This window comes from Microcebus murinus, chromosome 5, assembly GCF_040939455.1.
Source record: "Microcebus murinus isolate Inina chromosome 5, M.murinus_Inina_mat1.0, whole genome shotgun sequence".
NCBI lineage: Eukaryota > Metazoa > Chordata > Mammalia > Primates > Cheirogaleidae > Microcebus > Microcebus murinus.
In genome coordinates this window covers 95,993,929-96,066,017 of record NC_134108.1, presented here as the reverse complement: position 1 = coordinate 96,066,017, position 72,089 = coordinate 95,993,929, and the positions used below count along the sequence as shown (strand labels likewise).

General features: G+C 39.3%; 1 protein-coding gene and 1 pseudogene across 1 annotated transcript; one reads left to right on the top strand and one right to left on the bottom strand.

Moving 5' to 3' along the window:
- Positions 1-27,927: 27,927 nt before the first annotated feature.
- RHAG (Rh associated glycoprotein) lies at positions 27,928-64,761 on the bottom strand. Its single transcript, XM_012760907.2, has 10 exons — positions 64,531-64,761; positions 51,379-51,562; positions 49,898-50,048; positions 47,170-47,317; positions 39,565-39,731; positions 37,587-37,724; positions 36,568-36,689; positions 30,042-30,115; positions 29,765-29,838; positions 27,928-28,671 (listed from the first exon to the last, which is right to left on the bottom strand). Exons 1-10 carry the CDS (start codon positions 64,682-64,684, stop codon positions 28,606-28,608), a joined length of 1,278 nt encoding a protein of 425 aa, XP_012616361.1. The 5' UTR covers positions 64,685-64,761; the 3' UTR covers positions 27,928-28,605.
- Positions 33,867-35,867, top strand: LOC105869215 (proteasome subunit alpha type-1 pseudogene; annotated as a pseudogene).
- Positions 64,762-72,089: the final 7,328 nt, after the last annotated feature.

Below are 72,089 nucleotides of genomic sequence, written 5' to 3'. Positions count from 1 at the left end.
TTCTCATGCAAAATAAGATATGGTTTTATTTATTCTAAGCACCCACCTTTGTGAAACTCAAAGTTCTGTATGAGATGCTGGCATTCCTCTATAATTCTGTCTTCAATGACCCCCTTGCCCATTCCAAAATTCCGTAAGGTGGTCAAGCTGAATCTTCTCATAGTTTTCCAGGTTTCACCATGAGAGAAGGTAATTCCTTATAATGAGGAAAATGTCTTTAAATGATTGCCTTCAAGCTTTGGAAGTTTAATTTTCAAGGACAAATAAAACTTATAAATAAGAGGCTTAATTCTCCATGTTGACAATAAAAAGAGAAACTTCTTCCTCCCTCCTGCCCTTTTTTTTTCCTTTTTTTTATTTTTTATTTTAGCATATTATGAGGGTACAAGTGTTAAGGTTATATATTTTGCCCATGTCCCCCTCCCCCCTCAAGTAAGAGCTTCAAGAGTGTCCATCCCCCAAATGTTGCACATCTTACTCGTTGTGGTTGTATATACCCATCTCCTCCTCCCCCCTCCCACCCTCCCGACACCCCATAAATGTTACTCCTATGTGTCCACTTAGGTGTTGATCCGTGAATACCAATTTGCTGGTGAGTACATGTGGTGCTGGTTTTTCCATTTTTGAGATACTTCACTTAGTAGAATGCCTCCTGCCCTTTTCTTAGAGCATTTCTTTTAGAAAATTTGATAAGAACTTTCTCCTCTCTTTGAAATATACCTAAGTCCTTTTGAAAACTAAGTATTCCTTTGGTCAGCTTTAAGATCCAGGAATGTCTTTCTCAGGGACCTGGGAGCAATGGTTTAGAAAGAGATGGCATCCTTATCTCTCAGCGTGTGTGTGAACATAGGAGCCAAACTTCAGTGGGCACTTCTCCAAGTTGCAAAACTACCCCCTGTCATAAACAAATTTATTTTTCCTTTGTAGAAAGCCAATTAACACAGATGATCACTCCAATTACCAGATGAATCTAGGATAAACTATGTATGACAAATAGCATTGTCAAGTCCTCTTACTTGAGGACCAGTTATTGTTTATCTGGAGAACATGTCTGTAATGGGGTGCAACTGCTTAGCTATATATAAAAGGGTGAGATTTCTTTCCATTTTTGCAATCCTTTAGTTCAGGGATCCCCAACCTATGGTGAGTTGTATCATTATTTCATCATATATTATAATGTAACAATAATAGAAATAAAGTGTATGATAAATGTAATGTGTTTGAATCATCCTGAAACCATCCCCCCTGACTGCCCCCCCATCCCATCCATGGAAAAACTGTCTTCCATGAAAATGGTCCCTGGTACCAAAAAGGTTGGGGACTGCTGTTTTAGTGGATTGCGATGCATGTTATTCTGGTTTAATGCTTATTCAATAATAAAAGTGGTTTTGTTGTTGTTGTTGTTGTTGTTTTTCTGTTACCCTTGTGGAGAGAATTTCTGGATTCGGAGAAGATTTTGTTTTTAATTACATTTCCTCAACAAACTCAATAAGCAATTCTTGACTACCCACTCTACATACTTACATTATGCTGGGTGTGGTTAAGGGGCTCAATAGTAAACAATAGTAAACAAAGTCTTTTGCTAGGGAATTCCAAGAAAAAGAAATGTTCCATAAACTAATGGAAAACTGGTTTGAACAAAGTTAAACAGGCTTTTGGTATTCTTGTGAGGCTTTAATATGTTCATGGACACATCAGACAAAAGAGAGAGGCCTGTGATATTCAGTCTTTCCCAAATTCACTTCACTGATACTACTCTTCCTCATAAAACGTTTACTAACATCTTGTGGAATTAGTTTTTGGAGGCCAATAAATGGGAAATGGTTTTTGACAACATTGTTGAAACAGTAAAATGGCCTAGTGGTATTTATTAGGAGCCAATATGGGCTTATTAATAATAATGTCAATGTAAAATATTTCCACTTTTGAAGAGCTATTCACCAAGGTATTTAGCAAACACACACTTGAGCAACATGCAACACCTTTGGCAGGTGAAGATGGGGTTTAGTATATTTATAATACTGAATGTATTGTTTAAAGATCTATGTCAGCCATTAGACCCCTCTAAAATGATAGCCTCTCTCTCTTTTTTGTCTTTGTATTTCTCTGGCATCTAACGTTGTATTTTTTCACCTAGTAAGTAGTTAATAATTATTAGCTTAATAGAAGCAATGGTTAAGTAAAATAAGAATAAAATCACAAATTGTAAATTTTCTCTTTAGTAATTTCTATTGATATAATACGTATTGATAAAGAAAAAATTAAAGAATAGAAGGAATTAATCAAGAGAATAGAGTCTAATTGATTTAATAATTTTAACCACAGGGATATGCTTTAAGTTTTAGAGTTCATTACCTTTTCCTTCAAAAAGTCTTTCAAATATAGGCACTTGAGATCGTTCCCCAAATTGATCACCATAATTAATGAGGGCATCTTTCACTGTCTCATAGCCAGAGAGTACCACCACCTTCTTTGGCCCCATTTGAATGCTGTAAATGGAGCCATATTTCTGGGCGAGCTTAGGTGTAAAACAAAAAGAGAAGTAACTAGACTATCATGCTTTAGTAAAAGATAAACTGGGCATTGATCTTTGATAATTTAGTTAATTTCAAGAAACTAACCAGTTTTGTGATCTTATGAACTGAAAATTTTGGACTGTTTCACTAAAGATGACTACTGTGGTTGTTACACCTGTTGGAGCCATTATTATGATTATCATTTGATTGTATTTATGTTCCACTTTGTTTCTGATCTTATAGTAACAGTGCTCAGACATGATGAAATTAACCCATAGTTTCTCCTTGTTATATTTTTGTCTGGTCACAGAAAATGTCTATCCAGTACTTCAGAGAGACAAAACATTTCTGACTACCACATTGACTACCTAAACACCATAATAATTGGCCGGGTGCAGTGGCTCGTGCCTATAATCCTAGCACTCTGGGAGGCCGAGGTGGGTTAATAGCTCAAGGTCAGGAGTTTGAAACCAGCCTGAGCAGGAGCGAGACCCCGTCTCTACTAAAAATAGGAAGAAATTAATTGGCCGACTAAAAATCTATAGAAAAAATTAGCCAAGCATGGTGGCGCATGCCTGTAGTCCCAGCTACCCAGGAGGCTGAGGCAGGAGGATCACCTGAGCCCAGGAGTTTGAGGTTGCTGTGAACTAGGCTGATGCCACAGCACTCTAGCCCTGGTGACAGAGTGAGACTCTGTCTCAAAAAATAAAACAAAATTTAAAAAAAACACTATATTCATGCCTGATCCGTTGTGAGGTGCTGCAACCAAAGTAGGCCTGAGTTAGTTCTATGTTCCTGTATTATTACTCACTGCAAAAATATTCCAGTTTTTTTAAATTAAAAAATATCAAGAGCCAACATGTATTGTCTCCTACGTATATTCCCTGCACCATTACCTCCTTCTATGCACATTGTAAACCACTGAGATAGATATTATCATCTCCATTGCACAGGCAAAGTACTATGGCTTCAAGAAGTCACACAGCTTGGTAGTGTTAATAAGTGGCAACACTCAGCAAGGGATACACATTCTGTAGCTCACTGGTTGTGGAGCCTGTGGTCTGAACTCATCTGAATTTAGGTAGAGAGTGAGATGGCATGTTCAGCACTTTATTTAAAAAAACTTGACCTTAGAAAATAACGTTAAAATTGCAGCAGAAATTGGAGAAGGGCTCAAAGGTTTAGGAAGATGATGTAGTTAATACTATAGGTCAGTGTTCTGCCTGAGAATGCATTTTAAAAACAAAGCAAACGGGCTGGGCACAGGTGGCTCATGCCTGTAATCATAGCTCTCTGGGAGGCCGAGGAGAGCGGATTGCTCAAGGTCAGGAGTTCGAGACCAGCCTGAGCAAGAGCGAGACCCCCATCTCTATTATAAATAGAAAGAAATCAATTGGCCAACTAATACATATACACAAAAAATTAGCCAGGCATGGTGGTGCATGCCGGTAGTCCCAGCTACTCGGGAGGCTGAGGCAGGAGGATTGCTTGAGCCCAGGAGTTTGAGGTTGCCGTGAGCTAGGCTGACGCCATGGCACTCACTCTAGTGTGGGCAACAAAGTGAGACTCTATCTCAAAAAAAAAAAAAAAAAGCAAACCAAAATATTATAGGGCAGTGAAAATTAAAATGGGAATTGGAGGCTGTGAGAACATTCTGTAAGGTGAGAATAATGTTCTTTTACATATAAAGTGGATATGGCATGTGTCAGGGAAAAAAAAAATTCATAGAGGTAAATTTTTAAAAAATGGTAGACAGAAGCTGGGGGAAAGAGGACAGAGGCCATTTCATAGGTGGAATTAGTTCAGAACAATGGCAGAGATGGAAATGAAAAAAAAATAAAAGACTAAATTGTAAAGAGGTTAGGCTGGTTAATATGTAAGCAAAAGATGGGCGTGTTGTGGAAATAAGTAAATGAAGTTGGGGCACATGGAATTAGATGCAGAACTTTATTGAAGGAAGATCTTGTTTTTCTAAGGAATTAACCTGTCATGTGACCTTTTATGTAGGAGAAAGAGACATAAAGTCGTATCAGAAGATTAGAAAACTAGGCCGGGCTCACGCCTGTAATCCTAGCACTCTGGGAGGCCCAGGCGGGTGGATTGTTGGAGCTCAGGAATTCGAGACCAGCCTGACCAAGAGTAAGATCCTGTCTCTACTAAAGATAGAAAAAATTAGATGGCCAATTAAAAATATAAACAAAAAATTATCTAGGCATGGTGGCGCACGCCTGTAGTCCCAGCTACTCGGGAGGCTGAGGCTGCTTGAGCCCAGGAGTTTGAGGTTGCTATGAGCTAGGCTGACACTATGGCACTCTAGCCTGGGCAACAGAGTGAGACTCCGTTTCAAAAAAAAAGACAGAAAACACAAGTCCTGTTTTTTTAGTTACTAAAAAAAATCAAGCTCTTTGAACTACACTTATCTGTAAAATGGAGATAAAATGTCATCCCTATGTTCCCCCTAGGATGGCTGTGAGGAATAAGTAAAACCCTTATACCACTTTGTAAAATAAAAAGTGTAATACAAATGTAAGGCATTATTACTATTAGTATTATGTTGCCCACTGAGGTAAAATAATGGTCTTCTCTTTGTTATATCTCCCTTAGGATTTTGAAATTACAAAATTAGAGACTATACCAGAACTCAACTTTAATTATCAGCCCTTTAAAAGTTAAAAATTAAAATTTATGGCCAAATGGCAACTCTATATATATTAATATCATCTATGTACCAATATACCTATCTATCTTATCACACAATCAGTAAGTACAGGATCTTTTTTTTTTTTTTTGAGACAGAGTCTCACTCTGTTGCCCATGCTAGAGTGCCATGGCGTCAGCCTAGCTCACACCAACCTCAAACTCCTGGGCTCAAGCAATCCTCCTGCCTCAGCCTCCCAAGTAGCTGGGACTACAGGCATGCACCACCATGCCTGGCTAATTTTTTCTATATATTTTTAGCTGGCCAATTAATTCCTTTCTATTGTTAGTAGAGACGGTGTCTCAGTCTTGCTCACGTTGGTCTGGAACTCCTGAGATCAAACGATCTACCTGCCTTGGCCTCCCAGAGTGCTCGGATTACAGCCATGAGCCACCACGCCTGGCCGTAACCGTGCCTTTTGAACAGTGTTTTGAATAGTTACTTGGAAATCTCTAGAGTAAGATTATTGTCACAATTCACTTCCGTCATAGTAGGGTATGTATGAAAAATGTAGATCAAAATGTTTGAGATAAAGGTTACAGGTCACAAACACTTTAGGACAAAAACACCACATGAAATAATACAATCATATTTACTGAAATTTTATATATGCAAATTTAAAAGCAACTAAATACTCAATTTAAAGCAGCTCTATTAATTTTGCATAATATAATAATTACCTCATTATACATATGTGAAGCACTTGTTAATACATGAGTGCTAATAAAACTATCAGGGGAAGAATGATCTAGAAAATTATAAGTGTATATGAAATGAACAATTATTTATTTCTTACCTCCTGCATGGTTTGATATGGCCTCTTCAGGTTGAGGATGTGCAGATTTCCAACAACTGGCAAAGGTCTGGGTCCTGGAGGAGAATGTTGCTTGGAAGTTTTAGTCATGAAGATTTTAATATTTAGAATAAAAATAAGAATCAAGGCCAGAATTGGAAGTATGGCAGAAGAATCAAACCCGCCCATTGTCTTTAAGTTGAAGTAATTATAAAAACAATAGCAATCTTTGTGATTACAACCAGATAAAATCAGCAGCTTCCAATTCAAACCAAAAACATGAAGATGTTGCTAACAATCTTTGCCCTACCCTATATTCTATCATCTATTTTATAATTAAAATGAATTAAGCCCTAATTTGTATCCTTGCCTTTTTTGAGCTCCTTTCTGCTTTCTTCCTTTTCACTCATTTCCATCTGTTTTATTTAATAAATCCTGGAAGGATTTTCTTTTTATGTAAAACAGGGATTAGTTTTAAAATTTCAGAGAAATAATACATGTTTAAGCCTGAGGATGAAATCTATACTTTCATAATATAATTAATTATATTGCTTGCTAAAGTACATTACGATTGTGTGTGGTTGGTTAAATAACAGAATCACACCGAAAATTTTAAGCTTCTTATACAACGATGTGCTTCTACCCTTTCACCTCTTAAAAGAGTCTCTCTCATATGGAGTCTTGGGGCCACAGAACCAGCCCTGATTCTAAACTTAATGAGTGTTGGGCATAGATCCTGAAATTGACCTTCGGCAAAGTACTCAACCTCTTTGAGCCTTCGTTTCTTCAGATCATACTGACTGAGGAAAATAAAACTAATGCATAAATGTTTGAATTTTTGACATGAATAAAGAATTAACAGATATACAGCTCCCAGCAGATATATAAAATTCAGTACCTAGCATTCCTCATTTATTTTTTCTTTTTGTTCACTGACAAGCTTTCCCACCTATTTATGTTTGTATTCCTTTCTGTATGGGTAAATTTTCCTTCTTTTCTGTCATCAAACTTTTCCCCTTCCTATGCTTCTGACTTTAGACCATGGGTCTGGGAGATAGCTCATTCTAGTTGACCTGCTCAAGAAAGAAATGTATACCTTTCTTTTTTGTGTTCTAATGACAGTAAAAAAACAGGTTTAACAGACTGAATTGAACAATCTTTTGTATATTGCCTTCTTGATAACAATTTTTCCTTAAGTCTTTACTAGTTGCCATGTGCAAAAATATGGTCACAAGCCTTTTCTTTTCTTTTCTTTTCTTTTCTCTTCTCTTCTCTTCTCTTCTCTTCTCTTCTCTTCTCTTCTCTTCTCTTCTCTTCTCTTCTCTTCTCTTCTCTTTTCTTTTCTTTTCTTTTCTTTTCTTTTCTTTTCTTTTTTGAGACAGAGTCTTGCTTTGTTGCCCAGGCTAGAGTGAGTGCCATGGTGGCAGCCTAGCTCACAGCAACCTCAAACTCCTGGGCTCAAGCAATCCTACTGCCTCAGCCTCCCGAGTAGCTGGGACTACAGGAATGTGCCACCATGCTTGGCTAATTTTTTGTATATATATTAGTTGGCCAATTAATTTCTTTCTATTTATAGTAGAGACGGGGTCTCGCTCTTGTTCAGGCTGGTTTCAAACTCCTGACCTAGAGCAATCCGTCTGCCTCGGCCTCCCAGAGTGCTAGGATTACAGGCATGAACCACCGCCTACAAATATTTCTTGATTACTGTGCTTCTGAGTGTGTAAGGATAATTGATATAGTCACCCTTATTTTTTGGGATATGAGTTAAGAAAGCTGGGAATTTTCTGCCTGCTATTAATTATTGAGAGAAGAGTAATGGAATCTGTAACCGTAATTTTGGATTTACCTATTTCTCCTTGCAGTTCTATCTATTTTTGATTCATGTATTTTGAAGCTCTGGTATCAGGGAAATAAGTGTCTAGGATTGTTACATCCTCTTGATTAATTAGCTATTTTATTATAAATTACCTTTTTGCTCTTGATTATATTTTTATCTTAAATTTATGTTGTCTAATATTAATATAACTCAGTTTCCTTATGACTAATATAAACATAGAATAACTTTTTCTCATCTCTTCATTTTTAACATATTTTTGTTTTTATATTTAAAGTGCACTTCTTGAAGGCAGCACACAGTTGGGTCTTCAAATTTTTCATTCAATGTGGTAATTTTTTTCTTTTAATTCAAGTGCTGCAACTATTTATATTTAATGTGAAATGGTTAAGTTATATATTTTCTATTTATCTCTTCCATTCTTTGCTCACTTTTTCCTGTTTTTCTGCCTTCTTGTGGATTAGTATCTTTTTTCTTTTTAAATCAAGCCACTTTATCTCTTTTGCTGGTTTATTAGCTGTAATTCTGTTTTGTTATTTTAGCAGTCGCTTTAGGATTTTAGTATACATCTTTAATTTATCACAGTCTAACTTCTGATGATATTATATGACTTCCATGTAGTAGAAAAAGCTTACAAGAGTACACTTCTATTTTTCCCTTCCTTGCCTTCCTTCCCTTCCTTGCCTTCCTTGTACATATGTTATAGGTCCAATGTTACATTATTTTTATTTTTGTTTAAATAATCAATTATCTTTTAAAGATATTTAAATAGTAAACATTCTAAAAATTATACATTAATCCAAGTAGTTGCCATTTGCAATGCTCTCCATTCCTTTGTTTATTAAATTTCCACCTGATATAATTTTCTTTCTGCCTGAAGAACTTCAACATTTCTTGGAGTGCAGGTCTTCTGGTGACAAATTATTTCATCTTTTTATTTTATTTTTTTTTTTGAGACCGAGTCTTGTTTTCTTGCCCAGGCTAGAGTGAGTGCCGTGGCGTCAGCCTCGCTCACAGCAACCTCAGACTCCTGGGCTCAAGCAATCCTCCTGCCTCAGCCTCCCGAGTAGCTGGGACTACAGGCACGAGCCACCATGCCCGGCTGATTTTATATTATATATATTAGTTGGCCAATTAATTTCTTTCTATTTTTTTATGGTAGAGACGGGGTCTCGCTCAGGCTGGTTTTGAACTCCTGACCTTGAGCAATCCGCCCACTTCGGCCTCCCAGAGTGCTAGGATTACAGGCGTGAGCCACCGCGCCCGGCCTATTTCATCTTTTTAATGTTTAAAATGTCTTTATTTTTCTTTCAGGCCTGAAAGATATTTTCACTGAGTATACAACAGTAAGATACTGGGCTATAAGGACAATAGACACCTTCCAGCTTCTGTTTACTGCTTGTTTGCTAACTGCAAGGCATTATGAGTACATTATGGGATGCAGAGGAGAAAGACAAAGAACACAGAAACCAGAGTCTCTCAGCTAGGACCCAGAACAGGTTGGAGCCTATCAGGGGCAGGATGAAGTAAGAATCACTGTGGGGGCGGATGCATGATCAGTGTGTAAACAGCTTAGATATAAAAGGCTCACTAGCACACAAAGGGGGTTCCCTGCCTGAAGAAGAGGCCACTGCGCTGGCACTTTGGGGGCTCGGACCTTAGCTCAAGCTAGACAATAAAACTCCTTTTGATAATTACAGCCTCGGTGACTCTGTCTCTCTGTCCTGTAACCCTGTGAATCTCAGCTATATAACACAACTTGACTGATTTTTTTAAAATTTTAATACTTTAAAGATGTTTTTCACTTTTTTCTTGACTGCATTGTTTCAAGTGAGAAATCTGTTGTTTTATGTATGTTTGTTGCTTTGTATATAAGGCATGTTTTTGTCTGCTTTTAAGATTTTTGCTTTGTCATTTATTTTGAGCAATTTGAATATCCTATATCTTGGTATGGTTTTCTCTATCCTTCTCATGCATGGGGTTCACTGAGTTTCTTGGATCTGTTTGTTTATAATTTTCAGCAAATTTGAAAAAATTTGGCCATTTTTCCTTTTCTTTTTTTTTTTTTTTTGAGACAGAGTCTCACTCTGTTGCCCAGGCTAGAGTGAGTGCCATGGTGTCAACCTAGTTCACAGCAACCTCAAACTCCTGGGCTCAAGCAATCCTGCTGCCTCAGCCTCCTGAGTAGTTGGGACTACAGGCATGCACCACTATGCCCGGCTAATTTTTTCTATCTATATTAGTTGGCCAATTAATTTCTTTCTATTTATAGTAGAGATGGTATTTATAGTAGAGATAGGGTCTCGCTCTTGCTCAGGCTGGTTTTGAACTCCTGACCTCGAGCAATCCACCTGCCTCGGCCTCCCAGAGTGCTAGGATTACAGGCGTGAGCCACCGCGCCCGGCCCATTTTTTCTTAAATACTTTTTCTGATCCTTCCTCACTTAGGTATGCAAATTACATATGTATGTTAGGCTTCTTGAAGTTGTCCCACAACTCTTTATATTTTTTAAATTATTTTTCGCTGTGTGTTTCATTTGCTATATTTATAAAGACTTTTGGTATATCTTCAAACAAAAAGCTTTTTCTTCTGCTGTCTTTAACCTGTTTTCAACCCCATCCAGTGTGTGTGTGTGTATATATATATATATATACATATATATATATATATTTTTTTATCTCTTGGACTTGGAAATTTTCATCTCTAAAATTACAAGGTAGGGTTTTTTTTTTTTATATCTTCCATGTCGCTTAACTTCTTTGAACTTATACATTTATAATAATTATTTTAACATCCTTGTCCTTTTAACGCCTGTGTCAGTTCTGGGTCAGTTTTGATTGCTTATTCTCCTCATTGTTGATTTATTTTCCTGCTTCTTTGCATGCCTGCTAATCTTTGATCGTCTGCCAGACATTATCTGTGTGGCTGGATGACGTGGCAGGTCAAGGGCGAGCTGTTAATTCCGGAGAAATATTGTGTAATTTGTCATGTTGCAAATTGATGGGGCATGGAGAGTCATCCTTGAGGCACATAATTTTGATAACATGAAATATTATTGTTTAAATTATCGGAAAATAATGATATTTTCTGAGAGTTATTATATGTTTTCCCCAAACTTATTCGTATATACAATTAAACACCCTAAGCCTATGATTAGGCATTGTTATCACCATTCTGGATGAGAAAACCGAGAAATAAATTAAGTAAACTCTCCAAGGTTATACAAAAAGTAAGAGACAGAGTTGGGATCCAAAACATAGGCAGTCTGGCTCCAGAATCTACACTATAATTACAACATATTACTCTTCTCCTAATTATTTGAATGCCCTTCCCAGCATCCATTTCATTTTAGATTTAAGTGATAATCACTCAGGAAGCTAAGAATAGGCTTGGGTGCAATGTCAGGACATAAAATGAGGGGTAATTGTTATCTGACCATGAACTTCAATGTCTGAGGGTCCAACCCAAGTGGCTGATTCTGTAGACAGAAATGAATTGTATATGATTAGATGATTCTAGGGCCTCATAACTAAGCCATCACATAAGGTTGTAAGCAGACAGTGGCAATTAATTAAAGTGAGAAATAGCAGGCTGAAAGTATAGTAAACCTGATAACATGCAAAATTGAAATCAAGAGGCACTAAGGAGAGCCTGGAGCAATTCCCTAAACCAGACAGGGTGGATTTTAGTTTGCTATGGCAGCCAGAACAAAGTACTACAAACTGGGTAACTTAAACAACAGAAATTTATTTTCTCACAGTTCTGTAGGCAAGAAATCCAAAATCAACGTGTCCACAGTTTTGGTTTCTTCTGAAGGCCTCTCTTCTTAGCTTATAGAGGTCCCTCTTCTCTATGTGGTCACGTGGTCATCCTGTTAGTTCCAGAACTAAGAAAGAGACACATGAAGCCTCACATGTAGCAAAATGCTATTTATTTTGAGCATCTGAGCCCAGATGGGTGGAGGCTGAAAAAAGTGTCCATACTGAGGGAGGGGAAAAATCTTGGGTTTTATAGAGGATTTCTTTGGGGGGAGTGAGTACGTGGGCCAGAACAAGCCTCTGTAAGAATTTTTTTTTTTTTAAACAACCAGCTCCTAGGACCCCTGCCCCAGTCACATCCATCCTTCAGCTCCTGCAATGTCCTTATCAGGACAGAGAGAGAGGGATAAACTTCATCCCGATGGGGGCGGGGGAAGGAATGCTGGCTGCATCCGGGGACTCTCCAGACTCCCACAGCTACTGTTTTACAAGCCTACGTTTTCCATTAACCTCATCCCACTTTTCGGGTTCTCACCTGGAACTAACCTAACACATTCCCTTGTGTGTGTCTGTGTCCCAATCTCCTCTTATAAGGACACCAGTCATATTGGATGAGGCCCCAAAACAATGACCTCATTAAATCTTCATTACCTTTTAAAGACTCTATCTCCAAACACAGTTACATTCTAAGATATTGGGGGTTAAGACTCTAACGTATGAATTTTGTGGGACACAATCCAGCCCATGACAGGGTGGTTACAGAAAATTAAGGCACAGGCTGATAGGAAGTGATAGAGGTTGCAGACCTGCCTGGACATCAACCACAAAACCAAAATATTTGGTCCTTTGTGTGGCCTCTGGCACAAAACAGATCTGAATTTGAATTCAAGTTCTGCCTTTTATTATTTTGCTTGTGGCAAGTTGCTTAAACTCTCTATGACTCAATAGGTAGTGTCATTCATCTAGAGTTTCCAAACTGAAAAATATATATACTTATATATATATATGAACAATCTGATTTATTGGTCAGTTGTCCATCCTTGCTAATGATTAAGCATGCTTTCTATAATTATAGGGTATTATATTATCAAAATTCTACCTTAAAAGATGAGCAATTTGACCCACTCTGGTGGGTTGTGGATAGAAATTATTATGTTAATGGTTAGTTATTTATAAAAATGTGCTATTATTAATCTGTATATCTTCCTCTCTTGCTACCTTCAATACTATAAGCTATGATTCTGTTATTGTTTCACCTGAGAAGTCATTTCTGTAAACCACATATAGGACACCAGAATACTGAATATTCCCAAGACTGTTTCTCAGTGGTTAAATATAATCGAAATTTGGGATATCCAGTAATCTGTAAATATTCACAAAGTTGGTAACCTGGTTAATAAATTGGCCTCCTGTATATATTTATTTAGCTCTGATAATATTCCTAAATGAGCAAAGTATAATTTCACATCCTCTCCTGCCTAGACAGTGTGATACTGTAAAATATGTATTTGGTCTTCATCCTCTTCTCCTGGCATATGACTTCTAAAATCCTTGAAATCTCCAAAGTGATCAATGAATTTTTGTATGCTAAAGAGTTGATTGATGGCTGGTAGTCCCTAGATAGCTTCAGGATTGGGGCTGATGATAGGAAAGGCCAAGGCATGAGTGGAGAGTTGGGTCGTTCAGCCCTACCTTCAACCTCTGGGGAGGGGAGAGGGGCTGAAGGTTAAGTTGATTGCCAATGGCCAATGACTTAATCAATCATGCCTACATAAAGAAGCTTCCATAAAAACCCAAATGACCTGAGCTTAGTTTGTGGATAGCTGAACACACGAAGGTTCCTGGAAGTGGCACACTCGGAGAGGGCATGGAATTTCCTACTCCTTCTCCTACACCTCACCCTATACATCTGTACATCTGTATCCTCTGTAATATAGTTTATAACAAGCCTGTGGTGTCAGGTTCGAATTAGCCCTACTGTACTGACTCTGACTAGGGGGCTGTGAGTTTTCTGCATGACTCAGTGGCCAATTAAGTGCTTTTGAATTCACCATTTATTGTGAGGCTTTCATGCACCAGCAATCACGCAGATACATCCACACACACAGGGAGTAATAAGAGAGAGGGGAAACGAACCACAGTGAGTAGCTCAGGAGCCCAGGACTCTGACAGATGAACCTGGAAGGTCCAGGTTTTCCTCCAAACACTGATCGTGGGTTGGGGGATGCTGTTCTTCTCAGGCAGAGCTTCCAGCAGCCACTGCTAACCAAGCAGCCTCAGAATTCTCATGGGCAGAGCTTCTATGGGTGTGTTGGCCATGGCCACTTTCTTCTTGCTGTTTTTATGGCCCTCTGCAGGAGTGCCCATGGTCATTATCTCAGCTGCCTTTGGGCAGCTTACTTTCTTCTTGGGTCTCCTAGGTGCCTGGCCACAGCAAGTGTTATCTTATTATCTCAGTCCATTATATATATCTCTATCATTTTGAGAGGTCAGCAATTTCACTGTGGGCTGAGTCACTTGTTATAGGTGACTGCAGACAATTTGCAGAGGGTGTATCTTTAAGCTGAGGGGCTACCTTCCACCACCCCCATTGGAGTATTTAATTGTGTCTGGAGTGGACCTTGGGTGGTTCTGGATGATGACCTCTGAATCATACCCTCTATGTATTCACAGCAATGTCATGTCACTGCATACTATCATATTGATTCCATACAAAGAGCCTCCAGGCAAACATTCAAGGGGAAATGCACAATCAGAAGTTATGGTAATCAGAGAACAGTCTAGCTCATGTGGGATGCTTGGGCAGGCCTTTGGGCCGGCCAGCTGGAGCAGGTATAGCTTCTGTGACCAGACCTATGATCATCACATACATTTATTTTTGTTTTTTGTTCTCAAGAGAAAATATCTAGAGAAAATGAGCATAAGCAATTGTTGGTGGAAATGGTGAATGAAGTCTTGGACACGAGTGATGAAGATGTTGATCTGTTTAGTGATGATTCAGAGGAGTACTGTCCTAGTGGAGACAGTTGTGATAGCAGTTTCAACCCACCAAGAAAAATTAGGAGAAGAACATTGCATGTAGATCTTTCCATTGGGGAAGATTATTCAAAATCTATTACTGAAATAGTCGAAGGAGTTTAGCTGCTTTCAGTGAGAGTGATTCTTCGTCAGATGTTTCTGAAGACCTTGTAGTGACTAGTGTCAATTCTCTCATGTGGGGTCCAGTTTCGGGAAGTAACAGGAAGATTTTTGACTTTGTTGAAAGTAATCCTGGTGTTCCAACCAAAATTGCAGTACATCTCCATGAAAAAACACCTTATGATTTTTTCAGATTCTTCATAACAGATGATGTTATTGACTATATGGTGAAGAAAACTAATATCTATGTAAGTCAGACTTTACAAAAGGGTAAATCAAACCCCATTGCCAACTAAAAAAGTGGTATGATGTCACTGCTCAAGAAATGGAATGATTTTGGGGAGTATTATTTTGGATGGGCTTTAGCAGGAAGCCGAGACTTCCAGACTATAGGTCAAAAAACATTTTGTATCACAATTCAGTGGAAAAGCTTATGTCACGTAACTGATTCAAAATGCTTCTGAGAATGTGGTATTTCTCTGACAATGAAGAATGTCCTCCTGGTGACCATCTCTTAAAGATCCAGCCACTTCCTAATCATCATCTTGAAAGGTTTCAGGTTGTTGTAGTTCCAGACGAGGAAATATGTATTGAAGAAACAATGGTGCCATTTTGTGGATGTTTGAGTTTCATATACAGTACATAAACAAGCACCATAAATTCGGATAAAACTTTTCAAACTTTGCCTAAAAGATGGTTACACGTGGCATGTGAAAACTTATTGTGGGAAGGAAGCAAGATCTGGCATTCTTATTTCATCCTCAATCGTCATGCAGCTATTAGAAGGATTACTAGATAGTGGATGTGTTTTATACACTGACGTGTGTCGTACACATGCCACGTGTAACCTCCAGGTACATAGAGCCCTCAAGGAGTTGATGAGCTAGGTGGATGCTGGGCTCTACGTATCTGGTGGGCACACTAGGAAGTAACAGGAAAATAAACCTGCCAGATGTAGTAAAGTCAAAGTTGAACAAGAATGACTAATTGCTCGAGAAAGTGACATGGGAGTTGTCGTTCTCAAATGGAAGGATAAGAGACATGTACCGATATGAACAACTATTATGCATAGTGAACACACTAAGGCGGTTGAAACAAAAAAAAAAGTGTAGAAAAACCACATATAAATGTAGATTATAATAATTCAAAGGCATTCATTGACCTCTCAGATCAACCGAAGTCATATTCATGTTCTTTGATATGTGGCATTAAGTGGTTCAGAAAATTAGCAATAGAGCTAATCACAGGATCAGCTTTGGTGATCTCACTTCTTCTCTACAGAGTTGTGAACAAAGAGAAGATCTCAATGACAAAATTCAAAGGACAAGTTTGCCTAAAACTCTTCCAGACAGATGAAACACCTACTGCAGTGATGACCCTGCTGTCACTATTTGTCACTTGTTCTCTCACAAACATGGGCTCTGCCAGAAAAGTATGTACAATGTGCTGTGAAAAAACACAAGCTGAGAAAGGATGGGAATATGCCGTGAAAAGATGTAAACAGCATGGAAACACAGCAAATATAAATGTGTACTTTTGTGTAGAATGCTTTTTCCTAAAACATACATCAATAAACTTGTAATATAAAAACTTGAAAAAACAGGCCGGGCGCTGTGGCTCACGCCTGTAATCCTAGCTCTTGGGAGGCCGAGGCGGGCGGATTGCTCAAGGTCAGGAGTTCAAAACCAGCCTGAGCAAGAGCGAGACCCCGTCTCTACTATAAATAGAAAGAAATTAATTGGCCAACTGATATATATATAAAAAAAATTAGCCGGGCATGGTGGCGCATGCCTGTAGTCCCAGCTACTCGGGAGGCTGAGGCAGGAGGATCGCTTGAGCCCAGGAGTTTGAGGTTGCTGTGAGCTAGGCTGACGCCACGGCACTCACTCTAGCCTGGACAACAAAGTGAGACTCTGTCTCAAAAAAAAAAAAAAAAAACTTGAAAAAACAATAATTGACTATACTTTGAGACATTTAGGATCATAAAACGTTATATATCGTAAACCAGTAAACATAACTAAATATTTCCTGGAGTTCTGTCAGCTATGCTAGCAAATTAGTCAAACCCCCGAAGGGGGTTGTGGGAATCCTAATTTATAGCTGGTTGGTGAGAAGCATATGTAAAACAACCTGGGGCTTGTGATTGACATCTGATATGGGGGGGGCAGTCTTTTGGGACTGAGCCCTCAATCTATGTGATCTGATGCTATAATATCTTCAGGTAGATATTGCTGGAATTGAATTGAATTAGGCAACCAGCTGGTGTCTGCTGCAGAATTGACTGAGTGGTGCTGGCAGGAAGAAATCCCCACAACTCTTTGGCGACCAGAGGGCACAAAAGTCTTCTGTGTTGATTGTTGTGGTGTGAGAGCAGAGAAAACACAGTTTGTTTTTTCTATTCAGCAGAGCTCTCTGAAGTTGTGCAATGCCCGGGTTAAAGATTGTTGTCAGAAAACAATACTGGGTAAAGCCTGAAAACATCTGAATTTTTACCCAACTGGCTATAATTATAGTCAATAATTATAAGCTAATCTCTCAGATTTAAATGTGAATCAAAAATAATACAGAAATAGGTCATATGAGCAGAGTTTGAGATTTTCAATCAAATCATACAATCAATTTAAATTGTATTGCTGCTTTAAGTGATTTTAAAATAGGTAAGGCACTGTTAACAGAAAAGAACCCAAAATATGTAAAACAATTTAAAGAGATTTTTTCTGAGTCAAGTGTGTGCAACCATGGCCCAGAGAGGCATGCCCAGGAAGTCTTGGGCAAGTGGTCTCGCCATGTGTGGGTTACAGTTTGGTTTTATACATTTTAAAGAGATAGGAATTAGACTTAAAATCATAAATCAATATATGGAAGGTATGCGTTGGTTTGGCCCAAAAAGGCAGAACATCTGGAAGGAGGGGTTTTATAGGTTATAAGTGGGTTTAAAGATTCCTTGATTTGCAACTGCATAAGGAAATGAAGCTGTGTCTAAAGGCTTAAGAAAGTTTTCAGTTAAGATAAGGAAGTCTGTTAATCAGAGACAAGGCACGGCACATATACCAAGACTCAAGTCATCTGTTAAGTAAATGGGTGACCTGCAGGTATGGTTTAACCTTTGTCTTCTAAGGCCTTAGGTCCTGTTAATGATTTAGCATCTTATTGTTATAAAGAGTAACTCCTGAAGGGAGGTAGCAGAACCAGTCTGACCTCCCCTCTCCTCATGGCTGGCAACTCAGCTTTAAGGTTTGTTTGGGGTCCCCTTGGCCAAGAGGGGCTATATTCAGTCTGCTGGGGCAGGGGGTGGAGCTTAAGGTTTTATTTTAATTTATGGCGCAAACATACCAAAAACATTCTTTCCATGCTTCAGAATTGGGCTAGGCCTCAGGGCTCTGTGTTCTGTGCCCAAGCCCTAGACTATCAAGGGTATGGAAAGTGTGAGATGGGGGTGGGGGTGCTGACAGCTGGGCAGTCACTCAAAAGCAGTAGAGAGGAACTAAAGAGATGCCTTTTAGTGCAATAAAAGTGGAAAAAGACTAAAGAAAAAGAAAAATGTTAGAGAGAAAAAAAATATGAAGAAAGAAAGAAAGAAAAAATATTCTAGGTTTGTGGATACCCATACAATATGCAATATATTTAGGTTCATGAATATTTACACACATATATATGTACATTCAGCCTAACATCAGAGTCTTTCAGGCAAGTGAGTGGGAGTCCCTATGTCCATTTGCACATTTACCCTTGCGTTTTATCTTATTTTTCTTACAATATTCGTTAGTGTGAATATTGACCTAATTAAATTTATATAAATATAAATTTATATATATATAAACATAAATTTATATATATTTAATTTAAATATATAAATTTATATAAATATATAATAAATTTAAATATATATTATATATATTTATATAAATATAAATTTATATATACCCCACAATCTATTCAGCCTGAACATTCAGTAGAATCTGTCAAATAAAAAAACAAATCCAATTTAGTCAGAAGAGACTTTAATTCCAAAGGATTATTGTCAGGGAAGGAAAGGGAGGACTGTTGCAATGTAGGAGGAGGGACTCTTGACATAGGGAGATGCTGTGACCATAGGTCTGCAAGCATCTTTTTTTTTTTTTTTTTTTTTTTTTTTGAGACAGGGTCTCACTCTGTTGCCTGGGCTAGAGTGCCCTGGCATTAGCCTAGCTCACGGCAACCTCAAACTCCTGGGCTCAAGCAATCCTCCTGCATCAGCCTCCCCAGTAGCTGGGACTACAGGCATGAGCCACCATGCCCGGCTAATTTTTTCTATATATATTTTTAGTTGGCCAATTTATTTCTTTCTATTTTTAGTAGAGACGGGGGTCTCACTCTTGCTCAGGCTGGTTTCCAACTCCTGACCTTGAGCGATCCTCCCGCCTCGGCCTCCCAGAGTGCTAGGATTGGTCTGCAAGCATCTTAAGAGTACAGAGGGGAGTAAACAAGGATAGAAAGAGTTATGTGCGGGAGGTAGGAGGGAAGGGTGGCATGATTGGATAGTGGATCAGAGAATATTTTATCCTGGGGCTGGCTTATTCTCAGGAGGGGTTGTGTGCTGGCTCAGGCTGAAGGTGTTTGGCAGCCTGGAGGAAGGAAAGAAGCTTAACTAGTTTGGTTAACATGCATTTTTGTTATGCTTGATCAGTGGGGACAAGTAGCTCAGCTAATCATTTGTGAGATTAAGAATAGCAATTTGAAATTAGCCAGGTGTGGCGGCACATGCCTGTGGTCCGAGCTATTGGGGAGGCTGAGGCAGGAGGATCACTTGAGCCCAGGAGTTTGAGGTTGCTGTGAGCCAGGCTAATGCCAAGGCATTCTAGCCTAGGTGACAGAGTGGGACTCTGTCTCAAAAAAAAAAAAAAAAAAGAATAGGAATTTGGAGGAGCTGTGTGCCTGGCCTTGTCATAGTTAGACAAGGGAACATCTAAGTCTAAGTTTTGTCTAAGTCATATGGAGAAAGGCCTTTTTGGATTATTTTTGTTTGTTTGTTTTGCAGTAAGCCATTTTCCAGAACACAAAAGGATATATGTGTGTGTCAGGGATTCCTTTAACCTCCACTATTTTCCAGGAGCACAGGGCTCAGGTAAAATTCAACATTGTCACATCTCCGCTATTTAATGTTTGGCATTTAAATTGAAAAACGTGTTTTAAAAAATGATAAAAAGAATTAGAGGATGAAGATCCATGTGTATGCATTTATTCATCAACCTTGTGTTGCAAGACAAAGGGCCTTCCATTGAGCCTGCTGGTTGAAATTTCTTGTCTTGTTCCTGCCCTAAACTACACAGAAAGTGCATTGTCTGAGATGTTCAGTTTAGGTTCTTTAAAGAATACAAAGAAATTTGACAAGCAATCCCAATGAAGATTCTAAGTTTGTATCTTTTCAGTCTTCTGTTGTTGTCTAGCTAATATCTAATTCAGAAGATATGGTTTGTTTTCACATTTCTTTTTTATTGTTTTTGTAAGTAACTTGCCTTTATAGTCTTTTTAATATATTTAGCAACAACAAAAAAAGACCACTCTCATTAAGTACACTTATAAAACATAATTGAATTTTGAATTGGATGTTTTAGAAACTCTCCAAAAAAACCAAGATGCTTAAATTGCCTCATTCAAACAGTATTAAGTAAACTGATAACATATAATCGTTGGAGATCTGGCCTTTGTTCTCAGCTTCCAGGAGGTAATCCCTAGTGGCTTGAAATGTCCTGACTGATAAGAGGTTTTTTGTTTGTTTTGTTTTGTTTTAACCTGGAGGCCTTGGACCATGCTAGACAGACTATCTTAACAGTGTGATTTATGGTGTAGGCTTTGGGCCATGGGGTATCAGTTTAACCTCTGGAGGGACCAGAGATTAAGGTCAGCTATCTGGGTGGTCAACCGTGTTTACATAACCAAGCCCCAGGAAAGACTCTGGACATAAGGATCAGGTGGCCCCCCTAGTTGGCAATACCATGTGTGTCTTGCCACACATCATTGCCAGAAATAAGCCCGGTTCACTTGACCCCACTGGGAGAGGACCACTGGGAACTTATGTCTGGAATTCTCCTGGGCCCACCCTACGCATCTCTTTCCTTGCTTGATTTTAATCTGTACCTTTTGCTGTAATAAATTATAACCGTTAGTGTAATATTATTTTTCTGAATACTGTGACTCTTTCTAAAAAATTACCAAATTTAAGGGTGGTCTTGTGGACTGCTGACCTTTGACCTGTCTAATATAGTCAATATAGAAATTGCTGTTCTCATTAAGTACACTCATGAAACATAAGAGAGCATGAAATTGGATGTTTTAGAAAGGCAAGTAGCTATTAATAAAATTGCATCATTCAAACAACTATTAAGTAAACTGGCAACATGTAATTGAATTATATGATTATAGTAACACGTATAATTGGTATAAACAGATAATGGTGAACATAGGAGAAAACTGATATCACCCAAACTAGGGAGCATCATGTTGTGGGAGCTTTCAGCTTATTGTGGACTTCTTGCTGTGTGTTGTGGTATTTTTTTTTTTCCATCTTGCTGTGTTTTATTTATTGATTTATTTTTTGAGGCAAAGTCTCAGTCTAATACCTGGGCTAGAGTGCCGTGGCATCAGCCTAGCTCACAGCGACCTCTTAGTCCAGTGATTTTCCTGCCTCAGCCTCCCAAGTAGCTAGGGTTACAGGCTCAGGCCAGCACGCCCAGCTAATTTTTCTATTTTTAGTAGAAATGGGGTCTCACTCTAGCTCAGGCTGGTCTCAAACTCCTAAGCTCAAGCAATCCTCTTGCCTCAGCCTCCCAGAGTGCTAGGATCACAGGTGTGAGCTACTGCGCCTGGCCAATCTTGCTGTGTTTTAAAAAGGACTGGACAGGCTTTGTTTAATTTCATGAGTTAAGTAAAGTTGATGTGAATAAAGAAAATTAATATTGCCCATTGACTAAGAAAATGATGAGAAGAGCATTTTGCCTGATTTTTCTCACTTCAGACACATGAAATTTTACTAATCATTATGTATGAACATATAGTGACATCCTCGAAGGGTTCCTTTAACTAAGACTTTCTGAAGATATTAAAAGCTTTATAGAATGACTGAATCTCCAAGTTATAATCCAAAGTATTTGCAATTTACTATGTTTACTTATGGTTAGTTAACTCAAAGGCATGCATTATAGAATCTGATATAAACTCTCATTTTGTCCCGGCCTGTGGGACCTTCTGTTACTCGCGGGGGTCGAGGGGGACCGTGCCTGAAAGAGATGGGCGAGAGAAAGGAAAGAGACCAAGCAAAGGGTTGTCAAGGTCTACTTTACTTGGATTTTTAGTAGGTCTTATATACAGAAACAAGGAAGTAGAAACAGAAAAATAGAGTGGGGGGATGATGAGGCTTGGGTGTGGGCTAATCAGCCCCAATCAGCATCCCAATGGCACCGGAAGCTGTTTGTGAAGGATCACTCAACCCCAACCTGGCAGGGGTTGGGAACAATTGCAGGTAGCATGCCCTGGAGCAAGCACGCCATGGAATGCATTCTTCTCGGAACTATAGCTGGGGGGCTGGGTGCTATTTTCGTCTTAGGCTATTTTCCGGGGCGAGGCCCGTGTGCGTAAGACAAGTCCTTGGGATGTGGGATGTGGAGGGTCTTAGTCTCCAACATCATTTCTATTTTACTCAAGAACTGGTGATACAGCCCTGGGGAGCACAAGGAAGATCAAAAGGAGAAGAAACAGCAGTAAATTTTGGAGCCAAAAGGACAACAAATGAAGCTTGAGAGTGAAAGGACTTCCTGAGCAGAAATGGTCAAACTGCAGTCTTCCAACTGTGTTTTTACAGTATTCTATATATAATTTCCTTAGTTTGAGAAGTTAGTGACTGTTAGCTAAGGATCATTTAGTGGGCAATAATTCCAACAGTACAAAGTGCACAATGAAATAAAAAAAAAGAACTGGTAAACAGGTGATAAAAAAAGAGTGTTTCTAAGAGAATAGTTTTGACTGAACTAGATTCTTCTTAGATTAAATCCTAGAGATAGTCCTGTGGCTCCTAATTGTTTCATCTTTCAGTATCTTGCATTAAGATACTTCACCCTGAGATTTTATTTTATTTTATTTTTTTTGAGACAAAGTCTCACTCTGTTGCCTGGGCTAGAGTGCCATGGTGTCAGCCTAGCTCACAGCAACCTCAAACTCCTGGGCTCAAGCGATCCTGCTGCGTTAGCCTCCCGAGTAGCTGGGACTACAGGCATGCACCACCATGCCCAGCTAATTTTTTTTTATATATATTTTTAGTTGGCCAATTAATTTCTTTCTATTTTTAGTAGAGACAGGCTTTCACTCTTGCTCAGGCTGGTTTGGAACTCCTGACCTTGAGCGATCCGCCTGCCTTGGCCTCCCAAAGTGCCAGGATTACAGACATGAGCCACCACGCTGGGCCAAGAGAATAGTTTTAACTGAACTAGATTCTTCTTAGATTGGATCCTAGAGATACTCCAGTGGTACCTAATTGTTTCATCTTTCAGTATTTTGCTTTAAGATACTTCACCCTGAGATTTTACATTGAGGCTATGCATGTATTCAAGGAAATGGAGAGGTGTTCATCAATTGGTTTACAAGTGTTTTATTTTTGTCTACTATGAACTGAGTACTGGCTACCTGTTAGTTGGTGCAGTCCAGAGGTGGCAGCATCATGATGCAGCTCACTGCTTCTGTGCTCTGGTCCCTGTGTACCTACCCTCCCTTCTTGGCTTCACATTGTCTTTAAGAGAGCTGTGTTCTGTATGTTGTCATCATGGCCATGTAGAGCTCACATGGACAAAAAAGCAATCACTTTCTCCTTGAAATCAAGGATAAACTGGATTTCCTCAATGCACAACACATTAAACATCCACCACATATTGAACCAGCAGCTCATAGAGTCATATTTTGCACTTACTTCATGCTCCATGTGGGGAGAAGAATGGCTGCTAATTTGTTCTGGCTTAGCATAGATATAGTCCCTTGCTCCTTCAATAAGATTAAAGACTTTTTCTGGCAAGTTTTCCTTGAATGGTGAATTTGATTTAGGTTCTTCTCTTATGTCTAGCACCCTACCTATGCTACCATTTTGGCACTCTCCATGCACTTTATCCTGTCACCAGGTCACTAACTATATTGCTGATGAGCTGCAGACAATTGTTTTTTTGTCTGCTATGATTTTATATTCACAGAGTCTGAAACATAGCAGGTGCTCAATGAATTACTATTGAGTAAATGAGTAACTGGATGAATATAAAAAGATTCCTTTGCCTTTTGAAGGCTGATTTCCTTGGTTTGGTTTGTTCGTTCATTCAATTATTTATACATTCATCCACTGAACAGACATCTCTAAAACACATGTTCTATTGAGGATATAAGGGTTACAAAGAAAAAAATGAGTTGTGTTGGGTCTTAAGAAATTTATTCTCTTGTCTTTACATGGAACATGTAACACTATCAAGTTGTAAAACACATAGAGTGATGTCTTTATATCTTATTTAAGTGTCTTCCTTACCTTTGTCCACCATTTTAGTCAAAGTATAGGACCTCTCCTGAGTGACCAGGCCTGGAGGATGTAAAACCTCTGGATTCTAGGAAAAGAAAAGAAAATAACAATGACAACAACTTAGAAAACTCCCCTCCTCTGTGTTGGAGGAGACCCATGGGATAAGGATCTGGTACTACTGACTTGTAGAGATTTGTGAATTCCTAGGGGATGGTGATGCAGCTTCCTAATTGGAGTGCTCCTGATTGACAGTGGGTCTTCTTTGTCCCCTATGAGCTGCAGGTGAGCTTAGCAGGTACTTTGGGTCCCTTCTGGCCCTCATTCTAGGAGAACACCAAGCTTTGCCTGCCGAAAATCCTGAGGAACAAAGAGGTTTCCTTTAGGTGCCAATCCAGGAGATTTATATTTTGGCATTTGGCAAATCTCTGATCCAAGCAGCTAGAGATTGCTGTGCCTCCTTATCCTTCATTTTTAGAATTGTCATTCAAGTGTCGACGGAAAAAAAAGCCAAATCTGCAAAATAATTTTAAAGAGATTTATTCTGAGCCAAATTTGAGGACCATGACCCGGAGCCACTGCCAAGAGGCCTTGGGCAAGTGGACTCGCTGTGGCTGGGTTACAGTTTGGTTTTTATACATTTTAGAGACAAGGGTTATGGGTAAAGCCATCAATCAATGTGTGGGAGGTATACATTGGTTTGGCCCAAAAAGGAGGGCCATCTCGAAGCGGGGGCTTACAGGTTATAGGTGGGTTTAAAGATTCTTTAGATTGTAATTGGCTAAAGACATGAAGCTTTGTCTAAAGAGGTGGAATGTTTTAACATAAACTGTTTACCAGAGGTAAGCCACCATTTGTTGTAAATTGAAGGCCTGCAGGTTTGTCTTGCATACTCTCAGGCCTGTTAATGGGTTACAAAGGAAGTCTCTAAGAAGGGAGGGGGGCGTGATAAGGCCTGTCTGACCTCCCTCCTCCTGGCAGGCAACTTTGTCCTTGAATATTCCTCTGGCCACGAGGGGGTCCATTCAGTCAGCCGGTAGGGGTTGAGGATTTTAGTTCACACAAGGTACCTCAGCAGCTGGAACTTAACCCACAGCAAATAGACACAAGAAATGGACAATCTACGTAATGGGTTCCAGCACTCAGAGTTAAGAGAATTAAGAAAACATACAAAATAAGTGACTTCTAATAAAATAGAGCAATTGGAAAAGTATCCCTCAATAGATCAGCAGAGTTCTCTTATCTTGTGCAATAAACAGGTTAAAGACTACAGAAACAAGGGTCAAAGAAGCCTGATCTCAGCTTTCACCAAACTGTCTGAAATTGCACTTAATAATTATGGGCCAATCTTTCAGACTTAGATAAGAACAAAGAATAAGAAAAACTTCCTGAAAATAGTCATTTAGGTAGAATTTGAGATTTTTTTAATCAAATTGACCAATCAACATAAATAGTATTACTTAACATCTTAAATTATTTTTGGAACACATGAAGTATAAATAGTGTTACTTAAGTGTTGACAGATGTGAAAATTTTAAGGCTCACCCCCCACCAGCTGACTGAAAGGAACCCCCTTGTGGCCAAAGGAATATCTTAAAATTAAATTGTCTGCCAGGAGGAGGGAGGTCAGATAGGCCTCATCATGCCCCCCCTCCCTTCTTGGGGACTTCCTTTGTAACCCATTAATAGGCCTAAGAGTATGCAAGACAAACCTGCAAGTCCTCAATTTACACAACAAATCTATGTCCTGTGGCTTATCTCTGATAACAGCCCCTTATGTTAAAACATTCCAATCCTTTAGATAAAGCTTCATGTCTTTAACCAATTATAAGCCAAAGAATCTTTAAGGATCTTTAAACCCACCTATAACCTGTAAGGGCCCCCCATCCCACTTTGAGATGTCCCACCTTTATGGGCCAAACCAATGTATGCCTCCCACGTATTGATTGATGATTTTACCTGTAACCCTATCTCCCTGAAATGTATAAAAACCCAACTGTAACCCAGTCATATCGAGTCCACTTGCCCAAGCCCTCTTGGCAGTGGCTCCCATGGTCCTCAAATTGGGCTCAGGATAAATCTCTTAAAAATTATTTTACAGAGTTTGGCTTTTACTGTTGACACAGAGCAGGGTTAGATTTCGAACTTGAGGGCTGGGCGAGGTGGCTCACGCCTGTAATCCTAGCACTCTGGGAGGCTGAGGCGGGGGGGGGGGGGATTATTGGAGGTCAGGAGTTCGAAACCAGCCTGAGCAAGAGCGAGACCCCGTCTCTACTATAAATAGAAAGAAATTAATTGGCCAACAAATATATATAGAAGAAATTAGCCGGGCATGGTGGCTCATGCCTGTAGTCCCAGCTACTTGGGAGGCTGAGGCAGAAGGATGGCTTGAGCCCAGGAGTTTGAAGTTGCTGTGAACTAGGCTGACACCACAGCATTCACCCTAGCCTGGGCAACAAAGTGAGACTCTGTCTCAAAAACAAACAAACAAAAAAAAAAAGATTTTGAACTTGAACAAAAATAGCAACCCCCCAATAAACAAAATCATAATAGTAACTAAGGAAATGACACTCACCCATGCACACACACACACAAACTTGCCAGATCTACAAAAATAGACCATGATTTACAAATGAACAAGCAAAAATAAATTGAAGGAGTGGATGAACTGAACCAATAAAATAAAAGATAGAGAAGAAAACAGGTTTGGGTAACAGATCTAGCAGATTTTCCATGTGAGTAACAGGAGCGGTGAAAAGGAAAAATGAACAGATGGAGAAGAGGAAGTTACTAAATACTAGGAGGAAATTTATCTGAACAGAGGAAGACTCAAGTCTTTAGATTAAAATGCTTCGCTAAAGTCCAGGCAAGAGAGATAAAAAGATCACTAACTCAGGATTTAAAGAATAAAACTTTACTCTTTGTAGGAACTGCACTGCAAGAAAGCAGAAGGGACTGTTCACAAGCCAGGGACTGGTGGCCATCCCAACCTGGTTCCTTACCACATCAAAATGGCAGGCTTTCTTTTATACCTGAGTATACCCAAGACCCTCCAAGATTTGCCTTATGATTAGCAAGGGATGACGAGGTCTTAAACATCCTGGCAATGAAATTTTTCTGTGTGATGATCAGAAGGGAGAAGACAATGGAGAGAAAGTGAGCACAATTCGAACAACTTATTTAAAAGAAAATGTATGTTTGAAAGAAGTCATCTATGATTAGTAATATAGTTAGGATCTATAAATAAATGATACTATTTTTATAAGAATAAAATATTAAATAATCCACTGTTAGTTATAATTTTTAAGTTCTAGCATTCAGAAACTGAAGTTCTGCTAATTATGGTGGGCCGATTTTCTTATTTATACCTAAGCATATCCAGGCAAGGTTCCAGGACTCAAGGGATAGAAGAAAAATATTAAAAGTTTCCAGATAGAAAAATAATTATTTGGTTTTCTTAAAAATAATTTTATATGATTATATTGCTTAACTTTTCAATTATTCAATTCTTTATAACTTAGTCTATGAGACATTAACTTGATTTTTTATGACAAATACATTATAAGTAATAGACTATATAATATTTTGATTGAGTATGGACAAAATATGAGGACTGTGTGTAAGTGCATGTATGTGTGTGTTTGTTACTAAAATGAATTCCAGCCACAAATGAAAGGAGAGCAAAAGACTAATGCTTTATTTTATAATAACATTTAATTCTTGGAAATTTTATAAAAGATAGACTTTGGTCAGATAGCATTTGAGCTCTTGTTACAAACAGTAAACATGCAAAAGCAATTAAGTATATGAATATTCAAGTGAAGATATAACATTACTAGCTAGACCATTTTTAAAATCAAAAAAGCACTGTCTAAAACAATTCTATTACTGAATTACATATATGCATTTCTTTCAGCTTTCTCATATATATTTCTTACATATATTGTTGTTTTATTGGCTTTAGTTTTATAATCTTTGGGATTGAAGACATAGTATCTACATTAAGAAACTGACATAATTAGAAAACATTGATTTCTATGTAAATCAACCTCTATTGGGAAAAATACAAGAATATACATCAAATCTCCACTCTGTACCTATCCACTGGCAAAAGCACTCTGTGAGTTCTGGACAGAATTCATTTGAACCTCTGTTTTGTGAGTCACATTTCCTCTGTTCAACAATCATTGACTATCAAGAGACAGCACCAGACATACGGACATTTTTACACTGGCCATTTGGGACCTACGACCTATTCACGTTGGTCCATATTCTCTTTGGATACTGTCTATTTGTTTAAACTTCATTCTAGATAATGGGAAAGGAAGCTGGAGTGCAGGAATGGTATTCAGACTTCAGGATTCAGCTGGTGGTAGTCATGGAAGTGACTGTCATAGTCTATCTTCTTAGGGACCTTTAAAGAAAACAAAATTGGGGTACTTAATAGTTTCTTTCACTGGACTTATTAAAAGTTAGTATGGAAAAAAAAAGGTGTTTTCAGTAATTATTATCCAAGTTTAGAGAGAACTGGTAATCAAAATTTTTTGTGTTGGAGAAAAATAATAGAACAAATATTTATCTCACCCACCCTGATTACATTCCCTCTTTTCCAATCCCATTCTCCCTGAAATCCTGATGAAATCGCCCAAGCATCTAGCCCTCTCAAGCTTTGTAGGAAATAATTTGAGAGAAAATGTCAACAGGGTAGAGGTAGAAACTGGAGGATAGAAAGAAGCTGATTTGTTATTCACAGAACCTCTTGATGTATACTCACTCAAATTCTTTAACCTTACCTATTCCTCATGCTTTTGCCTTCTTTCACATATGGTATTCAATCTCGCACCCTTGCCTAGAACCTTATTTTTACGAGTAGCATTTTTATTGCTCTCAGAAGGGTGAAAAGACAGTTGCCAACTCGACTCTTTTGTTCATCTAGTTTGTGCTTTGGAAAATACCACTGCTTCTGATTTGATCTGGCTGGACACATAATCTCTCTCTCTTTTTTTTCCTTTTTTTATTACTTTATTATTATTTTTTTGACACAGAGTCTCATTCTGTTGCCTGGGCTACAGTGCAATGGCATCAGCCTAGCTCACAGCAACCTCAAACTCCTGGGTTTAAGCAATCCTGCCTCAGCCTCCCTAGTAGCTGGGACTACAAGCATACACCACCATGCCCGGCTAATTTTTTATATATGTATATACATATTTCTTATTTGTACAGCTAATTTCTTTTTATTTTTTCATTAGAGGCAGGGTCTCGCTCTTGCTTAGGCTGGTGTCCAACTCCTGAGCTCAAATGATCCGCCCACTTCGGCCTCCCAGAGTGCTAGGATTACAGGTGTGAGCCACCATGCGCGGCCTGGACACATAATCTTAATTTCTCTCTATAAGTAGTGAGTTCACCCAATTTCATCACGCATATGCCACACTTCTAGGCTTGAAGTGAGCAAAACATTCACTAGCAAAGTCATCATCTGCATTCTTGTTTGGAATACTGTACAGTACCTCCCAATAAATGGAATCATCATAGCAGTTCTCGTCAGATGGCTGTCCCCAGATAGGTATTTTTAGAATTAAACCTGTGAAGATGGAGGGAACATTAGTCGTATTATGATGCTAAAGAGAAAAATCTGCTTGCATAGTATTAAAAATGCCATGTAAAAATCACTCCCTTGAGCTGACATGATTACTGACAGAAGTTTTGAACACTTTTAGTTTTACCAATCGACTTGCTTATTAAGAGAGCATGAGGTACAGGGAAGTGTTCACTTTTTATACTGACCTGTAATCAGCCCTCCAACAAGTGCTGCTCCGATGGAAGAACCCAGTGCGGCAGCCTGCATGGCCACGGTAGTCCTAAGGAAGCCAAATGAAAAGAATCACGTTTCTGTGGACACCAGCAAACAAATCTCACCTACCGAGAGCGTGGATGTCTGCCATCTTCTGGCCAAAGGGCAGCATGACACACCAGCGAATATAAACGTTTGTTACAATTTTTTTTTCTGTCATATTTTTATTTTCCTTGAAACTCTTAAGCAGTGTTAGGAAATTCTTAGACACACTTCAAGAAGACTAATACTTTCATGTGTCTTCAGGAATAACCAGACCTTTCTTAGAAAGCGTTTAGCACGCAGAAAATTGATCCCTGATGTGATTCATTCAATAAATATTTATTGAGTATCCACTCTGTGACAGCTTTTCTTCTAGGAACTGAAGGTAATGTATAAAATAACATGGGCTAGCATCTCTCCTTACCTCGTCCTGAAACAGTTAATATAAAATCAGAATATCTATCAGTAAGACCAGAAAATTTCAGCATGTATTGTAGAGACAAAGCACAGAAGTTATTTAAGTCTATATTCATATGCCATCTTTGAAAGTCATTACCTTAACATGAAATTAGTGAAAAATGCTTTGAAAGTTTGGGAATGAAAAATGTGGTAAGAGGCTACTGAAATGCATAAGGGTGTTACATGAGTGACAGGTGAACTAGGAATATGGGAATCTCCTTAGCACAGTGCCTTGCTCATAGCAGACAATTAAATCAAAAGTGGTTGAAAGATTGAATGAGTGATTCCAGTAAATCAAACAACCACAAAATGAGAGTGTATTGGTATTCCGACCTCATCATGCAAGAGAGAGAGAATACGCTAAACTAAGATTTCTTTTTTCTCTTTATTTGAAAGGTTTAAATTTTTCTACTGTATAAAAAAGGCACAGATAACACATATCATCATAAAAATATTAGAAACTGTAAATAAAAGGAGAAAAGATTAATATTCTTATAATCCTATCAGAACAGAATTTTACATTTCTATTCTGATCTGTCCCTCTCCGACAGATCGGAATAGAAATGTAAAATAAAAATATGTATTTTTCTAAAAATGCAATCATGCTATGATACTTATTTTCCCTTTAAATATATCTTAACTGTCCTTTATGTCAGTAAATGTAGATTGGACCACAATTTGAATTGCTACAGAGTATAACGCTATATAAATATACTATAATTATAGTTTTTAGGTTGATATTAGAATGCTCCTAGTGTATCATATTTTTTAAAATGCCGTGAAAGCATATCCGCCTCTGAAAATGCTTATGAACTTGTCCAATTGTTTCCCTAATATAAAACCTATTTAGAAATGAGATTATTAATAAAAGGTTATATATACTTATATACTTTTTTTTTTTTTTTGGAGACAGGCTCTTTCTCTGTTGCCAGGGCTGGAGTGCAGTGGCATCATCATAGCTCACAGCAACCTCAAACTCCTGGGCTCAAGCGATCCTCCTGCCTCAGCCTCCCAAGTAGCTAGGGCTACAGGTGCACACCACCATGCTCGGCTAATTTTCTTTACTTCTTTGTAGACACGGAATCTTGCTATTTTGCCCAGGCTCATCTTGAACTCCTAGCCTCAAGGAATCCTTCTACCTCAGCCTTTCAGAGTGCTAGGATTACAGGTGTGAGCTATCACACCCCACTAGTCATATCTACTTCTTAAGGGCTTTTCCAAATAGGAAACTGTAAAATTTATATCCTCATTTCTCTACTTTAGCCACCATTCAGAATTATTATTCACTTATTCTTTATCATTTCGGTGAGTGAAAAACTGGTAACTTGTTCAATTTGCATTTCTTTGATTACTAATGAGGTTGAATATTTCATATATGTGTATTTATTTGATTTTCTTCTTTGGTAACCTGCCTATTAATTTTATAGGAATTTGCCAAGATCTTTTACAAGGTGATAAAAGATAGTTTTTGATAAAAAGTGTTCTATGATCAAATAGGCTTAGAAAACACTGAGTTAAACACAATTAACAGCATTATTAGAGTTAGGCTGCCATAATTTGCAGAGGTATCCCTTAAGTACATTAACTTTCCCTTGTTCCATTCTTACCAAAAACCTGCTTTGCATTTTAATATTCAAAGTAGACAGAGGTGAGTAATCTTGGCTCTCAGACGGGCATTTTATTTGGTGTGAGATGTGTGAATTTTAACCAGGTGAATGGGCATTCAAGGCTTGCTCCTCCTCCCCTTCCCAAGTCATTCCCTCTTTCCCTTCTTTTCCATCAAAGAGATGTTTCTAGCCCTGCATACTTCAGTACTAGACCCTCAACCATGAGACTTACCCAATATCTGACCACCCAATGAGGCTGTCAGTGAGCCCAGCCTGAGAGCCAAATAGACTTGTTTTCCTGTATCTGTGGAACAGGTCTAGGCATGATACTCAGGAATTCCTAACCACAAGGCACCTCATAGTGCATTTGTACCCTGTGTTCACACTGTTAACACTTAGGAGTTGAGCTCATTGACACATGCTTCTATCATGCTTGATTTGCATTAACACATTAACTGCCATGTGAGTTATGAACTATTTTTCAACATTTCACATTACTTTTTACATTACTAATTTTCAAGTTTTTATACTACTTTTTTATTGATGTATGTTTTATTTTATTCAGTTATTTATTTATTTTTGAGACATAGTCTCGCTTTGTTGCCCGAGCTAGAGTGAGTGCCATGGCGTCAGCCTAGCTCACAGCAACCTCAAACTCCTGGGCTCAAGCAATCCTGCTGCTTCAGCCTCTCGAGTAGCTGGGACTACAGGCATGTGCCACCATGCCCGGCTAATTTTTTGTCTATATATTAGTTGGCCAATAATTTCTTTCTATTTATAATAGAGACTGGGTCTCACTCTTGCTAAGGCTGGTTTCGAACTCCTGACCTCGAGCAATCTGCCCGCCTCAGCCTCCCAGAGTGCTATGATGTATGTTTTTGAATCATTTTGTTTTCAAAGTTTTTATTCTATTTTTGTAATAAAACACTGTAGCCCCAAGGAAAAACTTTCCTTTCTTTTTGTTTTTTTTGTTGGCAGTCAATGTGTTAAAATATTTTAGTGTTTGGTCTCAACAGTCTTTTAGGGCCTGGGGAGAACTGATAAAAATGTGGTTATTTTTGGGTTGTCCTCCAATTTTACAATAGGGGTAAAAAAAAACCCTGAAGATGAAATGGGTTAATTATAAACATGAAGGAGGAAGCAAACTCTCTATTCAGTGGAAACTACGATTAAATGAGTTTTTCAATATTGATTATTACTTGTCTCTTTAGGGTTAAATTTTAACCTGCTAAATTTTTTTTTTTTTTTTTAAGACAGAGTCTCACTCTGTTGCCTGGGCTAGAGTGCTGTGGCGTCAGCCTAGCTTACAGCAACCTCAAACTCCTGGGCTCCACCAATCCTTTTGCCTCAGCCTCTGAGTAGCTGGGACTACAGGCATGCACCACCATGTCTGGCTAATTTTTTCTATATATTTTTAGTTGTCCAATTAATTTCTTTCTATTTATAGTAGAGACGGGGTCTCGCTCTTGCTCAGGCTGGTTTTGAACTCCTGATCTTGAGCGATCCTCCCGCCTCGGCCTCCCAGAGTGCTAGGATTACAGGTGTGAGCCACTGAGCCCAGCCAACCTGCTAAAATTGAAAAGGAGATTTTTCTTTTTCAATTTATGCAACTCTAGTAAGTGGTTACCCTGGGACATTGCTAGATACACTTTCATCTTTTTTTTTTATGCATTCAATTGGGTTTAAAAATTTAGCATTTTGGCTCCCTGATTCCTAGCTTTGCAGGAGGCTGCAGCCAGGCCCACACTGGAACCATTTCACAACCAGTATGACAATGATGTTACTGTTTAGAACCCTCAGGGCAGGATTCATCAAATTGAATATGCAACGGAAGCTGTTAAACAAGGTGCAGCCACAGTTGGTCTGAAGTCAAAAACCCATGCAGTGTTGGTAGCTTTGAAAAGGGCACAGAGCGTACAGCTCATCAGAAAAAAATTCTCCAAGTTGACAACCATATTGGTATCTCAATTGCAGGGCTTACTACTGATGCTAGACTGTTGTGTAATTTTATGTACCAGGAGAGTTTGGATTCCAGATTCGTATTTTTTTTAATTTTTTTATTTTTTTTTATTTTTCAAGACAGAGTCTCACTTTGTTGCCCAGGCTAGAGTGAGTACCATGGCATCAGCCTAGCTCACAGCAACCTCAAACTCCTGGGCTCAAGCAATCCTGCTGCCTCAGCCTCCCAAGTAGCTGGGACTACAGGCATGCGCCACCATGCCCGGCTAATTTTTTGTATATATATTTTTAGTTGGTCAATTAATTTCTTTCTATTTTTTAGTAGAGATGGGGTCTCACTCAGGCTGGTTTTGAACTCCTGACCTTGAGCAATCTGCCCGCCTCGGCCTCCCAGAGTGCTAGGATTACAGGCGTGAGCCACCGTGCCCGGCCCCAGATTTGTATTTGACAGACCACTTCTTGTGTCTCATCTTGTATCTCTAATTGGAAGCAAGACCCAGATACCAACACAATGATATGGCCGAAGACCGTATGGTATTGGGCTGCTTATTGCTAGTTATGATGATATGGACCCTCACATTTTCCAAACCTGTCCATCTGCTAACTACTTCCACTGCCGAGCTATGTCCATTGGAGCCCGTTCCCAATCAGCTCATACTTACTTGGAGAGACATATGTTTGAATTTATGGAGTGGAATTTAAATGAACTGGTTAAACATGGTCTGCATGCCCTAAGAGAGACACTTCCTACAGAGCAGGACCCAACTACAAAGAATATTTCCGTTGGAATTGTTGGTAAAGACTTGGAGTTTTATAATCTATGATGATGATGATGTGTCTCCATTCCTGGAAGGTCTAGAAGAAAGATCACAGAGAAAGACCCAGCCTGCTCAACCTGCTGATGAACATGCAGAAAAGACTGATGAACCAATGGAACATTAAGTGATAAACCATTCTATATGTGCATTATCAAATATGTAAGAACGCAGGAACACATACTGATGACAGTCATCTATACTTTGAACCAAAATTTGCAGGGTAGTAGAATGGTATGTTTTAGGAATCAGTCCAGATGTGAGTTGTTTCCAAGCAGCCTCACTGACACCATATAATGGGGTGCATTTTTCTTTGAGAGGGTCTATGTAATCATTTTCTAGGAAGTATAGGTATCTGTACTAATGTTTTTATATGAAGAAAATAGTGTCTTTGTGGTTTTAAAGACAACTGTGACATAAAATTATTTCACCTCCAAAAAGAAAAGAAAAAATTGAGCATTCTGATCCCTCCTTACTTACTCTGAGTAACCTTGACTTATGGGCTTCCTAGCTGTTTTCTTCCATGCATGACATTCATATCAAATTGCTCCAATCTTGTGTAAAAGTGACAACTGATGGTTTATAGCATCTATTCTCCTGGGTTTGATTGATAGTTTTTTTCCCCCTCTGGTTGTTAACCAGATAATAAATAAACATTTATTCCCAAATTGAGGAAGAATCTAGTTCTATTAGAGCTAGCAGAGATTTTAGAGAGTAAATAGTCCAATCTTTTTATTATACAGAAGTGGAAACTGGGACCCAAAGAGGTTGAGTGATCTCAAAGGTCACATAACTAATTAGTAGCCAGTCTTCTTGATTCTGCAGAGCCAACTACTCTCTACATTATGCCAACTCATTCTTTTCTTCTTCTTTTTTTTGAGACAGAGTCTCACTTTGTTGCCCAGGCTAGAGTGAGTGCCGTGGCGTCAGCCTAGCTTACAGCAGCCTCAAACTCCTGGGCTCAAGTGATCCTCCTGCCTCAGCCTCCCGAGTAGCTGGGACTACAGGCATGCACCACTATGCCCGGCTAATTTATTTTTTGTATATATTTTTAGTTGGCCAATTAATTTCTTTCTACTTATAGTAGAGACAGGGTTTCACTCTTGCTCAGGCTGGTTTTGAACTCCTGACCTTGAGCGATCCTTGCGCCTCGGCCTCCCAGAGTGCTAGGATTACAGGCGTGAACCACTGCACTTCATGCCAACTCATTCTTTGTGGAGACCACAAGGAAATGACTGTTCAACTCATCACGTGTGCTCCCTCTTACACTTTGGAGGGATTATGTGAAAGAGTAAGCCTACTGTAATCTGATGGTGATTATCAAATTGTACTATCTGTTAGGAGACAGTTGTCCATAGTAGAAACATTTAAATTAATGTTAATTTAAAAATAATTAACAATGTTAGCTAAAACACATTTTCCAATAAAATTCTATTCTAATTGTCTTCTCTCAGTTGTGTCTCTTTCATTCTAGCATGGACAGTACTTACAAACTATTAGCTCTTCCATCTATGAACTTCCATCTATGAACTTCCATCTATGAACTTCCAACTATGAACTGCTCTTCCATCACTGGGTATCTCGGAGAGTGTGAGAAAAAATCATGGAACCAGGGAAAAGGACAATCTTTTACTCACGTGTTAGACACTCCCATGCCTACTGCTGCAATGCCAGCGAGGCCTCCTACCACTCCAGGTAAGCCGTGCAGGTTATGGACACCACATGTATCCTGGATCCTCAGTTTAGTAGCAAAAAATGGCTAAAATTATAAAAGGAGGAAGGCTTATTATTTTACTACTTATTAGTGATACTGGGCTCTATAACTGAAATAAATAACCAGGAAGAAGAATTTCTTTATACATAAATTTAACTGTGTATATTTAAGGTATATAAATTGATGTTATCATATACATATAAAAATAAACAAGTTACTACAGTGAAGCAAATGAATACCTCCATTATTCACACACTCATTTTTTTTTTTCAGCAAGAATAGTTAAAATCAACTAATGCATAAATCCTACATACAGTACAATTTTATAATCTATAGGCTCATTTGTACATTAGATCTCTAGGTTTGTTCTTCCTACAGATCTGCTACTTTTTATTCTCTGACCTACATCTCATTTTCTTCCCTGGCCAGGAGAAAAAATGTTATGCATGGCTCAGTTCTCCATCCATATCTGAAGTCCACTTAAGTCAGAGAATTTGAATATACTAGTGGTAAAACTGCCCATTTAAGTCTTTAGTGGAGGGGTTCGAAGGGTGTGATTTCAAGTCCTACTCCTTCTTATATCCTAAATTCCTCAAAAGAGCACAGAGTCCTTAATTACACAGAACAAAAGAATAACATCAACAATTTCAATGAACCTGCCCCAGAGAAAAGTGACACACAAGTACTTAACATGTAATTCATAGGAAATTAAAAACAACTGATATCAGCTTCTCTCCTGCTATCCTGAAGCCAGGAAAGAGCAGAACCACTGGACAACTGAAATGTGAGAAGTATTTCTGAGAGGAAGGCAAATGGACTCCAAACAAGGAAAAGTGTTTATAAAATAAAAACTCAAGGCGTTTTTTTTTTCTTTTTCTTTTTTTAGCTGAGAAGCTAATGGTGTAGATTGAAAGATTGACTCGGAACATCTGTTGTACTCACAGTCAGGAATTTGTATCCGAACACGGAGACGATTCCCGCAATGCTCCCAATGATCATGGAACTGTAGGGCTGAATCTCCATGTCCGCACAAGTGCCCACGGCAACTCCTCCAGCAAGGGTGGCATTCTGAATGTGAACCTGCGTGGTGGGCAGAAGGATGCACGAGGTGTAATGAACCATGCAGAGTTCAGAAGGACTGCAGGAATCTAGGGTTCGGTGGACCCTTGACACATTCTTCAGTTGAAAGGGCTACTGATTATTTTTATAAAAGAGGCTTCTTTGTAATTGCAGAGGGCCCTTCCGCCAAGCAGTTGACATTTGCTATCTTTCTTGGTAGTGGATGAGTAACCAGGTTAATGAGACCAGTGGTGGGAGGCATATGAGAAAATCAAAAGAAGTCGTAGTGGAAGGACAGGAGTTTATAGAGCAAATATTCTAGCAGTTTTTCCTACTTATGCAGTTTTTGGAACACATTGGTGGTATCATGAACCAAAAGAGAACTATGACTGCAGTGTGCTTTGTAGTCTAGGGTATTCCAATATTCAAAGAGGAAATGTAGAGACATTGAAATGTACACATTTCATATGAAAGACAACAGGTTTTTGCAAGTGTCAGTGTCTTGAGAACATTTAGAGATGGAATAAAGAGGAATCAATTTCTGTTTACCAGAATTCTTCAAAAAAATTACATTCTTACTATTCTGCCTGGGAAGCAGAGTTTATCAGTACTTTTAAAAGAGAACCACTGAACTGTACATGTGTGACTTTTTTTCTTTTAATCATTATTTTTATCATTGTTTTTAATGATCTCTCAGGAGACAATTTGGGGAGAATTGAAATATATGTCCTCAGTCATGCTTAAGAAATAAATTATTAATATAATATCCCTTTTCTCCCCCAGGTTAGAAAAGTGTGATTCACTTGGAGGTTACTTCTTTACTGATGTTTCTCTAGCTCACAGGCAAGTAACTCAAGAAACTAACTTGAGGGGGTCTAAAATAATATTTTATTTTAAATTGATTTTGGACACATAAAAGTTATACAAATACTACAGAGAGTTTCTATATGCCCTGCACCCAGTTTCCCCCAATGTTAACATCGCACATAGCCATAGAAAGGAAAATAGTATTGACACAATAATATGAACGACCTTATTTGAATTTTACCATTATTCCTCTTAATGACCTTTTTTTTTTTTTTTTTTTTTTTGAGACAGAGTCACGCTTTGTTGCCCAGGCTAGAGTGAGTGCCGTGGCATTAGCCTAGCTCATAGCAACCTCAAACTCCTGGGCTCAAGCAATCCTCCTGCCTCAGCCTCCCGAGTAGCTGGGACTACAGGCATGTGCCACCATGCCCGGCTAATTTTTTCTATATATATTAGTTGGCCAATTAATTTCTTTCTATTTTTAGTAGAGATGGGGTCTCGCTCTTGCTCAGGCTGGTTTCAAACTCCTGACCTTGAGCAATCCGCCCGCCTTGACATCCCTGAGTGCTAGGATTATAGCGTGAGCCACTGCGCCCGACCCGACCTTTTTCTTTTCTAATGTCCTTTTGAGCATCCCACATTGAATTTAGTTGTTATTTCTTTAAGAAAAATATTTGCATTTGGGAAAATGAAATCAATGTGAGCCATTCCACTCTCTTTTTCTACTCTTCAGCAAGTCTTGTTTCTAAGGAAGATTTTCTAAGAACTTGGGAGCAGTTAGTGCTATCATTAAAGAAATATACCTCATGTCTTTTTGATTTTTACATGACTATGTTCATTCCCTATGAGACTGTAAATTTCCTTGAGAATATTTTTTAATTTGCTGAGTATAAATTTGATGAATAAATGAATAATTGTTATGTTCAAAACATTCTCTGAGGTTTGCAGTTTTGTGATTTGTCCTGGTAGCTCAGCAGAAATGATCTATTACTTATTCAAACAGTTGTCACCATCGCTAAGTGAAATGTCCATGGAGGCATAACATAGCACTTACCATATCGAGCTTGCCTCGATGCTCCAAAAAGCTGGAGATTGCATAGGTTGTGAGTACGCAGGCAGCGAGAGAGAGGTATGTGTTTACGATGGCCCTGTACTGTTTCTCTCCAGCTTCAGCAATGGCTGAATTAAAGCTGGGCCAGAACGTCCACAGAAAAAGAGTCCCTGCAGGAAGTAAACCATAAGAAGGGACGTTAGTTCTGAATATGGAAGACAGTCCAGGGGAGGCAGCTTGCTTTGGGCACAGACAATGTCTCTTAGTTTTAGGCTTGATTATCTGACAGGAGAAAGGAGGAGCGCTGAGCCAGCAGAAACACAGTTGTTTTCAAAGGGTGTTCCTCTTTGAGAATCTTGACACCCACTTTGGAGTTAAACTTCCCTCATCCCTGGCCGGATAGACAAGAATCAGACAAGTTCAGGGGCAGGGAACCAAGATGGCCAACCAGAGACGTCACTTGTCGGATCATCCTGGCTGGAAGGTGGACTGCTGGACGGTGGAGAGTGAAGAGCAGTTGTAGCTCAGGTGTGGATCACAGGGAGAGACAACAGAGATGTCTGAGGGGACCCCACTGAGAAAGATTGCAAAGCGGAGAAAGAAGAAAATAAAGAGTAGAAGATAATGGCATGGACCAAGCCCAGAGAGGCTTGTGCCCCAGTGAAAGGGTAAGGGGGGTTTCCCCTCCCATCCCTAGATGCCTTCGGTGAACTGCGGGATACCACTGTTCCCAGCTGAGCCCACCATGGAGAGCAGGGCTGCTGCAATTTGAGTTTCCTGCCTGCTGGCATTTTTTGGGATTGTATGCTGATGGCTTAGACAGGAGGGCTGGACCTGGTGCTCTCTGGACACAAGAGTGGTGTAGCGAGACTCAGCAGAGAGGTCTCTGTCCTGGACTTGGTTAGTGAGGAAGCCCTCATGGAGGTATCCAATGGGAGAGTGTGGAGGGGAGCTGAAGAATGGAGATCTGTGGGTGTCCCTCCTCCAACCCAATTGGAGAACCACCATATTAAATAGGGGTGAATTAGCCTATTCCCTAGTTTTCATGACTACTGAATACCTCAGATACACCGGATCAACAGGAGTAGTGGCCTTTCCCCACACTCATTACAATAGGGAGTGCAGATTGAGCCAAGAAACCCACAAGCAGCTGCTTCTCCCAAGTGGAAGTGTGTGCCCCTGGCAGAGGCCCCTACAGATAGAGAGGGCTACCTCACTGTCCTTGGGGTCTCATGGTGGAACAGGGGTGCACAATTGGGGATCCCCCTACCTGCTAGTGTTCTGTGGAGACGAACACTAGTGGGTCAGACACGTGGACTGAGTGGTAGTTTGAGAGCTGCTCTTGGGCAGTGAGGAAACTCACATGGGCTGATCTGATGGGAGAGTGCTGTGGAGTTCCATGGAGCAGTGCATAGGGAGGGTTTTCACCTCAACCTGCAGAGAAACAGCACTAGTGGACAAGCGTGGAAAGAGCTTGGCCCATGGCCTTAGCACTCATGTGTTTAGGTCCCTTCCTCTGGAATAGCCTTCCTGGCTTAGAGAGATTGCCTTGAACTTCATGCCAATGGCTCCCCTAGTGTCCAGAAAAGCAACCTCTGAGCCCCACGGAGACTTTGCAAAACCTTTCAGGCTCTTGAAATCCAGCCATGATCTGTCTTGCTCCTCCCTCCACCTCAGGGGGAATAGAGATCCAGCAACTCCCTGGGAGCTACGGGGTCCCTCCTAAAGCTTGGGGCATTCGTGTACCTGGCCTGGGGGACCAGAGATTACCATAGGCACAAAAGAACATATCAGCTGCTGACATTTCCATGCAAACTTCAGTAATAGGGGGAACAACAACATGGCTAAGCACAGCACCTTCCAACTCAAGCAAATAGGGAACAGCTAATTTATACTCATAAGTACCACCAACTATCTCAGGGATTAAGCTGGGGGACTTAACTCACAACACATTGTTGGGAAAAAGTGAAGAGAGCAGACCAGAGCTAACCAGAGAAATTCATCAAACCTGCTAGAACACTTTAAGGAAACTCAGGACCAGCACTTCTCTCCCTGGCACAGTCAGAGATCAATCTTCAGAAACCCTGAGACAGGCCCATAAGCCAGGCCAGCATCTCCAGGTCTCAACTGAGAGACCAGATGACAAGGAATCAGGGAAAGAACTCCAGAAACATAAAAAATCAAAGTGAAAGGACACCCTCAAAAGAAAAATAATAATTCCTTACCAATGGTTACTAACCAAAATGAAAAGATTGAAATGACAGATGAAAAATTTCAAATATGGATTGAAAGGAAGTTCAATGAAATACAAGATAAAATAGAAATCTAACATAAATAAACCACAAAAACAATGCAGGAAATGAATGAAAAATTCACTAAAGAAATTAAATTATTAAAAAACATCAAACAGAACTTCTAGAAATGAAAATTTCTTTCAAGGAAATACAAAGCACAGTGGCGAGCCTTAAGGATAGGTTAGATCAGACAGAATAAAGAATCCCAGAGCTTGGAAAGCAACACCTTTGAATTAAACAAACAAAGAGATAGAACAGAGAAATAAGAGGAAAGGACAAAGCTTACAAGAAATATGGGATTATTTAAAGGAGCCTAACATAAGAATCATAGGCATGCCTGAGGGCAAAGAAGAAAATACACAGGGTTGGAAAACCTATTTGAGGGAATAATTAAGGAAAATTTCCCTGGTGTTGCTAGCATTCTAGATAGGCAGGTACAAAAAGCTCAATGGAATCCAGGGAGATTAATTGCAAAGAGGCAATCAACCTGACACATAGTCATCAGACTGAGTAAATTAAACATGAAAGAGGCACTTCTGTAAGCCATAAGGCAAAAGTATCAGGTGACTTTCAAAGGAAAACACATCAGATTAACTGCAGACTTCTCAACTGAGACTTTACAAGCCAGGAGAGATTGGAGTCCTATGCTCAGTCTTCTCAAACAGAATGACAGTCAGCCTAGAATTATGTATTCTGCAAAACTAAGTTTCTTATATGAGGGAGAAATAAAGACTTTCTCAGACAAGAAAACACTGAGGGAATTTGACAAGACCAGACTTGCCCTGCAAGAAATACTCAGAACTGCATTATGCACTCATCAGCACAATAGACAACCACCAGTGTAAAATCACCCAAAACTAAAGGTCAGAGCCCAGATACCACTATGGCTCAAGAGGTAAAACAAAGCAATAAAGTTCTACTCAACAGGATGAACAGAAATCCACCCCACTTATGAATCCTTCCAATAAATGTGAATGGGTTGAATTCTCCACTGAAGAGACATAGGCTGGCTGAATGGATAAAAGAAATACAATCCAAGTATCTGCTCTTTCCAGGAAACATATCTAACCCACAATGACTCATTCAGACTCAAGGTGAAGGGATGGAAAACAATATTCCATGCAAATGGAAACCAAAAGAAAGCTGGTGTAGCCATTCTTATATCAGATAACATAGACCTCCAATTAACAAAAGTAAAGAAAGACAAAGATGGTCATCATATAATGGTGAAAGGAACAATTCCACAAAAAGACATAACAATTTTTTTTTTTTGAACAGAAGGCAAACACATGTAAACAATTTTAAATATTTATGTACCTAACAGAGGTATGCACAGATTCATAAAGCAAAGCCTACTGATCTACACAAAATGATAAACAGCAGCATCAAAATAGCCAGGGACTTCAACACCCCACTGATGGAACTGAACAGATCCTCCAAGCAGAAAATAAACAACAAAAAGGCAATATACTTAAATGGATCTCTAGAACAAATGGGTCTAACACACATTTACAGAACATTCTACTCCAAAACTACTGAATAAATGTTCTTCTCATCATGGAAGATGGAATCTTCCATGGAATCTCATCATGGATAGATCACATCCTAGGTCACAAAACATGTCTTACAAATGTGAAAAAATAGAAATTATACTATGCATCTTTTTAGACCACAGTGGCATAAAATTAGACATCAACTACAACAGAAACTCTCAACTCTACCCAAAGTCATGGAAATTAAATAACCTGCTGCTGAACAACTATTGAGCCAAGGAGGAAATTAAGGTGGAAATCAAAAGATTCTTCATACTAAATGACAAAGAGGATACAAGTTATCAAAATCTATAGGATTCAGCAAAAGTAGTCCTAAGAGGAAAATTCATAGCCTTAAATGCCTACATCCAAAAACAGAAGGATCACAAATCAACAATCTAATGACTCATCTCAAGGAATTGGAAAGGATGAGAAAACCAATCCCAAACCCAACAGAAGAAAAGAAATAACTAAGATCATAGTAGAACTAAATGAAATCGATTACAAAAGAATTATACAGAAGATTGATTAAATAAAAAATGGTTCTTTGAAAAGATAAACAAAATCAACAAGCTTCTTGTTAGATAACCAGAAACAGAAAGGAAAGGACCATAATAAGTTCAATCAGAAATGAAAATGTTCATCTTCTACAGCTATCTTAAAAAAAAAAAAAAGAAATGAAAATGGAGATATTACAACTGATATCACAGAAACACAAAATATCCTCTGTGAACACTATAAAAATCTCCATGCACATGAGCTTGAAAATGTGGAGGAAATGGACAAATTCTTGGGAATACACACCTCCCTAGGCTCAATAAAGAAAAAAATAGAACTCCTGAACAGACCAATTACAAGCAATGAAATTGAAGCCACAGTAAAACATCTTCCAATAAAATAATGCCTTGGACCAGATGGTTTCACATCCGAATTTTACCAGACCTACCAGGAAGAACTGGTACTTACACTGCAGAAATTACTTCATAACATCAAGAAGGAAGAAATCCTCCCCAACTCATTCTATAAAGCCAGTGTTGGCTTGATATCAGAGCCAGGAAAGTACACAACAAAAAAGGAAAACTACAGACCAATATCTCTCATAAATATAGATGCAAAAATTTTCAGTAAAATCTTAGCAAACCAAATTCAGCTGTGCATCAAAAAAATAATCCACCACAACCAAGTGGGCTTCATCTTAGGCATGCTAGGATGGTTCAACATAAGCAAATCTATAAATGTGATTCACCCATATAAATAGAAGCAAAAATAAAGACCATATGATCCTCTATATGCAGAAAAGCCATTTGACAAAAATTCAGCACCCTATTATGATAAGAACTCGTAACAAAATAAACATAGATGAAATATACCTAAGAATTATAAAAACCATATGTGTCAAACCCATAGCCAACACCACACTGAACAGGGAAAAACTGAAAGCATTCCCTTGTAGAACTGGAATCAGACAAGGTTGTCTGCTGTCACTGCTTGTATTAGACACAGTGCTAGAGTCCTAGCCAGAGCAATCAGGCAAGAGAAGGAAATCAAGCGTATCCAAATGGGGAAAGAAGAGGTCATACTATTGCTCTTTGCTGATGATATGATCTCATATCTAGAAAACTCCAAAGACTCTGGAAAGAGACTCCTGAAATTGATAAATAAATTCAGCAAAGTCTCAAGTTATCACAAAATCAATGTACACAAATCAGTAGTACTCATATATGCCAACAACAGTCAAGCTGAGAATCAAATCAAAAGCTCAATACCTTTCACAATAGCAACAAAGAAAGTAAAATACCTGGGAATATATTTAAACAAAGAGGTAAAAGATCTTTACAAAGAGAACTATGAATCACTCAGAGGGTAAATTATAGGTGAGGTAAACAAATGGAAAAACATATCATGCTCACGGATTGGCAGAATCAACATTGTTAAAATGTCTATACTACCCAAAGTGATTTACACATTCAATGCAATCTTCATTAAAATACCAATGTCATTTTTAGCAGATCTAGAAAAAATAATTCTATCCTTTGTACGGAAAAGAGCCCGAGTAGACAAATCAACCATAAGCAAAAAGAACAAATTGGGAGACATTGCTTTATCAGGCTTCAAGCTATACTACAAGGCTATAGTAACCCAAACAGCATGGAACTGGCACAGAACAGGGACCTAGACCAATGAATTAGAACAGAGAACCCGGATACAAAATTATCCTCATATTGCCATCTGGTTTTGACAAAGAAGACAATAACATACACTGGGGAAAAGAATCCCTATTCAATAAATGGTGCTGGGAAAATTGGATAGCCACATGTAGAAGACTGAAACAGGATGCACAACTCTCACCACTCACAAAAGTTAATTCATGATGGATAATAGACTTAAACCTAAGGCATGAAACTATGAGAATTCTAGAAGAAAATGTTGGAAAAACTCTTATAGATAGTAGCCGAGGCATAGAATTTATGAAGAAGATCCCAAAGGCAATCACAGCAACAGCAAAAATTTATAAATGGGACCTGATTAAATTAAAAAGCTTCTGCATAGCCAAGGAAGGATAAATAGAGAGAATAGACAAACTACAGAATGAGAGAAAATATTTGCATGCCATACCTCCAATAAAGGGCTAATAACTAGAATCTACAATGAACTCAAGCAAATCAGCAATAAAAAAATCAAACTACCCCATTAAAATGTGGGCAAAAGACATGAACAGAAGCTTTTCAAAAGAAGATAGACCAACGGCCAATAAACATATGAAAAAATGTTCAACATCTCCAATCATCAGGGAAATGCAAATCAAAACCACAATGAGATATCACCTAACTCCAGTGAGAATGGCTTTTATCTAAAAGTCCCCAAACAACAGATGCTAGCATGGATGCGGAGTGAAAACAATACATATACACTGGGATACTTATCTCCCAGTTGGTAAAACTTTCCTTGTTTCACCATTCAGTTTTGAGAGGATGGGAGGCAGCAATTAAGCATGCATGGACTTAACAAATACAATGTGAATCTGTCTATCTGTCTGTGTGTCTGTCTCTCTTTTGTAATTTTACAGATGGGTGTTGCTCTGTTGCCTAGGGTGGATTTGAACTCCTGCGCTCAAAGAAAAAAAGAAAAATCGGACCGCAAACTAGTACACCTCTATGAAAAGTAGTATGGAGATACCTCAAAGAACTAAAAGTAGATCTATCATTTGATCCAGTAATCCCACTATTGGGTATTTACCCAAAGAAAAAAAATTTATTTTATCAAAAAGACACTTGGACTAGAATGTTTATTGCAGCACAATTCATAATCGCAAAGATGTGGAATCAATCTAGGTGCCTACAAATCCATGAATGGATTAATGAAATTTTATATATATATATATATATATATATATATATATAGTGGAGTACTAGTCAGCCATAAAAAATGATGAAGGTTGTAACAGCCTGGATGGAACTAGAGACCATTCTGCTAAGTGCAATATGGCAAGAGTGGACACACTAACAACACATATACTCATTATTAAATTGGAACTAATCAAGTAACACTCATGTGCACTTATGGAAGTATACAACTCAACCGAAATCAAACAGGTTGGAGAGGGGAGGGCAGGATGGATAAATTCACACCTAATGGGTACAACTCACCCTTTCTGGGTGATGGGCACAATTATAACTTTGACTCAAGCTATACAAAAGCAATTTATGCAATCAAAATATTTGTACCCCTATGATATTCTGAAGTAAAAAGAAAAAAAGTCAGGCAAGTTCATCCACACCCACCAATCATTGCAAACAAGTCCGAGTGGTACACAGACTCTTCATTTTCATGCCCCTTTCTCAGGCCAGGTCGATACAGGACACCTGCTACGGCCAAGCCAAAGTAGGCCCCGAAGGCGTGAATGGTCATCGATGCTCCAGTGTCAGAGGCCTGAGGAGACAAGAGAGCACTTGAGTAAGTGGAGGTGAACCTGAGTCTCCTTATAGGAGGAAAGTCAATGAAAGGATTGCTCCATTAGTTAAAAAATAAAGAAATAAAAAGAGAAAGAATGTGTCAGAGAAAGGGGGATAAACCAGGGTAGTAAAACAGAAAAAGTACAGGCTTTGGAGCCACACAGAACTGACTTTCAATTCTCCATCAGGTACTTCTTTGCAATGTGACTTTAGACACATTACTAACTTCTCTGAAATATGTTTCTATAACATGGGAAAATATTACCCGCCTAACGGAGTTGTGGTGAGACTTAGATGGGGTAGTGTTTATATAGGGCTAGGTTTTTAGCAAGACTTCAATACATTCTAGGATACTTCTCCTGGTGATGGAGCTTCTCCGTGAAACATGTATTGCACTCGATACAAAACGAAGGTGATTGACGTTCACTTGACATTGCAGTTAAAGCTCACTTAATGGCTACCCAAGACTTGAAGCTTCAAAAGTCATAGGTTTTCACTGTTATATGATGACCTGAAAACCAGCGAAGGCCCGAGAGTCATCTAAAGAAATATATTTTAGATCTCTCTTTGGGACATGGTATGGATTTGACCCAGTTTTCTATGTTTCCTGTCTCTAAAGTTCAGCGTGCCAAACTCTAGACATTTCTGTGTATTTATAGGCAGGAAAATGATACCAATTTATATATTTGAAATTTTCAAAGTAGCTCAAACTGAAGGAAAAAGGGTCTCCTGGTTGTTGTTCCTTCTCTGACTAGGCATGGACAGACCCAGTCCCCTTGAAGATCTGCACTTGGTTGGAATGCGTCAAACTATTCTCCTAAAATATTCGACCTTTCTAGCAACCTTTAGCCTCCCAGCCACATTTACTCCTCTCCTGGCTGGGAAATCTTGTCCTGCCTCACCATGTGGTTTCAGGAGGGTGGGAGGCAGCAATTAATCATCCTTGGACTTAACACATACAACCTGATCTGTCTGTCTGTCTCGGTCTTTTAATTTGAGAGATGGGGTCTTGCTATGTTGCTCAGGGTGGATTTGAACTCCTGGGCTCAAGCAATCCTTTAGCCTCATCCTCCCGAGTAGCTGGGACTGCAGACATGTGTCACTGCTCCCAGCTTGTGCTTCTCTTTAAATGATCACATATTTGTAAGCAAAAGAACCTGCCCGTTTCTTTCTCTGGAGCCATCAAAATTATTCCTTTTTTTGTTTTTTTTTTGAGACAGACTCTGTTGTCCGGGCTAGAGTGCCATGGCATCAGCCTAGCTCACAGCAACCTCAAATTCCTGGGCTCAAGCAATCCTTCTGCCTCAGCCTCCTGAGTAGCTGGGACTACAGGCATGCGCCACCATGCCCAGCTAATTTTTTCTATATATATTTTTAGTTGGCCAATTAATTTCTTTCTATTTTTAGTAGAGACGGGGTCTCACTCTTGCTCACGCTGGTTTCCAACTCCTGACCTTGAGCAATCCACCCCCGCCTCGGCCTCCCAGAGTGCTAGGATTACAGGCATGAGCCACTGCGCCCAGCCCCAAATTAGTCTTTATTCAGCCAGCACACAGAGTTTACAGATCTTTGTTAATATGACCTCCTTACCTTGGTGGTTCCATTTTGTACAGGTCAACTCTTTATACCTTGCTCCAACTAAATGTTTTCGTTTAGATCTTCATTACCAACTAAAGACTGAATAAATGCTGCTACCTTGGGTTCAAGTTCATTCTTCCCCACCAGTTACTTGAAAAACTCATGGGTACCTTTCAGGTCTGGCTTAATTGTTACTTCCTCAGAGAACTACTCCTTGATTCTACAATCTAAATTAGGTCTTCCAGTTACACTTTCTCATAGCTATCCCCCGCACATATTTTTCATAGCATGCATTGCAATTTGTAATAATATTGATGTATGTGTATTTGTATATTTTGGTGGGTGGGTGGATGTGTAATTAGATCATACCTCCTTCACTAGATCATAAGCTCTAGAAAGACAGGGACCTTCACTATTTTGTTTGCCACTGAGTCACCAACACCTAGAAAGTTGTCAAAATATTTGCTGTTGAATTCAGTGTTAATAGTAAGTCTAAACAAAATAACAAAATACTGGAGAGTGCCCAGAAATATTCCATTTATTATCTGGGGAAATTGATGGAAGTTTCACAGAGGGGAAGAAATTTGACATAGGCCTTAACAAAAGCCTGTAGAAGGATTTATATAGGGCTATTCACTAGTAGTTGAAATATAAACAGGAATTGGTCATTGATAGGCAATACATCATAATAAAAAAGAATTGTACAGTTAGAAAAATCTGGGTGTGAATTCAGACTCAGGTAAGTCATTTAGCGTCTGTGATCACCAGTTTTATTGTGCATTAATGATAATAACAATAATATGTAGCATACAATGTCGTGAAGATGAAATGAGATTATGTTTATAAAACCCCTGGTTTACAATAGGCACTCAATAAATGATGGCTGTTATTAACACTACTATTTGCTATGGTATCACTCACTAAGATTTTTGCCCCCGTGTGCCCAAAGCTAGATAAGTATACATTCTCTAACCCTTACCCGAAATATCTCACCAACCAGGTATTCATTGTAAGCAAAGACAGCAATTTCTATAATTGTCATGATCAGCATTTGGACTGGACTCGTTTTTCCCAGGACTGCTCCAAAAGAAATCAGAACTGTGACTGTACTGAAGTCTGCATTTATCATACTGGGGAGAAAAGAAAGAACAAAGTGAAGTATAATACACACCCCAAACAAAACTGTGAGTTGTGATGAGCTATATAGCATCACCATATCCAAAGTGCAAGCCCCTCTCCCAGCAGAACTGTACAAGCCTCTCCCACTTCCTTATCTCCCTTCTCTTCCTTTCACCATATACTCTTTTTAGTTGCTGTACTTTTTAATCTTTACTCACTAGTCCTTTATCTCATTTAGAGTTTTATTTTTGTTGATATGATAAGTGAAATAGTTTCTTAGAGGGTTTGTTTACAACAACAAGAACACATGTTTGCATTTGTAAAAAACAATCTTCAAAAAATAACTAATGGTAGATTTTTGTTCCTTGCAGTTGAGGTAGAAGGAATAATACATCTACGAGAGGAGATGTCTTGTGCTCTTAAAGTGAAACCAGAGAAGTTACAGACACGAATGTAGGATCCAGCTCAGCAGAGCAAGACATTGACATGGATCCTTGGATTTCAAAAGCCTTCTGTTGCCCGAGGGAGACAATTTGCCAGCCAGCTCAGAGCTTGAATGCCAATGGACTTGCAGAGGAATATTAATAATTTACCTTAAAACACAGCAGTTGAAAAATAAGGAATTATCTTGGTCTATTTGGGCTACTATAACAAAATACCATAAACTAGGTAGCTTACAAACAGCAAAAATTTATTTCTTGCAATTCTGGAGGCTGGGAAGTCTGAGATCAAGACACTAGCAGATTTGATATCTGGTGAGGGCTTCCTTTCTGGTTTCTTTTAGCTGTGCCTTCACATAGTGGAAGCATTAGGGAGTCTCCTTTGGGCCTCTTTAAGGATATTTATTTATTTATTTTTCGAGACAAGAGTCTCACTTTGTTGCCCAGGCTAGAGTGAGTGCCATGGCGTCAGCCTAGCTCACAGCAACCTCAAATTCCTGGGCTCAAGCAATCCTTCTGCCTCGGCCTCCTGAGTAGCTGGGACTGTAGGCACATGCCACCATGCCCGGCTAATTTTTTCTATATATATTAGTTGGCCAATTAATGTCTTTCTATTTATAGTAGAGATGGGGTCTCGCTCTTGCTCAGGCTGGTTTTGAACTCCTGACCTCGAGCAATCCTCTCTCCTCGGCCTCCCAGAGTTCTAGGATTACAGGCATGAGCCACCGGGCCCTGCCCCTTGGGCTTCTTTAAAAGGACACTAATCCCATTCATGAACTTTCCACCTTCATGCTGTAGTCACCTCCCAAAGGCTCTGTACAGATTATCACCTTGGGGGTTAAGATTTTAACATATTAATTTGGGGGGACACAAACATTCAGACTGTAGCAAAAATGCTCACTTTTCGACTCCAATGTGGATGGTCTGTCCATAGCTGTGCAGGACACCTTGCACAATAGTGCCCCATTGGAGGCCCAGAGCAGCGATGAGCAGGTTGATACCCACACTACTGAAGCTGTATTTCTTCAGGAAGGTCATGAGAAAGCCAATCCCAACAAATACCATAACATGTACATCTTGGAATACTGAAAAAGAGCAGAGGCGAAAAAAACAAAACAAAAAAATAAAATCTACATTAGAATACCATGATGAAAGTGTTACATCGTAGTATACCCATTTATTAAATGCTGTCAACTTTTCATAAAACATTGCAAAAGGAGCCTTCACTGGAAAGCAAAAGGCTGGTTCCCAGGCCAAGTTGGCTACTTACTAGCCAGGAGACTTTGTCAAGTTATTCAGTAGTTGAGCCTTTTTGGAGAAAACTATGCACTACAATATTAATACCAGTGTGCCTTTCATCCTTTCCCCAAGGAATTTTTCATCATTTTCCACCCTGTGAAAGATCTGCAGAGCACACAGTTAGCATCACCCCCTTTTGCAGACTTTCCCAATATTCCCAGGGAAAATAATATTTCCTCTTGCCATTTACACAGCTTTCTGTATATACTTCAGCTTTATCATTTGTCATGCAGTATTAGCGTTTATTTAGCATGCACCACAAGGTAACAATTAGTCAATGAGGTGTTCATTTTCTACCCTAGATTGGGAGTTTCTTAATTGAAGGGGTTAGAAGACATTCATCTTTTGCTCTCCTGAACCTGGCATGATAGCCTGCATATAGCAGAAGAAGCAATAAATGATTGATGGATGAATGGATAAATGAATGAACTACAGCCTTTATTTACCAGCCCTGAAAATCTTGCCAGATCATTCTTTCAGGCATATGGGATAATGTCTTTGTTAGCACTTTATAAACCATGAAGCACTAAACAAACATAAAGCTGTATCATTTTGAGGAACAAACACTCGATTTAGTGTCTAGGGATATGTGTTCAGGTCCCCCAATTTTCAATCCCATGATTGTGTGGCCTTGAGTGAGTCATTTATTCCTGTGAGTTTCAGTGTTTTCATCTGCAAGATCAAAATGGCCCCATTTCTCACAGGATTACTCTGAGTGGGATAACCTGTGTAGGGAATTCTTATGTAATAAAGTACTATAGAAATAAAACGTGATCAAATGCAAGACGGTGAAAACATGGGCTCTTCCTTCAAGAAACTTATAACTTAGTGAAACATATATTTGGATGAACCTTACATGAAATTGACATTTTTGCATTGACAGTAGTTGAACATTAAAAAAGGGTCAACTATTGGCAATTTCTTGTGGCTCATTCTAGTAGATACACAAAACAAACTGAGATCAAATTGGGAACAAATGCAAAATCAGGGAAAGAAAATGAAATTTTTAACCGTTTAATTAGTGTTAACTATTTACTGCCAGAGGTTTAAGAAGAAATAGGCATGAGGAAGGACGCGCCTAGAAATTATGTCCCAGAGGAAACTGACATTAGAGATCAATTAATTTGTCCAAAGGGTGGAGTCGGCATTGGAAGTCAGGCTTGGTGCCACTGATTTCTCCATTCACTGATCACTGCGGGAGTCTAAAGACAACCAAGGTAGAGCTCTGGCCTCTGAGGTAGGTGGAGACCAGTCACTAGCCATAAGGTCCTTTCCACCTCTGTTCTACCACCAGGCTTGAGAGGCTATGTGTTTGAGGGTGAGACACTGTGGTTCCCCAAGTAGGCTTATCTACTGTAGCAGATGCTGGGACGCACTGCTCAGACCCCCATTCACACAGAAGGACTAGTTCCTCCCATTTCTCCCATTGTTGGGAATGCTGCCAGATGACAGCCCTAAGCTCGCAATTCTCTCTGGGAATGCTCTTGTTTTGCTCAGGGTCACAGCCCTGCCCCAGGATGGTTTGTAACCAATGACTAATTCACATGAACATCCCTTTGTCTCAGGAAAGGACAATGGCAGCTAGACAATCCCAGCTTCAGAGCCTCCTGTGGGGTCAGCTGAAGACTTCTCTTTCTGTCCAAACCCTTCCTTGCTAGGTGCTGATTCTCACCCTATGGACCCCTGGAGCTGGGATTTGAGCTGACCTGTTGATGGGCATCTACACTTAACATCAACCTATTTCCCTTTGGTGTTTGAAATACAGATGACCCTATATCTTCATTCTTCTTTACAAATTGTTTTGCTACCATTTTATATGCAAATATTTAATTTAGACGGTAGGTTAGGTTGCAGGGGAACTTAGAGAATATGCATGACTCTTACTATGATTTTCCTAAACCTCACTGGACTCAATTTTCTCCTCCTTTAAGAAAGGTTTGGATTAGATGACGTCCAAAGTGTCTTCTAGCTCTACAATTTGTTTTATTTACTTTATTTTGTTTTTTGATTAGGACCCTAAGAGCCAGAGAAGTCAGGTGAATGCTTTATAGCCACAAAGCCAGAAGACAAATAAGGATCAAGTTTTAGTTACTTCACTTTTTTTTTTTTAGCCAGAGTCTCGCTTTGTTGCCTAGGCTAGAGTGAGTGCCATGGCATCAGCCTAGCTCACAGCAACCTCAAACTCCTGGGCTCAAGCAATCCTGCTGCCTCAGCCTCCCAAGTAGCTGGGACTACAGGCATGCGCCACCATGGTCAGCTAATTTTTTCTATATATATTAGTTGGCCAATTAATTTCTTTCTATTTGTAGTAGAGATGGGGTCTTGCTCTTCCTCAGGCTGGTTTCGAACTCCTGACCTAGAGCAATCTGCACGCCTCGGCCTCCCAGAGTGCTAGGATTACAGGCGTGAGCCACCGTGCCCGGCCCTTACTTCACTTTTAAAAATTACACAAAATTAAATTATTTTCCTAGGTAGTTTTTCTTTTTTTATTAGAGCAGTCTTTTTTTTTTGAAACAGAGTCTTGTTCTGTTGTTCAGGCTAGAGTGCCATGGTGTCAGACTAGCTCACAGCAACCTCAAACTCCTGAGCTCAAGAGATTTTCCTGCCTCAGCCTCCTAACTAGCTGGAACTAAAAGCATATGCCACCACACCCAGCTATATATTTTTTTTTTCTATTTTTAGTTGACTAGCTAATTTCTTTCTTTCTTTCTTTCTTTCTTTCTTTCTTTCTTTCTTTCTTTCTTTCTTTCTTTCTCTCTCTCTCTCTCTCTCTCTCTCTCTCTCTCTCTCTCTCTCTCTCTCTCTCTCTCTCTCTCTCTCTCTTTCTTTCTTTCTCTCTCTTTCTCTCTCTTTCTTTCTTTCTTTCTTTCTTGTAGAGATGGGGGGTGGGGGTTCTCACTATTTCTGAGGCTGGTCTCGAACTCCTGACCTCAAGCAATCCTTCTGTCTCTGCCTCAGAGTGCTAGGGTTACAGGTGTGACTTAGAGCAATCTTGTTGCCTACATAATCTACTGTTTTTAAAGTGTGCAGTCGTCAACTCATTTTAAAAAAATATTTCATATAATTTTGTTATGTCTCACACAGGGAGTAATTATTCTGCATATTCCATCCCTCTTTCCCTTTGATGGAAAACCAGACATTTTTTAGGGGTTGGGGGAGGAATTTCATGTACTAATTGTGCTTCAACATTTTTTTTTTTGTCTTTTTTCCCCTTCTCTGATCTAATTGTTGTTACTGATTTTCGCCACAAGGGGGCCTAAGAACCTAATCTATTATTTAAGTTGCTGAAGCGAGCTTACAAAGGTTGTGAAGGCTGTATAGACATATCTTGATTCTGCATGAAATGTATGAATAAAAATGTTTATAAACAGCTATGTATTATCTTTCATCCTGCTTTAACGGTTTGTGGATGGAGACGAGGGAGAGGGCTACAAGTTCAGTTTTGCAGTGCAAGGCTCTGCCATTAAAGAAATAAAGTATCCACTTTGTAGAGATAAAAGGGATTTTTCTTTCTTTCTTTTTTTTTAGGGGTTTGCACGTTGGGAAAGTCTTCCAACAGGTATTAAGGATCTTCAAGACTTGTGCAAATCAGTGATTCTCAACAAGGGTGATTTTTAGCTCCCAGAGTACATTGGCCAAAGTCTGGAGGAGCTTTTAGTTGTTGCAATTTGAGGGGTTTGGGGTGGTCTGCTACGTCCCAAGAGCAGAGACTAGGGATGCCATTGGACGCCGGGCAGTGAACGGGGCAGCTTCCCACAAGAAATTGCCTGGTTCAAAATGTCGACAGTGGCGGGGCGTGGTGGCTCACGCCTGTAATCCTAGCACTCTGAGAGGCTAAGGCGGGCGGATTGCTCAAGGTCAGGAGTTCGAAACCAGCCTGAGCAAGAGCCAGACCCGTCTCTACTACAAATAGAAAGAAATTAATTGGCCAACTAATATATATAGAAAAAATCAGCCGGGCATGGTGGCACATGCCTGTAGTCCCAGCTACTCGGGAGGCTGAGGCAGGAGGATTGCTTGAGCCCAGGAGATTGAGGTTGCTGTGAGCTAGGCTGATGCCACAGCACTCACTCTAGCCTGGGCAACAAAGCGAGACTCTGTCTCAAAAAAAAAATAAAAAATAAATGTCAACAGTGCTGCTGTTGAGAAACCTCCATCTAAGTCAAACTATGCTTTTCAGGATTCAGCGTACTATACAACTTTCCTTTCCTTTCCACATTTCCTTTACACATTTTGGACCAAAAAGAGAAAATGATTGCTTGATATACTTAAGAATTCCTGCTCAGTAGCACAGCAAATTTCCCTCTTTGTTCTGAGCCCCAATAGTGGGGGATAGAACCAGGTGCCCAATTTCTTCTTGTTCCCTTCTCCCATTTCTTGCTGTTCCCTGAGATCATAGTAACATTGTGTTTTTATTTCATATATTTTCCTCAAAATGGCTAACAGAAAGTAAATGGGGATACTGAAAAATATAAAAGTGGAGAAATTTGAAGGCATTAGAATCCAACAATGCTCTTAGAATTCCTGTCTCTTGGACTGGCATAAGTTTTGTCCTTTATGTTTTAGGGAAGTATCACACTAAACAAGAACACGGCATTAGCCCTATCACAGTTAGTAATTCATATTCCATTTGAATTGCTTACTACCTGTGTGCCCTTGGATTACCAACAAATCTCCCTGAACCTCATTTTCCTCACCTGCAAAATGGGAATAATTCCATTTCATAAGACTCCATGAGGGCATGGATTTTGTCTTATTTACTTCCTCATGTCTCCAGTACCCGAGACAGGGTAGATATTAAATAAATACAGAAAACACACACACACAACTCTAGTATAGACATAACAGGCAGTAAGATTTCATGTTTCAGTATTGGTATGTATTAAGAAGATTATCAAATTCAGGATCCATCCTAAATGAGGCCACAATAGTTTGCCATTTTCAAATAGCCAAACCTGTTTCTTTGCCTATTAGTTGATGATGTACATGGAAAAATCCCATGTTATCAGCTGTGTAAAAATATGTTTCATCTATATATGAGAGACTTTAGGCTCATAGTACCACATCTTGGAACTCTTCAGCAATTGCTTTGAACTCTACAATTCGTTCAGAATACAGGAAAATATGATCTCTCGCCTTGTTATTTTCACTGAGTAAACTCATTATCCCGCAAAGAATATATTCCCACCTTTTAAAAGTTGGTCGATGTTAGTGGAAGCCAAGAAGTATTTTGACAAATCTGTAGGCCACAATAAGTTCAGGTAGACAGAGCTAGCCTAAATTCCTACCTGCTAAACAACACTTCTCACATAATGTAGTGGTTAAAGCACAGGTTTTGGAGGCAAACAACCAGGGCTGGAATTTATTTACTAAACATTTGACTTTGGGCAAATTGCTTAATCTCTCTAAACCCCAACTTTATCATTGGTATGATAAAGCTCTTCTTAACATGTATGTTCTAAGGGTTGGTTTGAGGATTAGAAAATGAATGCCAAGTAAGTTAGCACAGTGCCTAGGACAAAGTCACATCATTATAATCAGTGATTTATCATAATTTAAAATTTGTGCTACTTTGCTGCTAAAAAGAAATTTGAATTTGACATTGGAAACCAGAACCTGCCAGGATACAATTATCATCATTATCATCATCCTTTTCATTAGTATAAGTAAGGTTTAAATTATTTTGTTATTTTTGTTCTTTTTGACTTCCACATTTAGCTTGCAATAGAATATCTTGCAAGCCCTGATAACTAAATGTGTTTAAAATGCAATTGATTGTTCTAACTCACCCTCTACTACCAAAACCAAACAAAATTAAAATTAAACAGAACTGTCCTTTTTGTCTATTTCCTGCATATATCTGCTGCTTAGAATGTCCTCTTCATCTCACACCCATCACTTCTTTACCTGGCTAACTTCTGGACACCTTTCGACAATCTTCTGCACAGTGTTACTGACAGGTGTTACATTGTGCATATTCCTCTTATTTTATTTAACTTATATGTTTGTCTATATAATTTCTTTGTGTGCTCATCTATCATTTGTTCAAATAGACTGTTGATGGAAAAAGTGAATGCAAATCTTAAGGTAGGAATCACCAGGTGGCTTGTCTTTGATAAAGCCCAGCAGGAAGTCTGGCACCTTAGGAAATGCCTTGGTTGGTTATTCATGAATAAATGGATCACAGGCAAAGGCTACTGAGAATTTGTCTGACGGGGACTACAAAACTCTGAATCTGAAAAATTGTTTTTAGACTAGTGAACACTGCAAAGTTCACTCTCCAATTAGAGATTGATTGGCCTTCTTTTTTTTTTTTTTTGAGACAAAGTCTCACTTTGTTGCCCAGGCTAGAGTGAGTACTGCGTCAGCCTAGCTCACAGCAACCTCAAACTCCTGGGCTCAAGCGATCCTCCTGCCTCAGCCTCCCGAGTAGCTGGGACTACAGGCACGAGCCACCATGCCCGGCTGATTTTTTTTTTATATTATATATATTAGTTGGCCAATTAATTTCTTTCTATTTTTTTATGGTAGAGACGGGGTCTCGCTCAGGCTGGTTTTTTGAACTCCTGACCTTGAGCAATCCGCCCGCCTCGGCCTCCCAGAGTGCTAGGATTACAGGCGTGAGCCACCGCGCCCGGCCTGTTTTGGTTTTTAATGGCTCAAGGCTGCCAAGGTAAGTTTGCTATATGTGTAACTTTTTGGTCTTAGTGAGTTCCAGTCTTTTGAGCCATGAATCAGAACCATTCTGAACTCATGTTTTCTGAGAGAATAGTATCTTTAGGGTGATATCTTCCCTCCCTCTTCCAAATACTTTACTTTCACATATTTTAAATATTTAGAACAGCTAATACAATGAATACTTATGTACTATTTACCTAGCATTACCAATTATTTTTCATATTTTCTTTCTCTCCTTTTCTTTGTGTATGTACATATGTATATTATGTATACATATATAAATTTTTTATATGTATGTATATAATAAACACACACACATATATTCTCCTAAACCATTTGAAAGTAAGATGACAGTTTGTCCCAAACCACATTAACACGAACCTCATAAGTGAAGGACATTCTAAACAGCCTCAAAATTATCATCACAACTCAGAAATGTGACACCAGTACATAATAGTATCTAATAGGGAATTATATTCAAATTACTCAAACTATCCCCAAACTGTCCTTTGACAGAATTTTTTGATTCATTATCCATTCAAGCTTCATACATTTTCTTTCCTTGTCGTGTGTCTTTGGACTTCTTTCATCTAGAGCAGTTTTTCCTCATGCTTTTTATTGGTGGTGTTGCTTTGTCTTTTTTGCAGGATGCCCTACAATTGGATTTGTTTATTTCACCATGATTAGAATCAGATGGTATTGGGTACTTCCCATTGGGTCATAGCTAGAGGCATATAATTTGTTTTTCCTGTTACTGGTAATGGCAAGTTTGATTACTTGGTTAAGATTGTGCTGCTAGATCTCACCATTATAAATGTACCTTTTGCCTTGTAAGTAACAAGTAATCTTGGGGGGATTATTTCATACCATGAGTGATGTTTTCCAATAACTAATGATGTGATGTTATCCAATAATTTTTTACCCAGTGGTTTTAGAAAGAATTCATTGATAAACCTTTGTTGTAGTGAATTATAACATTGGTAATTTCAAAATTATAATTTTCTATATCTATCACTGTACTTCTTTTTAGTTATTAGCAGGCATCCTTCTGTAAGGGAAAGCTTCCCCCTTCTCCCTTTTCTCCCCCTCACCTTTTTTTTTTTTTGAGACAGAGTCTCACTGGGTCACTCTGGGTAGAGTGCAGTGGTGTCATCATAGCTCACTGTAACCTCAAACTCCTTGGCTCAAGCAATCCTCCTGCCTCAGCCTCCCGAGTAGCTGGGACTACAGAGGTGCACCATAATGCCCAGCTAGTTTTTCCATTTTTCATAGAGATGGGCTTTTGCTCAGGATGGTTTCCTGAACTGAAGTGATCCTCCTGCCTCAGCCTCCTAGAGTGCTAGGATTACAGGTGTGAGCCACCATGCCTTGCCCCTTTCTTCCTTTTGTGGAATGTTTCTATGGACTCATTGAATCTATTTTTCTTTTCTTTTTTGTTTTTTTTTGAGACAGAGTCTCATTCTGTTGCCCAGGCTAGAGTGAGTGCCATGGTGTCAGCCTATATCACAGCAACCTCAAACTCCTGGGCTCAAGCGATCCTCCTGCCTCAGCCTCCCGAGTAGCTGGGACTACAGGCACATGCCACCATGCCCAGCTAATTTTTTCTATATATATTAGTTGGCCAATTAATTTCTTTGTACTTATAGTAGAGATGGGGTCTTGCTCTTGCTCAGGCTGGTTTCGAACTCCTGACCTTGAGCAATCCACCTGCCTTGGCCTCCCACAGGTGTGAACCACCATGCTTGGCCCGGGACAGATTCTTAAATGCATATTTTTCAAAATAGATTATTGTACTTAATTCCTTTAGAATATAGAATGTCATAAAATAATTTTGGGTGCTGGGCAGATCTTTTGCCAGCTTACCTATATATCCTCAGTCCCAAAAGTGGGATCCAGAGACATCTGGGGGTTTTGGAGACACTTTCAGGGAGTCTGAGAGGTTATAACTATTATCATGATAATTCTAAGATGTTATTTTCTTTTCCATTGTGATGATATTTACACAGATGGAGCAGCAGCATTAAACCGTAACAGTAGTCATGGTTCTTTACCACCACAAACTTGCAGGGAAAAGAAAGTCAATTTTACTTAAGAAATCCTAGATAAGCAGTAAAAATTGTTGATTGTTAATTTTATTAACTATTGACCCCCCCATACATGTCTTCTCAATATGTATGAATCAGCATGATGAAATGCAAATATACATAAAACATTACTGAAAAGTGATCACATCTCAGAAGAAGAGTACTTTTGTAATTGATTAAGTTGAAAACTGAACAAGCAACAAGCAACTTTGTCTTTTCTTTTGAGACAAAGTCTCACTCTGTTGCCCTGGGCTAGAGTGCCGTGGCGTTAGCCTAGCTCACAGCAACCTCAAACTCCTGGGCTCAAGTGATCCTCCTGCCTCAGCCTCCCATGTAGCTAGGACTACAGGTATGTGCCACTGTGCTCCGCTAATTTTTTCTATTTTTAGTTGTTTTGGCTAATTTCTTTCTATTTATAGTGGAGACAGGGTCTCACTCTTGCTCAGGCTGATTTCAAACTCTGGAGCTCAAGCAATCCTCCCACCTTGGCCTCCCAGAGTGCTAGGATTACAGCCGTGAGCCACCTTGCCTGGCCATGAACAAGCAATTTTTTAGTGAAATATCATGTTACTTGACAGAAAGACTGACATATAAATTGTGGTTTCTCAGATATCGGTATTTGGCAGACATTTTCCAAAAATTGCATGGAATAAGACATCACTCAATTAAAAGAACTGACAATATTTATTGTCATGATACATTCTGAGTTTTTAAATAATTAGAATTTTAGAACATTTGTGTCTGCCGGCAAGCTTGTCAACTTCCTGATACTTCACAATGCTTTTCTGGCAAGACTGTTGGTAATATTAACAAATATCCTTTTTTCATATGGTGTAATGAAATGTGTCAACATTTGAAAGATCTGTGTACTCATTGAATCAATATTTTTCAAATGAACAATGCACGATATTACAAAATCTCATACGGGTAAATGATCCACTCAAATTGCAAGACAGACTAAAGGATTTTGATGTCACAGAGTACAAAAAGATCATTGATATTGTCTTAATGTCCCTTAGATATTAAAGACCTAGCATCTGTAGAGTCTGTAATAAAATGTAAACAGTCCTTAAAGGGCATTTTCTTTAAATTCTAGTTTTCTCCAGTTTGTCTACATATTAGTAAGGATTAGTTGACAGTCATGGTCAAGCTTCAGTCCTTGTCAAATTATTTGTCTCAACAGAGCAACCAACACTTTGTTAGGTATCACGAAAGCCAAAAATCATAGAGTATAGCTAGTTTCTCAAATGAGTATCTCAGGGTTCATTCATGACATGAAACATGATATTCACATATGCACACACTTTGATGATGGCACAATCTCTGCTCTCCAATTACTTATGCTGTTACTCAAACTTTGTGTGAGTCAATTGTTTGAAATCTATGGTTATATATATATATATATACACACACACACACACACACACACGCATATATAAGCACAATTATGTAGTTTCTCAGACTATTCTACAAACTATTTTAACCAGGAATAATATGGCTAAAGTGGAAGATTAAAACTAGCCAGAATTTCAAGTCTTGAGAGCCACCCTTACATAAGAGAGAACTTTTAATTGTGTATAGACTGAGTTACAGATAGCATTTTGAATGAATGAAGACTGCCTTCTTTGTAAAATTTCACTTTGTGGTGTTCTACACTACGAAGTGGGGGAAAAGTTAATTAATCGCATGCAATGGATGCCTTGGGCTATTGGGAGTTAATTCTCTCGAATAACCCTGGTTGATAAGGAGTGAAGAGACATTCCCCCTTGTCCAGAAGCATTTATTTCCCTAATCCTGCTTCATTTATAGCCGTGGCATTTTATTATCACCTAAATGTGTGTGTTCGTGTGTATCCACATATGCATATATATACGCACACATACACATCTCTTTGTTTATAGTATGTCTTCCTCCACTGGAATGTAAACTTTACAAGGACATGAACTTTGCCCATTCTGTCTGTTTTTCTTCACTGCATAGGGCCTACACGTTGAAGATTGCTTGACAAGAATTGGGAGCTTAATGAATATTTTCTTAATGAATCATAAGATGAATGAATTTCTGTATTTCCTCTAAGTGGCATCTAAGAGTGATGTCATTACTAGGTTATATTTTTAAACACCTTTATTGAGATAACACTGACATGTAAAATTATGTATATTTTAGGTGTACAATTTGACATTTTGGTTAGACAAATACATTGTGAAATGATCACACAATCATGCTAACACATCCATTACATCACCGTAGTTACTACTGTGTGTGTGTATGTGTTTGTGTCTAGTGAGAAGATTTAAGTCTATCCTCTTAGCAAATTATAACTATACAACACACTGTTGTTAACTATCATCTCTCCAGATCTCTAGAAATTATTCATTTATTGCTAGGCTATTGAAAAATGAACATGTTTAGTAATATTCCTTCAACTCAAATTTTTAATCTCAAATTCTGAATTGAAGTTTTACCTAGGAGCTTTGACACTGGAACTTAGAAAGTTCAGCTTAAAATAATGCAAATTATTAAGCCGTTAAGGTCTTGAGATAATTTTATTTGAGTAACATTAATCTTAGATCATATTTATAGCATTTTTTTACTATATTTCATCTCTTTGTTTACAGGTGTACCAGACAATACAGTCTTAGAATAAAGGCATTAAATTTGCTTTACCTTTGAACAAATTTCTGTAACACATACTGAGTACTCAATAAAAATATTTATTAAATGAATAAATGGATGAATAAATGAAAGGTACAAAAGCATACAGAGTTGCACAGAATTCTGTTCATTTCTATTGTTCTTTAACTTGAAAATTATAAAAAATGTTTAATCAAGAACTCTCTTGGACATCAATACAACATAAAGACAACTAGACTTGGAATCTGAATCTCCAACTTATGCTTCTAAGTCTGCCCTTAACTTTCAATTTTGTATTTTTTGCTAAGTCACTTAGTAGCTCTGGGCTATCATTTCTGAGGAAATACCTTCATTATATTAACTCCTTTAAAAAAGGTAGGAATAAAAAAACAAGTGTCAAAGTGTTCTTAAAAAGCTTAGAATATGCCCTAAGCTATAATAAACATTGCTACTATTTTAAATAATTTTTACATTTTAAAAATTATTTGAGCCTCATTTAAGAAAAATAAACACTCTATTTAATAGTGATATACTTCCATCTCCCTTCCTGGTTAATGAGGTAGTGGATATGTCTGGCTCATAATAATAAGCACTCAGAGCATGGTGGTTATTATTGTATATTTACTAACTGTTTTTATAGCCTGCGTTTCCAAACTTGAAACTAAATTTCTCCTTTCCCTCAGTCACCCTTCCCAGGGAAGGATTCTGCTTTTAAAAAATTTAAGGTGCCCACACTTTTCTTTTCATCTCAAAGGAACAAAGTAACTTCCTTTCATAATATTATCAAACCTTGAGTATATCTTTTTTGATTCAAACTCTGTTACTATGTCATCCTAAATATTATTAAATATTATCAAACCTTGAGTATATCTTTTTTGATTCAAACTCTGTTACTATGTCATCCTAAATACCCCTTCTTATATATACAAATCCAGGTTCCCCTTGTTATTACTCCATTTTTAGTTTCTACTCTTTTGCAAGGTTACCTTTGGCTCTATTTGGGGGTGGGGTGGGTGAAGGAATTGTGCTACTTTTATTTCTTGCAGAACTAGTGACCAAGTCAAAGGAAAAAGGTCATTGAGCAACAGGTAGGCAACACAAAAAACTGATCGATTATTTTAATTTTCGGCTTGCTGTTCTGATATTTTAACAGATGGAAGATTCTATCCAAACACCTTAATCACAGAGAAGACGACCAGATGCCACAGCAGAAACATATTATTAATATAATACCCTTAGTACTCAAGAGTATCACATAATTCCACAAGGAGCTCAAGAGCTTACAGTGTTCAAAGATTTCACATTCTGAGTATACGAAGAACCAAAACATGTATAAAAGTAGTAAATTGCCTACTCACGAGGATACAACTCAAGGAATCTGCCTGTGTCTGTTGGCTTGGTGGCGTTGAGCTGCTGGATATTTTGCTCCGTTTCATAGTGAACAAATAATCCAAATAAAACAATCATGCCAACCTCCAGGCCCAAGGCCATGAGAGGGAATTTGAACCTCATGTCTGTGGTGAGGGACAGAGACACACTGAGAACTTCACAGGCTGTGAGGTGTTGATAAGAACAGAGGACTGCTCTGTGTGTTGAATTAGGTTGTACGTTCGAGACACCCCAAGACATCACAAAAAAAAAAAAAAGAAGAAGACCAGTTATAACGCCACACCCATTGGGGAAAATTATGCTCTGTAATCTAATTGTTGTTCTAAATGCCGATTTGAAGAATATACACCATGAAATTGGGAGGAGCCAGATGATGAAAATGATCTATTGCACACGTGTTTAGAATATTATCTAACTTAATTCAGCAGACACTGTTTGAGTGCTTATTGTATGCCAGACACTGTGCAAGCCTCCATAGGAAACATAAATCTAAACAAAATATAAAATGTGCCTATTAACTTTTTTGAGGAAATGAAAAGTCTAATTGGAAAAACAGAAAGATAAGCGAATGATTGTATAAAAACAAGTAATAGTGGTTATAAAAGTGCTAGAGAACATAAATAAGGCAGCAATGCATTTTTGCCTTGGGCCAAGAACACTAGCATGTGAAATATAGACAAGGGAACTAAAAAATAAACAGGCTTTCGCCAATAAAACAGAGGGAACAGCATAAGGCTTGGAAGAACATGGCATGTTTTGAGGAATAGCAATTAGTTAAGTAGAGCTGTAATACACAAGAGCTCTGAAGGAAAGGAGAGAGTGATGAAGATGAAGTTGTAATGCCATTGGATTGGGTTGTAAATATCCTCACATTCAGTATCAAGGATGCTAGACGTTGAATATTTATCCCATGGGCAATGTGGAATATATAGCACTTTAAGAAGCAGTTGCTTATTTAGGATGTTTATCTCGCCTCCTTACTCTAATTTACACAAATGTAAAAATACAAGTACACAAATGCATTGGGATATATGTTTTATTCTTAAAGAAAGGAGAGAGTGAACTAAAATAGGGACACAGCTATTCCAGCATCCTGAGAGGTAGTTAAGTGTAAATAAGATACTAAACAATTCAAAATGACCCTGAATTGGGTGGGGATGGGGGAGTTCTTTCCTCCATCCTGGAATTGTTATAGCAGAGTAGACCTGTTTCTGTGAACTCTGAGCCATTAGTTCAATAAAATTCCTTTCACTAAGCCCCTTTTCCAAAAATTCTTTGTAGAATATGGAGGAGAGAGAGTCAAATGAGTGCTAGGCCACAGACTGTATCACATATTTCTTTAATTTTTAAAGTAGCAAGTTTTTTTTTATTTTTTTGTCTTTCTAATATGCCTTTCCACAATAGAACATGATAAATTAGGATTGCATGATCTCTGGAATTTTATCAATGTTTAACTCAAAGACTTTAAAAATGCCTATTTCCATTGTTCTTCACAGCATATCACAACAGGACTGGGTTCACATGCTCAGCTATGAGAATCCATGTGCACACCTCACACTTTGATTTTTGGTTTTGCAGTAGTCTAAAGCAGCAGTCCCCAGCATTTTTGGCACCAGGGACCAGTTTCATGGAAGACAGTTTTTCCACGGACCAGGGGTGGCCAGGGGGAGGGAGGCAGAGCTCAGGCAGTGATGCGAGCAATGGGGATAGGCTGTAAATACAGATGAAGCTTCACTCTCTTGCCCACAGCTCACTTCCTGCTGTGCGGCCTGATTTCTAACAGGCCATGGACCAGAATCAGTCCATGGCTTGGGACTACATGTCTAAAGAGTGTTTATGAGAACTCCAACAATTTACAAATGCAAGGTATTTATATTAATAAACTAAACACGAGCTTGCGAAAACCAAGTAACAAATTATACATTGTAGGAACATCCAAATAATATCATAAATCAATGTGATTTTAAACTAATAAAGCAGTGCAGTGTTTGAAATAACTCAAGACATATGGCATCTCTCGTTCTCTGTGACATTTCCAGCAGTTCAGCGATCATAATCCATGGGGAGTAGAAGATTTTATCTGCACAGGTGATGGGACTGTCGCAGGATTTGGCTTTAGTATGCTCACTTTGAGGAGTTTAGATTTGGTGCTCTTTGCTGAACTTAGAGCTTGGTATTGAAATAAGCTGTATCATGTACCATTTGCGGAAGGAATTATTCCGCTTGTTCAGCAATCCACACAGCTGTTCTCTCTAACTGGAGCACTCTTCAGTGCCCACATGTTCTCTCCCGGCCCCAAACACATCATCTTTCAGTTCTCAGAAAAAATGTACCCTGCCTCCGAATGCTGGGTGGCGAATATCATACATTCACCCAAAAAGTGGCTCCCACTCACCAGAGGACCAAGAACAAAGGAGCTGGCAGGCTTCATGGGATAAGTCGCCCAGTCAACTGTGTATTAAAGACACCCATGAGTTGCCTCAATCAGCGAATTAGCTCAAACAAATATGAAACCTAAATCATGAAATAACATGGCCCGGATTGCATTGGTGACTTCTGATTTGCTGTCACTAACCTAGCAGGGTAAGAACAGGGTAGTTCTACACAAAGCAAAAAACTATCCACAGTGGGGAAATGGAATGGGATGGGACTTAATTTTTATGAAAGTTGAGCCCTGCCAGGAAGTTTTACTGATTAAAAAAAAGGGGGAGAGGGGGAATGCCAGGGAGACCTCTGTATTTGTGCTTTAAAATTTAAATCAATTTAAATATAAATTGCTCTCTCTTTTTGTCATTATGAGAAAGAAATAAAACATGGGTTTCAGAAAAAAGAAATGTCACTTCCTTGGGAAACCCTTTCTCGACTTTCCATTTTATTTTATTTTATTTTATTATTATTTTTTTTAGAGAGTCTTTTTTTATTTTTTATTTTTTATTTTTTTCTTGAGACAGAGTCTTGCTTGTTGCCCAGGCTATAGTGAGTGCCGTGGCGTCAGCCTAGCTCACAGCAACCTCAAACTCCTGGGCTCAAGTAATCCTTCTGCCTCAGCCTCCCAAGTAGCTGGGACTACAGGCATGCGCCACCATGCCCGGCTAATTTTATATATATATATATTGGCCAATTAATTTCTTTCTATTTATAGTAGAGACGGGGGTCTCGCTCTTGCTCAGGCTGGTTTCGAACTCCTGACCTTGAGCAATCCGCCCGCCTCGGCCTCCCAGAGAGCTAGGATTACAGGCGTGAGCCACCGCGTCCGGCCGACTTTCCATTTTAAACTAGGTTCTCACCATTATCTCTCATTGATTCGTAATCTTTTCTTACATACAGCAGAGTTGGCTACGTGTGTTATATTTACGTAGCATTTGTATTTACATATAATTTTAAAAAATGGCTGTTTCCCTTACTGGCTTGTTAGCTCCACGAGGACAGGGGCTGTGTCTCTTTTGCACATCACATGTAATCTGGAATCAATACAATGCGTAGCACAGTGTATAATTAATTGGTAAATATCATTTGAGCGAATTGAATCAAGAGCAGACTTGAAAGGAGAAAACCTCAGAAGACAATCCAATGGTGTGAGAAAGGGAGAGAGGGACAGCCTTACCATAACAAGTTGCATTTTAAAATTATGGGGAGATAGCATCCCAACAGTAACTTCCATATTGCTGTCTGCTCATTTCTTGTTTCAATCAGTGAGGGCTTATCATTGGGATCTCTGTGCCTGGAACAAAACTGCAGATCAAGTTCAAACCATGAAACTTGGGAGGACCAAAGGTCTGGCAGGATGGATACATGGTAGTGTATATAACCTTGAAGATGCCAACAACCTTAAAAAAACAAAAATCTTTCTGCTGACAGTTCCTAATCACAAAGAGAACAGTCTGGAGGGAGGGTGCAGGAGTTCCAAAATAGAAATCTTACCTGTTGCCTTCTCTGCCTCTGAGGTTACAGGGCTGGCTCTCTTCTAGTGCCTTCAGTAAGTGAGGTTCAAGTAAGTGAGGAAAGAATAATGAATGGGGAAGTCATGTTCTCCTCTTAGATTGATCCTTAACTTGCTGTGTGGAAGTGACATTCAGGGAAGTGACATAATTTCTTTGTCTTAATTTCTGAATATATGTGAAATGTGGCTAATATTAGAAACATTGACTTGAGTTTGCTTATTTTCATTAGCAAAGAATGAGTGAAACAGGATCACCACTGCTTTTAAATTGTCTCTCTCCACCTTCTATATCTTCAGTGGTGGGGTGTGGGGTGAGAGGTGTGGAGAGAGAGATCTAGGAGGATGAAAGTGTTAAAATGTCTTCAACATTTTCTATGTACTGTACACTGTTGGGTGCCTTTACCCACCTTGTTTAGTCCCACTGTAATTTGATATATTTTTGTATTTTACAAACATAACTTGGTCCATTGGTTTAAATATGTAGTTACTCAAGCACCCAACTTCCATGCTGTTATGAAGACCAGCGACTCTCTTCTGGTGCTTCCCTAATGTTTTACTTCCAACTTCTCTTCCCAAGTGTGGAGCAGACAGAAGCATTTCTTGCTGCCATACGGTATCTGATGAGGAAGAGAAGGTCCCTCTCCTTCCCATACAAGCTCTTTGCACATTTTCAGGGCTATGGTGGATGGCCCTGTGCCCTTTCCTAGGGCTTTTTCTTCAGCCTACCATTTGCATTCATCATTATTTTCCAGAACACTAATACTGAGAAGGGTTATGGCACTAGAGAAATCAGCACCAGCATTTCCAAAGCAGCTGTCCAAGGCTTAGGACCTTCTTCTTCTTCCTCCTCTCTCTCTCTTTTATTTTAATGTTCATATGCATGTTTACTAAGTTATAATGAAAACTAAAAACAAAAAGAAGAGCTACTTCTCCAAACTCTCTCTCTCTCCAGCGTGCAGGGACTGTAAATGGTTTTCATTCCCAGATCTTCTAGTCCTTGGCTCCAAGCCTTCCTTTGCTCTGGCTGCCCTGGGACAGGGTGGAGAGAGGCCCCTGCCCACCTCCCTGGGCCTATTTCTTCTCACTGGTGGGTTTGCCTCTTCCAGCCACATCAACATTCCTGTAACATGCCAGGGCCTCTGCCCTTGCCACTCCGCCACCTGGACCTCTGTCCACTCATCATCTCTGTCTGCTTGTCCTTCATGCCACCTCCTCAGAGAGGCCCCACATCCCTCTGCTTCCTCTGCAGTGCATCTGAAATGCTCTTGTCTGTGCATTTGCCTGGTTGCTGCGTGTCTCCCTGAGTTTGCTCGTCTCAGTCACTACTGTGTCCCCAGCGCCCAGCCCCGGGGCCAGGCACACAGCACAGTTCAGGATCTGGATGCTGAGTGACTGAACTCTCCCGCTACAGATGCCAAAGGACAAGAGGAAGTCACTGGATACCACGAGATGAGGAAAGGGAGCTTCCTTCTTCCTTCCTCCCTCCCTCCGTCCCTCCTTTCCTTCCTTCCTTCCTTCCTTCCTTCCTTCCTTCCTTCCTTCCTTCCTTCCTTCCTTCCTTCCTTCCTTCCTTCCTTCCTCCTTTCCTTCCTTCCTTCCTTCCTTCCTTCCTTCCTTCCTTCCTTCCTTCCTTCCTTCCTTCCTTCCTCCCTTCCTCCCTCCCTCCCTCCCTCCCTTCCTTCCTCCTTCCCTCCCTCCCTCCCTCCCTCCCTCCCTCCCTCCCTCCCTCCCTCCCTTCCTTCCTTCCTTCCTTCCTTCCTTCCTTCCTTCCTTCCTTCCTTCCTTCCTTCCTCCCTTCCTCCCTCCCTCCCTCCCTCCCTCCCTCCCTCCCTCCCTTCCTTCCTTCCAAGACAGAGTCTCATTTTGTTGCCCAGGCTAGAGTGAGTGTCGTGGCATCAGCCTAGCTCACAGCAACCTCAATCTCCTGGGCTCAAGCAATCCTTCTGCCTCAGCCTCCCAAGTAGCTGGGACTACAGGCATGCACCATCATGCTGGCTAATTTTTTGTATATATATTTTTAGTTGGTCAATTAATTTCTTTCTATTTTTAGTAGAGATGGTGTCTCGCTCTTGCTCAGGCTAGTTTCCAACTCCTGACCTTGAGTGATCCTCCCACCTTGGCCTCCCAGAGTGCTAGGATTATAGGCGTGAGCCACCGCGCCTGGCTAAGAAAAGGGAGTTTTCTAACAAGCGGGAAGTGGGGGTTCCCAGCTGAGCTGGCAGATGGTCCCGGCAGCAGGGGTGGGTGGTCCCAGGAGCTACCTGTGGTCCTGGATGCTGTTGCTCTATTTGGACAGACCCTTGATGCTCTGGAAATAGATGCTGCTGTCCACCAGGTTCTTCATGGTGCTGCAGGCACACTCCACCGTGCAGATGGCTCCTGGCTCTGTTCCTCCCACTGCTGCGTGCGACCTCGTGTTGGGCCAGCCTGGGCGGAGAGCCCTGCGCTTGCTCCTGCAGCTTGTACGGGCCATGGATGGCTTGTTGGCCAGGACAGAGATGCTCTCAGTGAACTGTAGTGGCCGCTTTTCACTGCTGAGCTTGGTAGTGAAGGGATAATTGCTCGGAACACTTAGTGTTTAGAGCAGGGGTCCTCAAACTTTTTAAACAGGGGGCCAGGTCACTGTCCCTAGACCATTGGAGGGCCATTGTAGAGTGGGGTGCACATTCCACACATGTGCACTGTGGGCCCGGGACCAGTCGGCTGCTAAGCAGGACAGGCAGCGGTGGCAAAAACACTGGACAGCCCGGATAAATGTCCTACGCAGGCCGCATGTGGCCCAGGGGCCGTAGTTTGAGGACCCCTCATTTAGAGAGAAAGGGAGATACCAAAGTCTGAAGGAGAAAATGGCCTCCTCAGCTAAGTTCTTTCCCCTATTTATTACCAGGGACGTGTGCAGAAGGTCAGGGAGTACACAAGGATGCGGAAACTTAAGCAAGTACAGCTCTTTGCAGATAAGGAACAAGATGTGTAGATATCAGCTAATGATTCTCGGAACAAAGACCTAGCTGGGGGACAAAACGTTGGGCCTTTGCTGACTTTAACGACATCCGTACAGGTCAGCTGTTTTCAGCTGACCTTTGCACTCAGCAAACAAGCAGCTTCCGGTAGGCGTTTTTGCCTGACCCCTTCATTCACTCTGCTCTCATTCTTTCCACCCACCCATCCTTTCTTCTGGGCCCAGCCCCCACAGCGAACTTGTCCACCACTTCTTCCACTTGAGCTGCATCTCTGGTTCCTCTATAGCAACTGCGGCCCAGGACCTTGTTCTTAACATTTTTTGTGCTATACGCACTTTTCGCAGTTTATTGAAGCCTCTGGATCCTGTCGCAAAATGCATTTTAAAATACACAAAATGAAATCCATAGAATTACTGAGGAAACCAGTTATATTGAAATACACCCATCAAAATACTATAATAGAACCCCAAGTGCCTGATATAGGTGCTTCTTTATATAATACATAAAATAACAATATTTAGTGGCATTTCCAATAGCTAGTATAATTTCAAGGTAGGAATAATGAGTGTAAACAGTATTTTGAGATACCTGGAATAAGTGAAATATGGGAGGGATTTATTTGTGATTT

What these genes read in the sequence shown, in the direction of transcription:
- RHAG (XM_012760907.2), bottom strand. Translation starts at nt 64,684, where the DNA reads ATGAGGTTCAAATTCCCTCTCATGGCCTTGGGCCTGGAGGTTGGCATG. An exon ending in GGCATGGGAGTGTCTAACAC is followed by an intron (nt 30,116 to 36,567) that starts GTGAGTAAAAGA and finishes TGGCTTCCTTAG; the next exon opens with GACTACCGTGGCCATGCAGG. An exon ending in ATGATTCCATTTATTGGGAG is followed by an intron (nt 28,672 to 29,764) that starts GTACTGTACAGT and finishes TTTTCTTTAAAG; the next exon opens with GTCCCTAAGAAGATAGACTA.